General features: G+C 39.8%; 2 protein-coding genes and 2 non-coding genes across 7 annotated transcripts; 1 reads left to right on the top strand and 3 right to left on the bottom strand.

The window, feature by feature from the left end:
• The first annotated feature begins 19,755 nt into the window (after positions 1–19,755).
• On the top strand, positions 19,756–44,638 carry FAM69A (family with sequence similarity 69 member A). Of its 2 annotated transcripts, XM_014459603.1 has the most exons (5): positions 19,921–20,058; positions 35,949–36,056; positions 38,000–38,063; positions 41,841–42,017; positions 43,349–44,638. In XM_014459603.1, the coding sequence occupies exons 2-5, from the start codon at positions 35,965–35,967 to the stop codon at positions 44,159–44,161; spliced, it is 1,146 nt and encodes a 381-aa protein (XP_014315089.1). In that variant the 5' UTR covers positions 19,921–20,058; positions 35,949–35,964; the 3' UTR covers positions 44,162–44,638. The 2 variants fall into 2 exon arrangements, with proteins under 2 accessions (XP_023613434.1, XP_014315089.1); XM_023757666.1 differs by lacking the exon at positions 38,000–38,063 and having other exon boundaries at positions 19,756–20,058.
• A 1,030-nt stretch (positions 44,639–45,668) lies between these two features.
• RPL5 (ribosomal protein L5) lies at positions 45,669–56,380 on the bottom strand. 3 transcript variants are annotated; one of them, XM_023757667.1, is made up of 8 exons: positions 56,310–56,380; positions 55,604–55,673; positions 55,384–55,499; positions 53,592–53,726; positions 51,897–52,099; positions 50,621–50,798; positions 46,277–46,362; positions 45,669–45,836 (listed from the first exon to the last, which is right to left on the bottom strand). In XM_023757667.1, the coding sequence occupies exons 1-8, from the start codon at positions 56,310–56,312 to the stop codon at positions 45,737–45,739; spliced, it is 891 nt and encodes a 296-aa protein (XP_023613435.1). In that variant the 5' UTR covers positions 56,313–56,380; the 3' UTR covers positions 45,669–45,736. The 3 variants fall into 3 exon arrangements, with proteins under 3 accessions (XP_023613435.1, XP_006093256.1, XP_023613436.1); XM_006093194.3 differs by having other exon boundaries at positions 46,277–46,365; positions 56,310–56,370; XM_023757668.1 differs by lacking the exon at positions 53,592–53,726 and having other exon boundaries at positions 46,277–46,365; positions 56,310–56,376.
• LOC111826920 lies at positions 46,058–46,190 on the bottom strand. The gene has a single exon (XR_002830373.1). It is a non-coding gene; the product is annotated as a small nucleolar RNA SNORA66 (small nucleolar RNA).
• On the bottom strand, positions 50,871–50,966 carry LOC111826929. Its single transcript, XR_002830378.1, has one exon. It is a non-coding gene; the product is annotated as a small nucleolar RNA SNORD21 (small nucleolar RNA).
• Positions 56,381–72,089: the final 15,709 nt, after the last annotated feature.

The following is a 72,089-nucleotide window of genomic DNA, read 5'->3' as shown; positions in this document are numbered from 1 at the left end:
GTTCTTCTGTGGAAGCCCACTCTCTCTAGGCTTGAAGCAGGGAAGGATTAACTCTACCCTTTCCTCTCAAGTGGGTTCATGTCAGAAGAGTAAACCTCACCAAAGAAACCTCTGCGAATCTGCCCTTCCAGACTCTAGCTCTTCCAATGTGCCTGTCTTCTTGGGCAGCTCACTTTGGTATGCGGCTTTTATTGTATCTTTGAGGCTCACAGTACAAAGCATAGCACCATGTATTACACATAACTTGGTACTTTATGTAGTAAAAATACACCTGGGGAATGATAGCTACCGATTTCCAGGTAATGATTTCCTCTGAGGAAGAAGGGAAAGGTGAGGAATGTAAGGGGAGAGGGTGTAGGTCTGTTTGTGACATTTTATTTCTTCTTTGAAAAGTTTTAAATCGCTATGGCAAACTGTTGGCATCTGTATACATTTAGTGGTGGATGCAGAGCTACTTTTTATATTACTTTCTCTAATTGTACAGATGTTTTTTCTGTGTGTTTTAAATGTTTTGTCATTTAAAGCTAAATGGAGAAATGAATCTGGGTTACTGTAATTTTTCTGCTTTAGGTTTCTCTCTCCCTTTATTCTCAAAGACAGAGAAAAGTCACCTGATAGAAATTATCCCAACTTCCCACCCTCAGATACACACATGTGCACCGTCCTTTTCTTCTTCCCTCTAGAACAGTGGAGCCACTGTCTCTTCATCTCTACTCCAGACCCCCTTCCTTCTCACCTTCTCAGGAACCTTGTGCTCTTAATCTGTCAAAACCTCACTCTTTCTATCTCTACTAACTTCCCGCCACATGTAAATATGCGCTAATTTCTCTTAGCTTTAAAAAACAGCTAGTGCCCTATGTCCTTCATCCTCTTCATGGTCAAACTTCTCTTAAGAGATGTTTACTTGGTTGTCTTTATGTTCACATCCCCTACTCTTCACCTGCTCCAATCTGGCTTCTTTCCCATGAAGTTGCTCTTGTCCAGGACAACAGGACTTCTGTGTCACTAAGTCCAGTTCTCAGCGTTGTCACCTCTCAGCAGCATTTGACAACCATTGGCTACTCTCTGCTTCTTGAAACCCTCTTTCCATTATTTCCATGTTACAACATTCTTCCATTTTTTCCCCCAATCTGCCTGCTCCTCCGTGCTCTCCTATGTCAGTTCTTTTTCCGACCAGCCATTAAATAGTGAAGATTCCCAGGGCTCAGGCCTAAACCCTTTCCTCCTTCTGAGGTTTCTTTCTGTGATAGCAGCTACTCCCATGGTTTCTATTATTTTCGCCGTGTCTCCTCTGAGCTTTCCCTGTGACTCTCAAACATCTCCGGGAGGGACTACCGTTAAGGACAAGAGGTAATTTAGGTTCCATAGAGGTAACTCAGCCCTTTATCTTCACAGCTAGGCTGGTTTGGGTCTTTAGAGTCTGGATAAAGACCCATACATAGTATAGTGAAAAGAGCAAAAGTGCTAGACCTGACACTTATTTTGGAGAAAAGAACACTACCAGGTCCCACATACTGTTTCACTGATCTTTGCACTTTTTTCATTGTGCATCTCTACTGGGAAATTTGTTTTAATATATATGCCTGATATATGTGTCATTGTTAATATTATACACATTCTTATACTTCCATGAATAGAAACTTTTAACTATACAGTATTTTTCTTTTGTCCATGATTTTTAAAAATGTTCACAACATTTGCATTTTATAGGTAAGGGTACTAAAGCACAGGGAAGTTTAGTAACTTATCTAAGATCACAGAACTTACTAACTGGGTTATGTGCGACAAATCCCAAACCATTTGAAGCCTCAGTTACAAAGTGATAGATTTCAGCTGCAATGCTGCTTCTAGCTCTGAACAGCCTAAGCTCCTATGCTGTTGCTAATACTCACCTCAGATGTAATCTCTGATATAATATTTTTAGCAGGTAATGTGTTATGATGATTCATTTACTAATAACAAGAAATTTTAGGAACTAGTGGATGATGGAAGAAAAACTAAATATTTAAAATAGTGTCAAGTTAGCCATGCACCCCTGAATGATAGGGATATGTTCTGAGAAAGGCATTGTTAGGCTATTTGGTCGTTGCGCAAACATAAAGTGCACTTACACAATCTAGATGTCATAGCCTACTATGCACCTAAGCTCTATGGAATAGCCCATTGCTCTTGGCTGCAAACCTGTACAGCAGCTACTGTACAAAACAACACAAGGTGAAATCAAGCACAAGAGGAAACGATGCAGTCAAGACATGCAGTGAACATGAGAGGTATGAGGCTGCTGCTGGCATAACACGGCACACAGTTTTGCAGCTTTTTTTCAATAAGTAGAAAGTGTGCTCGAAAATAATAATAAAGAGTGTAAGCATAGTCAACATAGTAATATAGTCACTTATGATCATTATCGAATATTATGTAACTTTGTAATTGTATACACTATGCATTTTTATGACTGGTAATGTTGTAGGTTTATGTACGCGAGTATCATCACACCCATATGAGTAATGCTTTGCGCTGCAAAGTTAGGGCGGCTACGACATCACTAGGCAGTAGGAATTTTTCAATGCCACTATAATTTTATGGGACCATCATTGTACATGTGGTCCATCATTGACCTGAACATTGTTCTGTGGGCATGACTGTAATTTTTAAAATCCATTGGTACTTTCTGCTTACAGGTATATGTTGCATAAAGTAGTTCCTCCTTATCAGCAGAGGATAAATTCTAAGACCCCCAATGGATGCCTAAAACTTTGGATAGTACCCAATCCTATATATGCTCATTTTTTCCTATACATTAATACCTATGATAAAGTTTAATGTGTAGATTAGTGAGAAATTAACAACCACTAATAATGGAATAGAACAATTATAACCATATCCTATATAATAAAAGGCTAATATGCAAATTGTCCCCTGGGGAGTTCAACTGAATGGGAATTTGACCACTCGCTATGACATGCGCTGACCACCAGGGGGTGGCACAGAATGAAGGAAGGCCCTGGCTGGCAGCTGGAAGGCCCCGATCAACCCTGATTGCCGGCCAGGTCTGGGGACCCTACCTGTGCACATATTTCGTGCACAGGGCCTCTAGTACTATAATAAAAGTTAGATGAATGTTGTATCTCTCTCTCAAGTAGTTTTTATATTCATGAGTTTGTTACCAACCTTTGTAGTAAATGTCTTGGTGTCACTCATTTCAGGGTATCCCTTGCTGAAGTCTTTATATTGGTTCAGTGCGTTCTGGAGAAACATGTTGCTGTCCATCGGACCACATTTTCTGTTCATGTCTTCCACCTGCGCTGGGCCAGCTCAGCCAAGGGTTCAGTGAGCCTGAAGGGGGCGCGGCAAAGGATGTAGGAAAGACAGACAACAAGAATAAGCTGGGTCTAGGTCAGTGATGGCGAACCTATGACACGTGTCAGAGGTGACACACGAACTCATTTTTTTGGTTGATTTTTCTTTGTTAAATGGCATTTAAATATATAAAATAAATATCAAAAATATAAATCTTTGTTTTACTATGGTTGCAAATATCAAAAAAATTCTATATGTGACACGGCACCAGAGTTAAGTTAGGGTTTTTCAAAATGCTGACACGCTGAGCTCAAAAGGCTCGCCATCACTGGTCTAGGTGGATCTCCTGTGCCTGGCTGAGGCCACAGAGAGAGACCCAGACAGCAAGCTGAGCCTTTATTTTATAGCCAGAGGTAAACAAGGTAGTGGTCACCATAGTTACAACATTCTTGTGAGTTTCACTTGTTTTGGCAGCACTTGCTACACCTCCCACAGCCCATTAGCTACTCAGATAGGATCTAGGGAGCATCATAAGGTCAAGCCTAATTATGCTAAGAGGACTATGCCCTCTAAGCTGGGACTTCTTTGTGGCTTTGCCAACAGGTCAGTCCGAGGCTTAACCCTATAGCCGCTCCCTACATCCACCCACAAATTTAATGCTTTTATCATATTAACTAAGCATTTACCATGTGCAGTTTTGAGTTGTGACAGCAAACCTGGCACAAATTTCATTTTCCATCACAATTTCATGGATAGAAGATTTGTTCTTATGCTTGATCTTAGCAACCTCAGCATATGATTTTTTTCTTCCCTAATTAAGTCAAGAACTTTTACTTTTTCACTTAAAGGAAGCACTTTATGGCTTCTCTTTGGCATATCCAAATTGCCAGCATAATTACTCTTGAACTTTGGGGTCATTTTTAAGTAAAATAAGGGCTGCTTGAACACAGGCACTGTGATACCCTGACCGTTGATCTAATCATCTAGATGGCTACTCAGTGACCACCGGGTGGGGAGCGTAGACAGCATGAGATGCTGGACAAGATGGAGTGAGGTGGTACAAGGTTCCATCACTACTCAGAACGGCTTGCAATTGAAAACTTATGAGTTGTTTTTTTCTGGAATTTTCCATTTAATGTTTTCATGCTGTGGTTGACTGCAGGTAAGTGAAACAGCAAAAAGTGAAAACACAGATAAGAGGGGACTACTGTATTTAAAAGATTGGTAGCAACAGTCACTTCAAACATAATTTACAAGATATCTATTTCTTCAACACCATAGGTAATTCTATTAGTTTGTTTTCATGCGAATTTTTAGGTGATTACTTCCAGCAAGGTAAAGCCCATTGTTTCTCTAAGTTCTTGGGTTAGAATAAATAACTGTCAGTGTGTGCCTCTCTTCCAGTGTCAGCAAAAACATTTTCATTTAGAGACCGTCTCAGTTCAGTGCATTTTCTTTGTCAGCTCCTTTTCTGTGTAAAAAGTGCTATGAGCAAAATAACTGTCATTTGCCTCTGAAGCTATTTCATGGTTTTGTTTTTAGCTCCCTTTGGAATTTAAAAGAAGTGGGGAGACAATTTTAGATTAGCACCTGTCTGAAAAATTCCAAAATTAGAGATGGCCATCTGGTTTGCATGATTTTTAATGTTTTCTAAACAGGATCTTGCCGTTCCAAATAGATTTTTAGGCTATTGTAAAATAATAATTTATTTTAAGACTGCTGCAGCTGTTAACCTTTTACTAATAAACTGAAAAGAGGATAGTTAGACATCGGTGATGTTTACTCTAATGAGGAATGCTTCTGTATCCTCTCTATTCTCTTATGAGACTGATCTGGGCAGTGTAAGGCCATATTTCTCATCCCTTGGACCCACATAACCTGAAGCTTAGATTCCTCTGTGCTTCCAGTTATTCTAGGTCAGGCCTAAAGTAATCAACCACAATAACTCTTACGATATCTGAATTTGATGGAGGCCATCTCTGCATTGGGGGGTACTTTAAAATTTGACTAGCTCTCCTGCATCCTGTAATCACTTTGAAATAAATTTTCTAGATGCATCCATGATATTCTGCATTTTAGAAACTCTGACATTTCCCTGGCCAGGTACGCAGTTGCTTAGAGTGTTGTCCCAATATGCCAAGGTTGCAGGTTCGATCCCTGGTCAGGACACATAAACATGAATCAATGAATGCATAAATGAGTAGAACAACAAATTTCTGTCTCTCCCTCTCCCACTCCCCCTCCCCCTCCTCCTCCTCCACCACCACCGGCTCCTCCTTCACACCTTCCTCCTTCCACTCTCTGATACTCTCTCTGAAATCGATCACGTTACAACACTTATTTTAACGATTGACATGTTGAGGTGATTATTCTTCCCTCCCTTTCTCAGTTCTCACTACTCTGCGTGATCAGGACTTTTGCCATATCACGGTGCTAGTGATCCCAGAAGGTATAAAAAGGCGAAGGCCCCCGTCACAGAAAGGAAACTGACACTGTGTTGTCCGATAATCATGGTTGCGCGGACAACTTTTTTAAGCGAACATTCTTAAAATCCAGTGAATGTTAATTGTTGCAAGCTTTTTGGAAAGCACTGTAACAATATATATCATACACCTTTTAAAACTGTGTACCTTTTGACCTAGAAATTTTATTCACTAAAATCTCTCCTGAAGAAACAATCAAATACTCAGGCAAATATTTATATATTTAATATAGTAGGCAGTAGAGTAGAGCTAGTATAAGCTCTGAAGCCAGATTGCCTCAATTCAAACCCTGATTCTCCTAATTATTGCTAGGAAAGCCTTGCTTAACTTCTGTATATGTATCAGTTTCTCCATCTGTAAAATGAAGAATAGTTCCCTACTCATAGAGTTCTTCTACAGAGATAATAATAATCCCCTCCAGTATCCATTAGCCACCACAGCAATGCTGTATAACAAATTGCCCCAAAACTCAGAGATATACAATGAGCATTTATTTCTTACTCATACATCTACAGGTCAGCTGGGATTCAGCTTTTCTAAGGTGGGCATGGCTCTAGGTCAGTGATGGCGAACCTATGACACGTGTGTCAGAGGTGACACACGAACTCATTTTTTTGTTTGATTTTTCTTTGTTAAATGGCATTTAAATATATAAAATAAATATCAAAAATATAAATCTTTGTTTTACTATGGTTGCAAATATCAAAAAATTTTTATATGTGACACGGCACCAGAGTTAAGTTAGGGTTTTTCAAAATGCTGACACACCGAGCTCAAAAGGTTCGCCATCACTGCTCTAGGTCATGTGTTTGGTTCAGGTGGACTTTAGTGTCACTTATTCTCCTGGGATCAGTACACTACCAGGGACTTGTTCTTCCCCAAATAGTGTCTGAAGTGCAAGAAGTCAAGTCCAATTGTATATTTTTCATTGCATCAGATCTACTAACAAACATTGTCCAGAGCAGTCACATGGCCAACACAGTGAGGCAGGGGGAAGAAATGAATATTTATAAACCAAGGTTCAACATAATTTTGGCTATACCCACCATCCGGTCTCTGTTGCAGCCACTCAGCTCTGTTACAGCATGAAACCAACTTCAGACACTACATCAGCGAATAGAATGGCTGTGTCCCAATAAAACTGTATTTACAAAACCAGGTGGCAATCTGCATTTGGCTCATGGGCTATATAGTTTTTCAAACCTGACCAATTTACTACATCAGATCATAGATTTTTTTATGAAGGTTAAATAAATTTATGTGTAGAAAGTGCTTATAACAATTGGTACCAAGTTGCACTAATAAATATCAGCTCTCATTAGTAGTGTTGTTGTTAGTATTATTATAGCACAATATTGGAAACTAGAGGCCCGGTGCATGAAATTCGTGCCCGGGGGTGGGGGGTGTCCCTCAGCCCAGCCTGCACCCTCTCCAATCTGGGATCCCTCTCATAATCCAGGACTGCTGGCACCCAACTGCTCGCCTGCCTGCCAGCCTAATTGCCCCTAACTGCTTCTGCCTGCCAGCCTGATCTATACCTAACTGCTCCCCTGCTGGCCCAATTGCCCCCAAACATGCCCTCCCCTGCAGGCCTGGTCGCCCCTAACTGTCCTCCCCTGCAGGCCTGGTCACCCCTAACTGCCCTCCCCTGCAGGCCTGATCGCCCCCAACTGCCCTCTCTTTCAGGCCTGGTCCCCCGCAACTGCCCTCCCCTGCTGGCCTGATTGCCCACAACTGCCCTCCCCTGCTGGCCATCTTGTGTCCACATGGGAGCGGCCATCTTGTGTGTTGGAGTGGTGGTCAATTTGCATATTGCCTCTTTATTAGATAGGATAATAAAAATGTGCAACAGAAGAGCTAGGGTTAAATAATTTATGGTACACCCATACTGTTAAGTGTTATACATCTATTAAATATGTTTTTTAAATATCAAGACTATTAGCTTAGGACAGTGGTCGGCAAACCGTGGCTCCCGAGCCACATGCGGCTCTTTGGCCCCTTGAGTGTGGCTCTTCCACAAAATACCACGTACGGGCGCACACGTACAGTGCGATTGAAACTTTGTGGCCCATGCACAGAAGTCGGTTTTCAGAAAGGAGATAGACGAAACAAGTATACAAGACGAGTGTAGATGAGAGAGTTGGAAGGGGTCGACCTCAGTGAACATACCCCAATTAGATTGAGGACGTTTTTAGCAAAGGCCAGCTTAGGAGTACCCTAATTAAGTTAATAACAATGTACCTACCTATATAGTTTAAGTTTTAAAAATTTGGCTCTCAAGAAATTTCAATCATTGTACTGTTGATATTTGGCTCTGTTGACTAATGAGTTTGCCGACCACTGGCTTAGGAACATGTTTATAGTATGTTAAGTGGAAAAAAGGAGATAAATGATATTTATCATATGATCCCAATTATTTTTCTTACAAGATAATGTATTTTACATACTTACATTAATGGAAAACAACTAGAAAAAATATACCACACTGCATCATTTATTTACATAATTCTTTTTTGTCTTGTTTTTTATTGAGATATAATTGATATATAACATTTTATTTTTTTAAATATGTTTTTATTGATTTTTTAGAGAGAGGGAAAGGGAGAGGGAGAGGGAGAGGGAGAGATAGAAACATGTATGCATCAACATCCATAGGCTGCCTCCTGCACGCTCCCTACTGGGGATCGAGCCCAAAACTGGGCCATGTGCCCTCACCTGGAATCTGACTGGTGACCTCCTGGTGCATGGGTCATTGATCAACCACTGAGCCACACTGGCCGGGCGATATATAACATTTTATTATTTTTAGGTGTACAATATGATTTGATATATGTAAAGGGAGTCCCAAAATTCACGCAAGATTTGAATTTAATGGTGCTCGCTATCGCGACATGATAATCCAGTTTTTGTGCCTAAATTGCAAGATATGGATGTGGACGACATGTGGTTTCAACAAGATGGTGCCACATGCCATACAGCCTGAGAAACAATTCAATTACTGCATGAGTCATTTCCTGGTCATGATCAGAATTGGCCGCCCAGATCATGTGATTTAACGCCGTTGGACTTTTTTCTTTGGGGTTTTTGGAAGTCTAAGGTTTATGCCAACAAGCCCACGACCACTCCTGCCTTGAAGGAGGAAATTGAGCACTGTATCAACGAAATTCAGCCACATTTATGCAAAATGGTCATGGAAAATTTCAACAAAAGATTGCGTATGTGCCAGCAAAGCTGTGGAGGCCATTTACCTGACATGCTATTCCATACATAACCCTATACTGTGTACTTTATGAATCAATAAAAATTTATAATTTTAAATTATAAACCTGTGTTTTCTATCAAAATTACTTCTTGCGTGAATTTTGGGACACCCTTTTATATACTGTGAAATGATTACCTCGGTAAGTTTAGTTAACATCCATCACTCACATAGTTATAAATTTCTTTCTTGCGATGAGGACTTTTGACATTTACTCTCATAGCAACTTTCAAATATACAGGACACTATTGTTAGCTATGCTGTGCATTATATTCCCAGAACTCATTTATCTTATAAAATTACATAACACTCTATTGTCTATCTTTTCCCTATACTGAGCATGTACTGTTTGCTGATATTAAAGTACTTTGATGAGAAAAAAATAGAATCTGGTTTCACTGATTCTAATTCTGGGTTCTAACTCTATTGTAGTTACCATTTTCCATGTCACTTATGTTTTAATTGCTTAATAAATTAAGAGTTTACCTTTAGAGATAGCTGTTTAATGGACACTTCCCAACCTGCTGTAGTCTTAAATTAGAGTTGTTCTGCTCTAGGGCTCCTGGAGCTCTGTGGCAGGGTACCCACCAATGGGGGCAGTATCCCCACCCTGACTCTCAGGTCTTAGGAACAGTGGCTCCTTCCCAATCACATTTCCTGAGCAACCACAGGCTTTCAGTGACACAAAGGCAGAATGTTGTTACATAGAGATGAACAACCTCCCCCACCCCTTCTTTAGCCACCCCAGTATTTGAATATACACATCTTCTTTGCTCATGTATCAGAAGGAAGTTAGATTTCAACACTTACATGCCACTGTGTCTAGAAGTCACACAAATGAATACAGGGAAAGGAAGCTTCAGAACCCATTAGCTCCTTCATTAACCTCACAGAATATTAACTAAGATTAATTTCTTTTTAAAAGTCCCTTTACAAGTATCAAGTTTAAATTATAATCAGTTAGCTTCTGGATACTCTAAGATTCAACTGTGTTGAGAATTATTATATCAATTAGGTTGTACAACCTTATAAGTTGTTATTCCAAATATATTTTCCCTAAAATATGCTTTAGAACCTGAAGTTTAAAGGGCCCAGGCTTTTTAATCTCAGTTTAGGTAAAAACGTAGCTAAACTTTATTTTTAGTAAGTGAATTGTTAGTGGACTTAAGTGCCAGCTAGGATTCCCATATAAGATTTGCATGTAACTATTGTATGTTTTAGTAAATTTTAGACCCAGTATAATGCCTCTGGCCAACTACAAGGAGAAAATGGAAACCTAACTTGCCATTCTGGGTGCCAGAATCTTGCCTGAAATAATATGATGATGTGAATCTTATTCAGAAACATAACTATAACCACATCTCAAGTAGCTTTTTAACTTGGAACTTTGTGTGTATAAACTAAAGATTTGCGGATAGTTACTGAGCCCATAATATGGAATGTGAAATATATTCAGTCATCTTTAAATATAAACGCATACTATTAATGATTTTAATTTTAATTTCCAGTTCTTCCCCACTAAAGAAGAAGGAAGAATCCTTAATCAGAATGACCAAGAAAATTGCTTCTGTTCTTTTCTCCTCACTCCTAGACCCTGCTTTGCTGGTCCTATCTTAGAGTGATAACTAGTCGCCAAAGACAACCCCTCAGTGGTCCATGCCGCCTGGTATTCACACCCTTATGTAGTGCCCCCGGCACTCAATCTGATGTGGTCCCACGGAACCAAGAGTGTGGCAGAGCACTGGCCGAGTAGCTCAGTTGGCTAGAGCACCGTTCTGATACACCAAGGTTGCGGGTTCCATCCCCAGTCAGGGCACATACAAGAGTCAACCAATGAATGCATAAATAAGTGGAACAACAAATCGAGGTTTTTCTCTCCCTACTTTCCTCTCTCTAAACTCAACCAATAAAAAGTATTTTTAAAAGAGTGTGGCAGAAATGACACAGCTTCCACCTTAGTCAGCGGGAAGTCAGCAATGGTGTAAGAAGCCTGACTTCCCTGAGCACCATTCGCTGAAGAAGTATGGCTAGCCACATGAGGCTGTTCCAGGCATTCCCGCTGAGGGGTTGGCCATGTGAATGAAGAAGCCATCTGCAAGTCCAACCCAGTCAGTCCTTCATCACATGACTCCAGCCCCACTCACCAATGCATGAAAAACATGAGAAAACGGACCAGCTGAGTCAAATCAACCCTCAGAACCATGAAAGACATAAATTGTTGTTGTAAGCCACTATGTTTTGGGAGAGTTTGTTATACAGCATAGAAAATTGGAACACTTAGTTTTCTTAACCCCTGTCCTTGTGCACTGGGATGTTGAAGGATCCGATAGCCTAGTAGTTTTCATTTGCTGCTGCAAATGCTAATGTTCTTTTCAAGTAGAGTGCTAATAGAGGCTACACCTGCCTCTCACATGCTCTGTAAAGCGCTGGCTGTGTACTTGTTCATTAGAAGCCTTCTGTGTACCTTCTCTTTTAATCCTAGGATGCTTTGATCTGTTTTCTAGGCTTTGCAGCTCTCTGAAACATGTGCCTGGACTGTGTTCTCTAAAACAGCAGCAAAGTGAGGATTACAGACTTCAACTTTGATGAGAAAAGTTATTTGCTCATTGGCTAAGAACTGAGGTTGCACATATACTCCCAGGGAATTCTGTGACATTTCCCATGTAATGCCTTTACACTTCCTCCTGGCACAACCGACTTAGGGCCCAAAACAGTTGAATCATTCTAAGTCTCATATCACGTCAGCATATGGTTGAACTATATGTTCTTATTGTCTCTTTCTGAGACTTTGAGTCCATAATTTCTAGGAACAGTAGATGGAGTGAATATATGAGACACACAGAGCCAAGCATCGATTGTGGCTCCATATTATGAGTTTTTTGACAGAACTTGAAGAGAAATGTGTGCATTTTAAAATTTATGTACTGATTGTATGAAGTAAATTGCTTAATAAAAAACAGTAGAATATTCCACAGCAAAGAAAGTGAACAAACTATAGCTGTTTGCATCAGTTTGGATGACTCTCACAATATAATGCTGAAAGATGCTAGTCAATAGAATATATAGTATATGCTTCTCTTCTACAAAGTTCAAGAGCAATCACTATCACACATTTTAGACAGACATGATCAGTGAATAAACTACTCTGAAAAGCACATAAATGATTGTCATAGAAGTTTGGAGCATGTTAAAATTAACCCTGTATTGGCAAAAGGTACATGGGGGTCGGTGAAGGCACTAGAAAAGTTTTATTTCTTAACCAAGTACTAGTTACATGGTTATTTGCTTTCTAATTATAATTTAAGTTATACTTATGTATTTAAAATAATTCTATATGAATGATACATTTTACAGTAAAAAAAAAAAAAAGTTTTTAAAAAGCAACCAGGCCCAGCTGGTGTGGCTCAGTGGTTGAGCACCAGTCTATGAACCAGAAGGTCACAGTTCGATTCCTGGTGAGGGCACATGCTGGGGTTGTAGACTTGATCCCCAGTAGGGGGTGTGCAGGAGGCAGCCAATCAATGATTCTCTCTTATCATTGATGCTTCTGTCTTTCTCTGTCTCTTCCTTCCTCTCGGAAATCAATAAAAATATATATATTTAAAAAAAAGAAGTTAAAAAAAAAAGCAACCAGGAGACTTCTAGATTCCAGAGATATATTTTTAAATAGATAAGCTAAGCACCTGTATACAAATGTCATTTTTTTCTGATTAAAAAGTAGTACAGGGTGGTCGTGGGCTGGAGGGGGTCGATGAGGGACAAAGTGGGCGGCGGGGGCATATGTAATGCTTTCAACAATAAAGATTTTTTTAAAAAGTAGTACAGCCCTAGCTGTTTGGCTCAGTGGATAGAGCATCAGACTGAGGGTCCTGGGTTCGATTCCTGTCAAGGACACGAACCTCCATTGCAGGCTCCTCCCCGACCTGGGCCCTGGTCAGGGCATGTGCAGGAGGCAATGACTTGATGGTTTTCTCTCACATCAATATTTCTCTCTGTCTTTCCCTCTCTCTTCCACTCTCCCCAAAAATCAATAGAAAAATATCCTCGGGTGAGGATTTTTAAAAAAAGTAGTACATAAACATTATAGAAATCCTGTGTATCAGAGAAGAAAATAGAAATCATCCATGATCCCACTGCTATACCATGAGCATTTTTGCATACTTTGACACTACATTGAAATAGTAATTACTGTTGAAACTAGCTAGCCACAGGCTTAAGGATCACCTTAGACAACTACTAGTAATTCTCCAGGTGTCCTTGCATTTTTGATGCAGTCAATCTCTAAGCATAAGAAATATGAACCAGGATTCAGATAAAATCTGAAAATTATGTTTCTTGGAATTTTAATTCTAGACTTTCAATAAAATCAAAACAGATAATATGCTCATGCAAATAAAACCTTTAGAATTTAGATCAGAAAACAACTAGGATTCTTCCTATAAATGTGAACATTTACCTGTTAGAAAGGTGAAGAATGCTAAAACTCTGACCAGTAGACAATAATGCCTTTGGTACATTTAGATATTCTTGTAATGGTTTTCCAGTAGCCCCCCAACTAGCAGTGAGAGGCACTTTTTATTGCAGATAGGATCCATTCCAAATAAAGTTTATCAGCATGTGTTGTGATGTACAGTAAATATTTAACCTATTAAATACTTTCTTCATATTTCTGAGTTTTTTATAGCTAGCACAGTTTTCAAAATTATTATTGCCATAAATACCTAGACTTTATTTAAATAAATGGGTAATGTCATATTCAGGGATATGTGTCCATAATTTTACCTCTAGTCTTTGCAGTCACATTACTTCTAAATATATTGTAAAAGTCAGCTAGCTACAGTAATGTTGTCAATATAAAAATAAGAAATTACTGGTAAGTCCTAGCTGGTTTGGCTCAGTGGATAGAGAGTCGGCCTGTGGACTGAAGAGTCCTGGGTTCGATTCTGGTCGAGGGTACATGCCCAGGTTGCGGGCTTGATCCCTAATAGGGGGCATGCGGGAGTCAGTCAATCAATGATTCTTTCTCATCAGTGATGTTTCTATCTCTCTCTCCCTCTCCCTTCCTCTCTGAAATCAATAAAAAAATATTTAAAAAAAAGAAATAACTAGCAATTTAAAAATTTGAATAAAATGGACAAACATGTCTCTCTGCTTTTCCTATGAAATGATGAATGATGAAATGATTGTATTTGAGTTTAGCAAGTGTTAATCTTATCAACTGTGTTTCTTGAGTGTTTAAGTCCACTAAATATGTTAAATAAACTATTTGTGGGTAAAGGTAGAGATATGATAGATATTTTTCTTTTAGAATATCTAAAATTAAGAACATCCATGTAGGGAGTATTTAGGGGTAGAATAAATGGGATTTTGTTCTTTATATGTTTACTAGAGGCCCCGTGCATGAGATTCATGCACTGATGGGGGGCGTGGCCTGCGGGGATTAGCCCGCTGTGGGAGCGCCACTCATCCGGGTCAGCCCAGCGGCTGTGGACCCGCCCTGTGAGCGGCTGCTCCCTGGTCTGGCATCTGCCTTGGAGCCGGAGCACTCGCCTCTCCAGGGGACCCGGTCAGGCCAGGCCCAGGGACAATAGCACTGAAAGGCAGCAGCCATGAACCCACCTCCCAGCCTCTGGGGTCAGCTCTGCGAGCCCAGCAGCAGCGGCCTGCGGGCATCCGGAGGAGGCGGCAGGGAGCGAGGAGGAGGAGCCTGGGGTGAGGAGGGGAAGATCGCAGCATGGGTTCCTGTCTGTTGGCCCGGGGTTCGCAGCCGGAGCAGCCGCTCATCCCAGTGAGCCAGCAGTGCTCCCCCTGTGGGAGCACACCCACTACCAGGGGGCAGCTCCTGCATTGAGCGTCTGCCTCCTGGTGGTCAGTGTGTGTCACAGTGACTGGTCGTTGAATATGAAATAGATAAATAATAGTCTTAAATGGCTAAATTTTGATGTGTTGTCTCTATGCCTATTTTTTAATCTTAATGTAAAATTATTTAACAAAATCAAAGGTTTTCAGATTTATTTTGAAATTAAAAAGTTATCACAATGAGATCAAATGAATAAAAAAAGAAGTGTTACTGTTCTTTACAGTAGAATTGGTAAAAAAAAAAAGTATGAATCATCATTTATATCTTTTCTGTGATTTTTCTTTATTTATAATAAGATATTGCTACTTATTTACTCTGGTTATAAAGAACTGCTTCTAATTATTATTTCCAGATGGATGTTTATAATTAGCAATAGTTTATGCTTTAAATACGAATCCTAGATAATACGCAAATCGACCAAACGGCGGAATGACCGGTCGCTATGTCATGCACTGACCACCAAGGGGCAGACGCTCAATGCAGGAGCTGCCCCCTGGTGGTCAGTGCACTTCCACAGGCAGCGCTAAGGATGTCCAACTGGGGTTTAGGTCCACTCCTAAGCTGTCAGTCAGACATCCCCCGAGGGCTCCCAGACTGCTAAAAGACCCTCCCCCCCCCTCAGTGCATGAATGTCATGCACCAGGCCTCTAGTTTAAAATAAAATAATGCTCATATAAATTTGATTCTTTCACCCCCATAATTTTTGTTTTATCATATAACCATGATACAAGGGCCAGATAATTCTTTGTTGTTGTTGGGCCAGATAATTCTTGCATTGTAGGATGTTTAGCAGCATCTCTGTCCTGTATCTGTAAGATCCTAGTAGCACTCCCCAGTTGTGAAACAAACATTTTCTCCAGACTTTGCCAGGAGTTCCCTAGGAGACAGCAGTGACTCCAGTTGAAAATCACTGCCCTGGTATATTTACTAAAATTCTTACCATGCTTTTCAGGATCATAATTTGGAATAAAGCAGTGTAATATTAGTAGCGAGGCACAAAATCAGCAGAATAGAAATGCTGCTAGGCAATATTTTGGATTGTTCAACATAAATAAAAAGGTCAGAAACAATAACTACATTTCTTAAAGACCAGATTGTCTAGATCATTGGTACAGAACATTTCATTGGAAACATTCAGTGAGTGCCACACAGGGCATAAAATTAGTTAATAGCTATACAAGTCACTTATGGTTGTTTTTCTTCAGTCGTTATTTTAAATAGGAAATAGCAAGATCTGTAGATATTAGAGGACACATGACGGTCCTTGTACTATTTTGTGTTACACCAAAATCTTTTATTTTTCATGGCATGCTGGAATAAAAATGTGTTTCACTCCTTTTGTCATTATGTCTACAACAGGTGATGCCCAGTACCCTGCTGGGAATGTCATTAAATCTGACTTCCTCTCCAACATTTTTGGCATTCTGTGTCATGGCGAGCACTCAGCGGGCAAGCCAGTTAGTTCACAGGATGTTTTTCAGTTTAAACATATGCCAGAGAAAATTTAAAATGTAGCTATTTGAGTTATATAGAAAAGCAAAATGATTTCAATTTAGTAAATTGGATATGCAGGAGAGAGAAATATACAACTCTTAGCTTCAACATCCATTAAGCATACTGTGCATTAGAAAGAATTTTATGGGTTTTATTGAACATTTGTACAAAAACCTAAATAATTATTGATGGAGAATCTGTAGGGCAGTGGACATCACTAGACTTTTTGAGGTGGGTGTCCAGAAGAAGGAAAGATAGGCCCAAATCTTGAGCTGGGCGAGAACCCTACTCAGCAGTAGGGTCTGTGTTGTTTTTCTTTACTCAGTGACTTATTCCTACTGTGGAGCAAGGAGAGGGAAAAAAGAAAATAGTGTCATATCTTTCCTGGTTGTTTTACTAAATGAATCAAGATTAATCTTGTTTTAATCCTGTCTCAAATGAATCATGTAAAATATTAACCTAATATAAGATTGGACTTCTCAAAGTAAAATTATGCCATGCTGTGGTCCTTCGCGTTACACTTTTAACTATTTAAAGGGTGCTTGTATGGTAAGTTTATTATGTGTTTGGCCCTCACTGGAGATGTGCTGAAAGTGCCTGGCCCATGGTAGACAATCAAGAAATGGTTGCTGAATGAATGCGTGGGAAGGTGGTGTCCTGGAGTGGCAGTATGTCTTATTATACAATATAAAAAATTTTAAATCAGTAGAGAAAAACATATACAAAAGAAGGCATGTACCCATCACCCAGCTTGAACAATTATCGACTCATGGCCAATCTTGTTTCAACCATACTCCCCATACTTTTCCCTTCCCATATTATTTTGAAGCAAATTTCAGGTATATCAATTTTTTGATAAATATTTCAGTATCTATCTCTAAAACATTAGAGCTCTTTTCTTTAAACATTACCACAGACCCTTATCATACCTAAAGTATTAAAATAATCCCTTAATACCACCAAGTATCCTGTCAGTGTTCGAATTTTTAATTATTTCATAAATGTCATTTTCCCCCACATATTTTCATTTGAATCAGGACTCAAAAAGATGTGCATAATGTGATTATTTTATTTATTTCTTAAATATTTTTTAATCTTTAGTTTTTCCCATCCTCTCTTTATTTCCCCCCTTGTAATTTATTTCTTAAAGAAACTGGGTTGTGTGTTACAGCGTTTCCCACAGCCTGGAGTTTGCTGATTGTATCCTAATAGTGTCACTTAAACTTCACTTATGCTCCTCTGTCTCCTGTATTTCCTGTAAACTGGTAGTTGGAGCTAAAGGCTTCATCAGATTCAGATTCAATTTTCTTCTTGGCAAGTTCAAAAAAGAAGGTGGTGATCAAATCAACAAGACAGTATTATTGGCTTTTTGCTTAGTGCCCTGCATATTGACTTAGCTAGCATTTGTTGAATATTTTTATGTGCCTAGGAATGAACTTATGTTATATAGGTACTATGTCATTTAATCATATTTAAGCCTCATCACATATTATGTATCTATTTCTTTCTGATGACCAGACCTCTAATTAAGGCATTAATTAAATGTCTTTCAAACAAACCCCTTGGTATATACTCCCATTGTCATTTATGTGATTTTAATTTGGAATTGTCTGAATTTTCTGTTTACTGGATTCATTTAGAGTATACAAAATACCTTGCATTAAAATGCATTTTTTGTATCTTAATAAAATTAAAATAATAAAGCTTATATCCCTATTATTTAACTGTGAATTTGTTGTACTTAAGCTTTTTGGTAATGGGATTCACCATCTGTTAACCTAACAAAGACTGATATCTAAACCATAAATAGGGCCAACTGAATTCAGTATTTCCTGAGTCTCTTTTTCCTTTGCACTCATTGTCTTCTGCAGGTGCACTTTTATTTCTCTTTCATCTCTTTCTGCTTTCATTGTATGCTCACAGTACTCACAGTATCCTACTGTTGCCCAGTGTGAGAAACTGGCTTGTGATTTTAAAAGAAAAACTAGCTTTTTGTTGTTTGTTTACATATCTTTAATTTATTCTGCTCAATTCTCTCCATAGTCCTAAATTCTACTGTTTATAAAACCAGACCATTGCAGTTCCAGACTCAAAAAAGAAATGTCAAACTATCTTGACCAACTGACACTTGAAGATTAAACTGTTTGATGTGTGGTTTTGGTGATCCCAAGAAAGAATATACTTGTCAAAAAAGACTCCTTGTCATTAACTGGGCCCAAATTTATAATCGGAGTCTAGCACCCATTGTTTATAGAGGCCTCTTATGCATATGAGGGAAAAGCCTCAGACTGAGCTGTAGCCTCTTGCACTGAGTTTCTGCTGCATGAGCTGTACCTTATAAAGAAGTTCCTGGAATCGTATTTCAACCAATAGGCTGAGACCTGCCCCATCCAATTGGAGCTGCACAGCTGTATCTTCATTTGCATCTTTACTGACCAATCAGAGCAGTTTCATAATAACCAATCAGGACTTAAGATTCCAAGCAATCAGAACAGTACTATTTGTACCAATCAAGCTACACATTTAGATTTCTTATTTGCATAAAAATGGACCAATCTAGAACCAGGGGAAGCACATTGTCTATATAAGCCAGCCTCCCCTTTGTGGAGAGGAGAGCGTGTACTTTCCAATTTCCACTGGTTGGGGTTTCCTTGGTTTGTAAAAACTGTTCACCTGAATAAAGTTTCTCTTTTTACGACACCCCAGATGAGGCCACCTATTGACATTAGATTGGTGGCTCCAATCTTTTGTTAACAGGTTGATGGAGAAAAGGTACCACTGGCCCAAGTTGCAATTAGATACCAAAGCACTCAAGCAAAATAATGCAAAGAGGATCCTACTGTGCACCTTTACAAATTATTTTGTAAAGGAGTAAGGTATCCTTTATATGTCTTAACCTTTCTTCTCCAGTCATTTCTCCTTTAGCAGTTGTAGCATTCTCAACTTTCCAGAATATCTATGAGGGGAAGCACTTGGCTGGTTAAAAAGAAGGAACATAAGGCCTTAGTGAATACAATAGGGAAATAGAAGTTTGTTTTCTTATTCTGGTTATACACCACTGTGAGGGATTAGACAACTAGCCAAATTTCTTGTTCTTATGTTTAAAAACACAATTATTTTTATCTTGATTAGCCATAAAGATCTTTAAGATTCTTATTTGAAACAGTCTTCAGTAAATTTGTAGTAGATAGGAATCGTGTCTCTCTCTACCTGACCTTACAGGGTGCCAGGGTGGCATGGTGCACGTGCTTGTGCTTAATAAGTAGCTTTCAATGCTGGTGGTATTTGAAAGGTTATACATTTTAAAGGGTATTTTGTTTCCCTTTTTGTTGGCAGGACCAAGGAGCTTCCTTTCTAAGACCAGTACTATTTGGACTCAGTGAAAGTACACTTTGTTCTAGGAGAATTGCCATATGAAAGCCTAGAATATATATTGAGTTCTTTCAAGAAAGGGGGGGAAATCATGTTCTAGACAGTGAGTGCTGACTCGGTGCTGAATGAATAATTGTTATGTGCTCTTTTATTCACAGGCTCGTTTCTCATATGTGCGGATGAAATACCTTTTCTTTTCCTGGTTGGCAGTTTTTGTTGGAAGCTGGATTATATATGTGCAGTACTCCACCTATACAGAACTATGCAGAGGAAAGGACTGTAAGAAAATAATAGTAAGTATTTTTTATTTCCTGGTATATGGAAAAACCTAGATTAATAACATTATATTTACTACTTAGATATATAATATTTTCAAAAAGTAAAAGTTAATTTGACCTTAGAGTTGTGCTGAACTTCTTAGCATTTTGATATGACTAAGTTAGTAGGACTATTCCCCACTTAGGAAAATCTAATATTCAGAAGTCTAAATATATAATACAGACTAGTGTGAGAGCATCATCATTACAAAGAGGGATTTTTAATTTTCAAATATACTTGAAGTTTGCCCTAGCTGGTTTGGCTCAGTGGGTAGAGCGTCAGCCTGCAGACTGAAGGGTCCCGGGTTCTATGCCGGTCAAGGACACACACCCGGGTTGCGGGCTCGATCCCCAGGAGGCAGCTGATCAATGATTCTCTCTCATCATTGATGTTTCTATCTCCCTCTCCCTTCCTTTCTGAAATCAATAAAAATATATTTAAAAGATATGTGTGTGTATGTATATATATATATATATATATATATTGTAGATATACTTGAAGTTGGATTTATTCTAATCAGATAGCTTTTTTGTTTACAGTTTGAAAGTGTTATATAACCTTTCCAGAACACATTTTTTGAATAAATGTAGTTATTCTCGAATACCAGAAATTTATCTAAAAAGCATAAACATTCATTTATTATTTAATTTCTTTTCTAACATTTGGCTATACCTCTGGAAGATTGCTCTGTCGGTCTAAGATTTCTAGTAGTAATCATTGCTTCCATGGCACTTATATTTTAAATGTTTGAGGCTAAGTAAATTTAACTCCTTGTTTTCTGCTAATATATTCTGATGTAAATAATGTTAAAACATTTAATCTGATAACTATATTTTTGGTAGTAATGCTTGTTTGGATTCCAATTATTATAACTTATTAAAGATTCTATAATTATTGAGTGGTTAACCTAACCCAAGCCAGTGGTGCTAGGTGTGTGCATGTAGCAGGGGACAAGACATCCTGACCTTACAAACCTATAGCAGGGAAGAAAATGAGGAACTACAGTAGGGTAAGATGAATATTACAATAGCAAGTGTTATAGGAACATAAGACAGGGAGATCTGAGCTTCCCAAAATTCTAAGAAAATAAAAATCAATTTAGCTCTAGGTATTCTTAAATCCAGCCAGGATTTTTAAAAAGTTTTTCCTCAGGAGTATTACAGCTTCTTAACTAGGCAAGGGAGGAATTACTAATATAAGAAGTATAACAGCAGAGGGGAATTTTTTTAAGTGTAAGCTTTTTAAAAACCACATATAAGTGGACCTGTATAGTTTAAATTTGTGTTGTTCAAGGGTCAACTGTAGAGTGGTTTCCAACTTTAGGCTATTGTAAATAATGGTGTGCAAATAGCTTTTGAATCCCTATTTTTAATTCTTTGTCTCTCTCCCTTCCTCTCTGTAAAAAATCAATAAAAATATATTAAAATAAATAAATAAATAAAGTGTTTAAAAAAAAAAAAGAAGTATAACAGCAGAGGGGAATTTTTTTAAGTGTAAGCTTTTTAGAAACCACATATAAGTGGACCTGTATAGTTTAAATTTGTGTTGTTCAAGGGTCAACTGTAGAGTGGTTTCCAACTTTAGGCTATTGTAAATAATGGTGTGCAAATAGCTTTTGAATCCCTATTTTTAATTCTTTTGGGTATATACCTAGAAGTGGAATTGCTGAATCATACGGTAGTTCTATATTTAACTTTTTGAGGAACTGCCATATTGTCTTCCTAATTCTCTTAAATACATTTCAATTCTCTGTTGTTTTATTTATTTTCTCTACCTTTTTTCTTGGACGTGAACATAGTTATTTTAAAATCCTTTTTGGATGACTCCAGGGCCTGGATCATCTGTGGACCTGTTTCTATTGTCCATGCTTACCTCTTGTTTTTGGTCCTATCATTTTGTCTTTTAGCATGCCCTGTAATTTTTTACATAATGCCTCCAGATAAAAGTTCCTTTCCCTCTAGTAGCTGATCATCTTAACCCTATCATGGACTGTTCGGACTGGAGGCTTGGTTGCACCTCTAGTGTAACCCTCTGCTCAAGCTATTTTTGGCTCATCCCTATTCCCAGAGCATAGCCCTCTAAGGATTTTAACTGAGAGCCTGGGAATTCATTGGGGTTTCTCCCTCTGGCAGGTTCATAACTCGAGTCTGTATCTTGTGAGACTGCCAAAATGTCTGCTCTGCTTTTCAAAGGCTTTCCAATGAGATTTTTTAGCCTCCCATTCTGTAAAGCCTCAGGATTTGGCAAATATCCCAACAGGATAACTGGCTGTATGCTTGAGGCTCCCTTAGTTTCCTATTTTTAAAATGCTCACTGGCTTCTTCTTATCCCCAGCAGCAGCTCTGACCTCCGCTCATGCAGTATTGGCAAAGTCCTCAAGGGAAAAAGAGGCTATGAGCTCATCTCTCTGAGTTTCTTTTCTTTTTTTAAAATATATTTTTATTGATTTTGGAGAGAGGAAGGAAGGAAAGGAGGGAGAGAGAGAGGGAGGGAAACATTGATTGGTTGCCTCCTGCACTCACCTTGACTAGGGATAAAGCCCACAACCAGGGTGTGCACCTTCACCTGATGGGAATTGAACCTGTGACCTTTTGGTGCATGGGAGGATGCTCAACCAACCGAGCCACACTGGCCACGGCTCTCTAAAGTTCTCCTAGCTCACCTTTATCCCCTGGGGTTCAGCCTTCAGAGTCACCACCCAAAGCATGGTGTACCAAGTTCCCACCCTTGGTAAGGACTGAACTAGATTTTTATCTTCCATAAGACTGTGTTTCAAAAAACAAAAAAATGTGTTGGAATTCCCCTTTTGTAGAGCCCAAACTTGCATCAATCCTACAAAAAGCAAATCCTTTCATTGCGTTTTTTAATGCTCGGTGTTAAAAAAACAAATTTTGATCTACTGTGCTAGAAGAAAGCTCACAGAAAATGGTTTCACAAAGATCTAGGTTCATCTCTTTCGAATCTTATCCTCTCCCATACCTTGATCAAGTACTATCTTATTAGCTCTTAGAACCTTTAATATATATTTTAGGATGTGTGTTATAGACATCAGCTTTTTAAGACATTAATTTATTATGATTTTTTTCTCATTCTAATTAAATATGGTTTCCGGTCAAGGGCATGTACCTTGGTTGCGGGCACATTCCCAGTAGGAGGTGTGCAGGAGGCGGCTGATGGATGTTTCTCTCTCATCGATGTTTCTAACTCTCTATCTCTCTCCCTTCCTCTCTGAAAAAAAAACCTTTAATATATACCTTAAAAATAGTTTTTCTGCTTCCTTCTTAGTTCTAATCAAACAATTCCTATGCAGTATTAGTCCCGTCTTAGTATTATTTATCTTAGTACTACTAGTTTTGATAGGTTTTAAGAACATAATTCTTAAATGCAGAGAAACTACAACTTTTTTTAAGCCAGCCTTAATGAAAAGATACACTTTAGGCTCAGAAATTTTTTTCATCATTTTCAAGTTTTAGTAAAATAAGCATTAAATTATGCTGGAATTTTGCTCTCCATCTATTTCTTATTAATTACTATTTTTTAAATTTATCTTTATTTTTGAAAGTATTACAGATGTCCCCCTTTTCCTCCCCATTGACGCCCCCCCCAAGCCTTCACCTCACTATTATCGTTGTCCATGGGTTATGCTTAATCTCTTCCTGCCCTCCCCCCACGCCCACCCTTCTCTCTGAGATTCATCAGTAAAATGAAATTAAAGTCTCCAGAGGATTAAAAATCACAATCTGTCTCAGCTTACATGGCTTTCTTCTTCTCTGTATACCTGTCTCTGTCTTTTTTCTTCTCTCTCCATATGTGTGTGAGGGGTTGTATCTAATTGTAGTGGTTAAAAGCATAAGCATTGGAATAAAAGAGCTTTGGGTTTGAGTTCTGCCTTTGCCATTCCTTAGCTGTATAAACTTGGGCAAGTTATTTAGCTTCTGCAAAATGAGGATTAATACGACGTGTCTCATCAAATGGTTGTGAGGATAAAATGAGTTCATGTATTAAAAGGTTAATAATACTGTATTGTATATTTGAAAGTTGCCAAGAGAGTAGATTTAAAAGTTACCAAAAGAAAAAAAAAATTACAACGATGAATGCTAACTAGACTTATTGTGGTGATTATTTCACAATACAGATGGTCCCCAATTTATGATGGTTCGACTTATGGTATATATTTTTTTTAATTCTCATCCGAGGATATTTTTCCATTGATATTTTTAGAGAGAGTGGAGGAGAGAGGGAAAGACAGAGAGAGAAACATCAATGCGATACTAAAAAAACTCTACACTTGGAGAAAGGATGTATTTCTTCTGATGTGCTCTGGATTCCATTTCAATATTTTATTTAGCTTTCTTTTTTCCTAAACTTTCTTGAGAGATATTGGTTTACTCTTTTGGGGGATCCCAATATTTGGTGGGTTTTGATTTCATTGTTATATTCATTGCCTTGAAAAAAATTTGAAAGATTTTGTTATAAAAAATTTATATAGCCCTAACCGGTTTGGCACAGTGGATAGAGCATCGGCCTGCAGACTGGAAGGTCCCAGGTTCGATTCCGGTCAAGGGCATGTACCTTGATTGCGGGCACATCCCCAGTGGGAGGTGTGCAGGAGGCAGCTGATCGATGTTTCTCTCCCATCGATGTTTCTAACTCTCTATCCCTCTCCCTTCCTCTCTGTAAAATCAATAAAATATTTTTTTTAAATTTATATAAAATAAAAATCCAATATAAACAAGTAAAATATAAATAAAAAAAAAGCAATGGAAAAAATATCCTCAAATGAGTATTAACCAAAAAGGAAGGAAGGAAGGAAGGAAGGAAGGAAGGAAGGGAGGGAGGGAGGGAGGGAGGGAGGGAGGGAGGGAGGGAGGGAAGGAAGGAGGGAGGGAGGGAGGAAGGAAGGAAGGAAGGGCCCTGACCGGTTTGGCTCAATGGATAGAGCGTCGGCCTGCGGACTCAAGGGTCCCAGGTTCGATTCCGGTCAAGGGCATGTACCTTGGTTGCGAGCACATACCCAGTGGGGAGTGTGCAGGAGGCAGCTGATCGATGTTTCTAGCTCTCTATCCCTCTCCCTTCCTCTCTGTAAAAAATCAATAATATATATATTTTAAAAAGGAAGAAAGAAAGAAAGAAAGAAAGAAAGAAAGAAAAAGAAAGAAAGAAAGAAAGAAAGAAAGAAAGAAAGAAAGAAAGAAAGAAGGAAGAAAGAAAGAAAGATAGATAGATAGATGAGGGAAGAAGAGAGCTTTTTCCTTCTATACCTTTCTCAGGAAATTATTTAATGTTGATATTTCTGGCACGTTCCTCTGTGATCCAGAGAGAGGTTCTACTTGGATACTAGTGAGGAATCACTGTGCCATTCGGTTAACCTTCCTGGCTATTATATTAACATGTGCTTTAAAATTGAAGCATTAAAAGATGAAAAAGCCTCTAAATTTTATTACAGTCTCTTTTAAGATTTAATTTCTAGAGATGATGGTTTGTTACTTTAAACAACTAACTTAACATATACTAAATTTAATATATCTGGAGCCATGTTTCCAGTTAGATAGCAGAACTTACCTAATTATTTAATTTAGCTTTGCTTCTGCTTAGGATTAATCATTATTATTTGACTCCAAAGGTTCATTTTGTTCCATTACCCTGTATTTTTAAAATATATGGAACCAATCTACTTGGAACATACTGATTTTAAAGTATGTACAAGCTGCCCTAGCCAATTTGGCTCAGTGGATTGAGAGTTGGCCTGAGGACTGAAGGGTCCCAGGTTCGATTTCAGTCAAGGGCACATGCCCAGGTTGTGGGCTCAATTCACAGTGGGGAGTGTGCAAGAGGCAGCCGATCAATGATTCTCTCTCATTGATGTTTCTATCTCACTCTCCCTCTCCTTTCCTCTCTGAAATCAATAAAACTAAATTAAAAATAAATAAAGTACGTACAAGCTTAATTTTTTCCTTTGAAGAAAAGTATAGTCTTCCTGTGTGCCAACTTGAGTTAGATTGCCAATCTTTTCTTTGTGAATTTATAGAAAAATGTTTACTGAATAAGTTTATTTTAAATCTCAACAAAAATAAGCTTTATTCTAAGAGTAATCTTACTGGTTAAATTATAATGACACTTCTGGTGGCCTTCATGGGTTATGCTGCACTCTTATGTCACATGATGTTCACCGGGATCCTGAAACAAGTGGTATCGTTGGAATCATTCACATCATTCCTGAGCAGCAATAAAGAAACTAAGGGTGAAAGCCAGTTTAGAAGAAACAAGCCAGTAATAAAACACCATGTCGTTTTAGTTCTGTGCTTACTAGCCCTGTGCTAGAGCCTGGAGGTACTGAATAAGACATGTCCCCGCCCTGAAGATGCTTACAGAGTAGTAGAGGATATGGAAAAATAAACAAGAAGCACATGATTGAGACTGGAAATAGTGTTGCTAGATTTAGCCCAAAATAAACAAAAACAAAACCAGGCCCAGCCGGTGTTGCTCAGTGGTTGAGCGTCAACCTATGAAGCAGGTCACAGTTTGATTCCTGGTCAGGGCACATGCCGGGGTTGTGGCTTGATCCCCAGTATGGGGCATGCAGGAAACAGCCAATAGATTATTCTCTCTCATCATTGATGTTTCTCTCTCTCCCTCTTCTTTGCTCTCTGAAACCAATAAAAATATGTTTTTCAAAAAACACCAGGAACTTGGCTATTTTAAATAATGCTACAATGAAGGTAGGGGTGCATATATCTTTTGGAGTTTGTGTTTTTATATATATATTTTATAAATACCCACAAATGGAATTGCTGGATCATACGGTAGTTCTGTTTTCTAATTTCTTGAGGAATGTCCATACTGTTTTCCATAGTGCATCTTGTAGCATATGTCAGAATTTCCTTTTTAAGGCTGTTCAATATTCCATTATATGTGTATGCCACATTTTGTTTGTCCATTCATCCATTGATGGACCCTTGGGTTGCTTCTACCTTTTGGTTGGGACATTGTTTTAAATTAACCGAATCCAGATTGGTCATGCATGTGCCTTAGATTCTATTTTGAAAGATGATAGCAGCCACTGAAAATGTTTGCCAAAGGTGAGTATCAATACGCCCATATAACCAAATTCTAGGTTATAATGAAAATGATTTCTGCTACATATTTAGGTATTGGTTCAGCACATATTTACTTACAAGCAGTCACACAGCATTTCATATAATCAGTCTGTGAACTCATTGAAGTTCTGTCATTTTAGATCTTTGTCCATTGGCATGAAAGATTTGCTCAAGGCAGAAGCAATGAGATCCAGAGGCAAGCTTATTACCCTTATAATGAGCATCAGGGAACTAGAAATTCCGAACCAGTAATTCTCAATGTCTCTTTTTGACCAATAGCAGCGGTATCATCTGCAAATGCAAATTTTCAGCCCCACCTGAAACCTAAGGAGAGAGAAACTCTCAGACGTGTTCAGCAACTGTGTTTTAGCCAGACCTCCAGGAGACCTGCCACTCCTAAAGGCTGAGAGCCTCTGAGGCAAAACGATTAGCTCTGGGTACTTCCCTAAAGGTGAAGGTTATAACTTCTTGTGAAAGGGTAGGGACTATCTCAGATTTTAGCCAATTCACATATCTTAAGTACCTTTAATTGCACCAATAGTCATTTTTAACATTCACCGTGATGTTTAACAGGTCACAAATTTCACCAATAATTTGCTAATTAACAAATCTTAGAAATGGATCAATCTTTTTTATGTTTTTATTGATTTTTTGAGAGAAGGAGGGAGAGGGAGAAAGAGAGAGAGACTCTCTTACACGCCTGAACTGGGAATTGAGTCTGCCAACCTTTCAGTGTACAGGATGACGCTCCCAACTAACTGAGCCACACAGGCCAGGGCAGAAATGGATCAATCCTGACCAAGATATGGAGCATAGGTTTCCTTATTACCTCTTTAGAACTCTAGCTGAGCACCTGTACATTCCTGCATTCTTGATTAGGATATTAGTGGCATCTAGACTATGCACACGTACCACCACCACCACCACCACCACATTGTATACTGAAGAATTTTAAAGTAAATTAGAGACATTATAACAGAATGAAAGGAAAGAGAGGAGAGGGGGTTTGTATGTTTAGAGAGAGAGGAAAGGGAGAGTGTAATGAGCACTATTAATGGCAGGGGGGGGAAGAAGCCAGGAGAGGGTGGGTGAAAAGTTGAAGATACAGTGAGAGTGCAGAGAATGGTGAAGATTTTAAATAGTTGATGTAGGACATGGGAGAAGATGCTGATTAGAGACTTGGAAAATTTTCAGGCATTATTGAGAACCTACCTCTGCTGTTTTTTTCTAAGTAATGACAAATTGATAAGATTGCCTCAAATACATTATTAGAACATGAATATCAGGAAATTATTTAAAACCTAGTACTGTGCATCTATCTGTTCATTGTTATTGCCCCTTTGGTACAATTTCCATGTTCATGAAATTCCTTCAACTTAGATGAGATTTGTAAAATTTAGCCAAAGGGCGCCATCTACTGGTACTATAAAGTATGTGCAAGCAAACGAGGGTATATAGTAAAATTGTAGTAATAAAAAAATCTTAGAAAAGGACAAACCTTTGATGTTTTCTGCTGAGTTTTCTATTGTAAACTTGAACATTATTTATAATATCTGTATCTATTTAGCTAGAAGATCAGACTGCTGACAGTGATTATAATTGTATATGACCCCGTCTGAAAAATGAAACAAAACAGTGTGTGGCTAACCATTCTTTTTATACAAGCATGAGGGAAATTTGCTTTTGGTTCGGGATGGAAGCCACAAGTTGATGAGCCTGTTCTTTGTGACTGCCTCTTCCATGTAGGGTTGGCTCGAAGCCTTTGCTCCAAACAAGAATGTGATTCTTGTAGCTGAATGCCAGACTTATCTTCACTGCTTAACAGTTTACTGATAAGGGATTGGTTTGTCCTTTTCAGTTTGGTTTGCTTTAAATTCTATGGAAAAGTATTAATTTTATCCTCAATGAGGTCTTAAAATCAAATTACCATGTTCTGTATGATGGTTATTTAATAAAAATTTATCAGACACTTAAATACCAAACTCTGTGCCAAGAGGGGAAGTTCAAAGATATATATGACAGTGTCTTCAAGTCCTTTTACTTCCTACCAGGGAAGATAACATGAACATAAATGATGATAGATTTGGGAATATAAGGAAGGAAGGGAGGAAGAATTTAGGCTCAGGAAGGAGATACACAGCCTTAAGATTATTCACTGGAAAATGGGTAATAGGGTCACAGTTAAATCTGGACCTGGGCAGAGTTATGGATGAAGTGTTCCTCCCGACTCCAGGGCCACAGATCAGAACAGCCGAAGGGGATAGCTGTTAGTTCTATCCCAGAAGTTGTTCGTAGTAAAATGCCCCAATGCTGTGCCCTGGCTGGTTTGGCTCAGTGGATAGAGCATCAGCCTGTGGACTGAGGGGTCCCGGGTTCAATTCCGGTCAAGGGCACATGCCTGGGTTGCAGGCTTGATCCCCAGTAGGGGGCATGCAGGAGGCAGCTGATCGATGATTCTCTCATCATTGATGTTTCTCTCCCTCTCCCTTCCTCTCTGAAATCAATAAAAATATATCTATTTTTTAAAATGCCCCACTGCTGGGTAAAGACCCAGTACCCACTTCATTCACTCATCCATTCCACAAGTGCTTTTTATATGCATTTGATTATATGTCAGACATGTGTGTGACGTCCTCAGGAAACAAAGGTGGGAGGTCCTGGCCCCACTTGGTGCTTGTGCAGAGGGGGTGACTGTGACCTGATCCCCTCAGTAGGAGCCCTGGGCCGGGCATCTGACCCTGCCATTCTTTTACCTCTGTGGTTAAAAGCTCAGGCCCTGGAGGCAGACTAGCTGCATTAGTCAGATTTCAGCACCACCACTAACCTGCCCTGCAAGTTTCTTAACCTCTTCTTAATCGCTCTTGCCTCAGTTTCTTTATCAGTAAAATGGAGATAATTCCTCCTTCCTAGGGAGGTTGTAAAGATTAAAGAGATGTACATGAAAAGCTCTTAGAACAGTGATGACCCATAGAAAACAATATGACAAATACCCATGTACCTACCATCTACTAGCAAATCTTAACCTTTCACCATATTTGCTTCACTTTTAAAAAGAAAAAAAAAATCACTACAGTCCAGTTGAAGCTCTCTTGATCGTCCCTGATAGTCTCTTTCCTCCTCCTCAGAGGAACCACCATCGTGAATTCGGTGTGAGTCCTTGCCATCACATTTTCATCATTCACTGTGTGTATAGGGGCATATAAATAATGTGTAATATTGCTCTGGATGTTACTAAACTTTAATAAATGATACTAAACTGCACATATTCCATTTGAAATTGTTTTCCATTTGAAATTGTTTTCAGCATTTTTCTATTTGATATGTATAGGCCAAATTCTCTCATTTTAATTACTGTATTTTATAGTATCTTATTATATGAATATACCACCATTTATTTGGCCACTCACTTGATGACATTTATGTTGTTACCTAGTTTTCACTTACCGCACCCTGAGGTCCTCCTGTACCTTGACCTGATATTTTTCGTTACTGATTCAATTTTTTTTTAATGTTTATTAGTCTTATTCAGATTTTCTATTTCTTTTTGCATCATTTTATTATTTATGTTTTTCTAGAAAAATTGCTTATTTCAGTTGCTTATTGCCATAGAGTTGTTTATATTATTCACTGTCATTTCCCTTTCTTTTCTAGTCATGTTTATTTGTGCCTCCTCTTTTTCTTTTATTTTATTATTTTTATTGATCTTAGAAGAAGGAAGGGAAAGAGAGAGAGAGAGAGAGAGAGAGAGAAACATCATGTGTGAGAAAAATCCATCGGTTGCCTTCCACACACACCCTAACCAGGGATAAAACTTATGACCTTTTGGTGTTGGGGCAATGCTCTAACCATCTTGAGCCACACAGGCCAGGGCACCTCCTCTTTTTCTTATGATCAGTCTTGCTAAAGGTTCATCTCTTGCCCTAACCGGTTTGGCTCAGCGGATAGAGCATTGACCTGCGCACTCAAGGGTCCCAGGTTTGATTCCGGTCAAGTACCTTGGTTGCGGGCACATCCCCAGTGGGGAGTGTACAGGAGGCAGCTGATCAATGTTTCTCTCTCATTGATGTTTCTAACTCTCTATCCCTCTCCCTTCCTCTCTGTAAAAAATCAATAAAATATATATATTTTTTTTTAAAAAAGGTTCATCTCTTTTGTTAAAGTTTTCAAAGAACTAGCTTTTTATATTGTTGGTCTTTTTTTCCATTAATTTCTGTGGGTTTTTTTTACTTCTTTGGAGGGCTTACTCTGTTATTGTTATAATAAAAATGGGGTTTTTTTAAGCCTCTTTAGTTGAGTGCTAACTACTTATATTGTCTCTCGCTTGTTCATCATTGTGTTTAAAGCTGACAGTTTCCCTCTAAGAACGGGGTAGCTGCTTCCCACGGATTTTTATTTGTATACCTTTGTTGTTGTTCAGTTCTAGATATTTTGCATTTCCATTGTGATGTCCCCGTTAGTCCACAAATTAGTTAGGAATGTGCTTTTTAGTTTCCACACATGTCTGTGTTTATTTTGATTTCTCATTTCTTTGTGGTCAGAGGATGTGGTTTATCCAATCTTAATTCCTTGGAAAACCTAAACTATACTTTTCAGAGGTTTCATCCCAGCTTATGAATAAGGCCTCCGAACTCCACCACCTTTGCCTCAATAAATAAACATGCCAATGAAATTGATGGCCATCTGGTACCAAGCAAAGATACCAAACAGATGGCTCTGCATTTCCTACAAATCCCTACAAGTTGACCTGGGGAAGAAAATATTGAGCATCTCTGTGTGATCCCGGCCTCTCAAACTTGAGCCTAAGAACTGTTGCTCTGCTCCTCCTATGAAGATCAAAGCTAATATTCTTGGTTACAACCAGGTCTGACGGAGAAAGCAAGCATGGCTAAGGGCTCACCTAGGAACGTCTGCTAATGGTAGCTGAAGGGCAGCCGTGCCTAGGTGTTGGCACTTAACTCTGCCACGGGCAGCGCTCTCCATCTCCATCAGGGCTCTTCTATCCTCAGATCAAACTGTGGGAAGTGTCAGACCCAAACCTTAATATATCCCACTTAGTGGAAATAGCAGAAACAACACTTTCCAATCACAATACAATAAAACTTGAACAAAAATCTATCTGGAAAACTTTTAAATATCCTTTTAATTCTTGAGCCAAAGAGAAAGTGCAAATTGAAAATTTAAGTATCTAGGAAGTAACATCAATAATATATATTTTAAAATACATCAGAGCCTGGGCTGGGTAGTTCAGTTGGTTAGAGCATCGTCCCAATGTGCCAAGGTTCTGTGTCCGATCCCTGGTCAGAGCACATACAAGAATCAACTAATGAACGTATCAATAAATGGAACAACAAATCAATGTTTCTCTCCTTTCCTCTCTCTCTAAGATCAATAAAAATAAAATAAAATATATCAGAAACTAAAGATAAAGCTAAAGAAAAATTGAACTATTTAGAGAAGGATATAAAGTCTTAATTACATTAATAAATGGCAAAAAACCAAAAGAGATTAATTAAAAATTCATTAAATTAGAAAAAAATGTAAAGAAAGCAGAAATAATGAATTAACCAATAGAAAATTTAAAAAGGGCTATATTCCTATTAGAAGCAATAATACAATTTTTATGCTTTGTTTCATCCCATCTTCTTTATTCCACCAAATTTTAATCAATGTATTGTTAGTAGTAGTTCTGCTAGGGATTATCTCTATATTTTTAAATATATATATATATATATATATTTTAATATATTTTATTGATTTTTTTATAGAGATGAAAGGAGAGGAATAGAGAGTTAGAAACATCGTTCAGCTGCCTCCTGCACACCCCCCACTAGGGATGTGCCCGCAACCAAGGTACATGCCCTTGACCGGAATCGAACCTGGGACCCTTGGTTCCGCAGGCCGACGCTCTATCCATTGAGCCAAACTGGTTAGGGCTAGATTTTTAAATATATTTCTGTCTCTATAATTTGACTTATTAGATATAAATGTTATCTTTTGACTGTGAATAGTAAAGATAAGGAAATCAACATTCTTTTGCCACATGCCATCTTCTTACATGTCTCCTCCTTGAGTTTTGTCAGTTTTATTACTTTTACCAGCATCTATATGTATAAAAGCCTAAGTGACTGGAACGACCGGTCACTAAGACGTGCACTGACCACCAGGGAGTAGACGCTCAATGCAGGAGCTGCCCCCTGATGGGAAGTGTGCTTTTACAGTCAACCTCCCCCAGCTGGCCAACCTCCTGCTGTCCCTCCCCCCGCTGGCAGGCCCCGGGCTGGGATGGGGAACCTGGAGTGGGTGGCGGCAAACGAGGCCCCTTTCCCAGGGGGGCCGAGGGCCGGCTCCCTCCTTGGGTTCGGCAGCCAGCCTTCTGTGCCCCATCCCTCCCCCCAGCTGGCAGGCCCTGATTGACCCACTGCCTGCCCGCCAGGGCAGCAAGGGAAGGAGGAGGGGGGAAGGAGGAGGGGGAGGGCGGTGGCAGAGCGCTGATGATAGCAATGGCAGCATCCGGCATCCGTACCTTCTGCACCCAGCCTGGTGACCATTGCCTCCTCTCCTGACCCCGCTGGGGCCTTTGGGTCCTGGGCTGGAATGGGGACCCGGGCGGGGCGGGGCAGGAAAGGGGGTAAGGTGGCGGATGTGGCCCCTTTCCCAGGGGGGCCGAGGGCCGGTTCCCTCCTCAGAGCCAGCAGCCAACCTCCCATGCCCTGTCCATCTCTTCTTCTCCCCGGCCGGCAGGCCCTGATCAGCCTGCTGTCCACCTGCTGCAGTGGTGGCACGGCAGTGATGGAAGGAGGAGGAGGGGAGGCGGGGAACCACACAGTGGTGGGGCGCTGACGATGGCAGCATCGGCGTCTGGCATCCGTTCCTTTAGTGCCCGGCCCAGAGACCATTGCCTCCTCTCCGGCCTGGCCCTGATCAGCCTGGCCCCAATCGGCCCTGATCACCAGCCAGGCCTAGGGACCCCACCCGTGCACGAATTTCATGCACCGGGCCTCTAGTAGTTTATAATATTAATATTCTGAACCATATACAGTAGTGCTAAAGAGAATGAGCTGTGTGACCTTGAGCAAGTTACTTAACAGATATTTCTGTTTCCTTATTTTTACCATAGATATAAAACAGGTTCAATGGATATAATAGGGTTGTTGTCATGATAATAAAAGTATAGCACTAGAGCAGTGCCTGACACATAGTGAGCATCTATTAACTATCAGATATTGTATAAACAATTATCAAGAAATAGATTCCCAGAGTTATTTTAATCCCAGTCCAACATTTCAACTGGCTTTCATGTTTAGTTTCTCCATTCATCTCTTGGTTGCCTGAAATTCATTCTCTAATGGTTCAAGAGATGCTATTGGATGTTATATTTTCTGATCCTTATGTGTTTAAAAGCATTTGATGCCTTTTACTTGAAAAAAGTTGGGCTATGTAAAATAACTATTGCTATTACTGAGCACTTACTATCTGTTGAGGTCTTATTTTAAACCTTTTCATTAAATCCTTTGAATTCACAGCAATGTTTGTTCTGCTTCATGACATTTTTCTGGAAATTTTCTTTATCTGACACTTGCTTTTCCTATTCTTTACTCCTTTTCCTTGTATGTTTGCTATACAAACCTCATATTTGTTGTTGTTTTTTTTATTGTTACTCACTACTGAATATTTATAGGAAGCAACTGGGGCAGTGAACTGAGCCTATAGTGAAGCTGCTGTGCCCAGAGTTGTGTGTGTGCGTGTGTGTGCGCGCACGCATGCACACACGCACAAAAGAACAAAGGTGAGACAGAAAGACACTCACACAGATTGGTTAAGCCTGTATATCTCCCTGGCAATTACAAGCTGCTCATGATATAGTGTTTTCCAACCCCTGTTTCATTAACAGACTACCTCCCACATAGACAACATCTTAAAGGGTTTTATCATTCAGCACTGCCTTGCCCTGTACTTCATGATGCCAAATAGAGTCCTTGGAAGTTCCCACAGCTGTGTCCCTTAAGCCTTCAGTGCAGCCAGGGAGATGGTTCTTCTCCTCAGATGTACCTCCTGTGCAGTGTTTTGCCAGCTTTGTCTGAGAATTGAGGTCAGAGCAGGTATTTAATCTCAGCATGCTTGTGGACTCTGGTGTAATTTTCACTGAATTTGGCAGGCCATTCTCATTATTATGTCTTAGGGTTACATTGGTACCTTATTTTATCAAAGATAGAGTTTGCATTTCTTTTTAAAATTTTATTCCTTTTTCCCCTTTTTACTGAATTGATTGGGGTGACACCAGTTAACAGAATTCTACAGGTTTCAGGTGCTCAATTCTAGAACACATCATCTATACACTGTATTGTATGTTCACCACCCCAAGTTTATTTCTTATTTTTGGATGATGTCAGGGATGACAGAGGTAACTTTATTTTGTTATTTTAAAACATTTTGGTAATTTAAACTTTATTTTAAATTTATTTTAAAACCAGAGAGCTATTTTGAAAAATAGAGTGCCCCTATTCTTGGAGAGAGTAGGTACCATACCACCTCAGACCATGTTAAGTGGGAAAAATAGTTTCAAAATTCTATGCACACCCTCGTCGCAACAAGGTCTCTCAGCATCATAGAGCTAATAAGGAACAGAATATGGATTTAAATCCAATACCGAGTTATTTTTATTGAGGAGCCTTCTCTTAAAGAATATAGATATCCCTTTATGTTGTATTTATTATGTTTCTGCTTGTGAACATTTTCCTATTAACTACTTTTTTATTTCCTGTGTCTAGTGCGACAAGTACAAGAATGGAGTTATTGATGGGCCCGCATGTAACAGCCTTTGTGTTACAGAAACTCTTTACTTTGGAAAATGCTTATCTACCAAGCCCAACAATCAGGTATGGACATTGTGAATAAACATTACAGGTGGCACACTCTAATTTTGCCTTAAACTAAAGAGTTATTAAAAGAATGATTGAACCAGAGCTTTAGGACAGTTTATTTTTAGGACATTTTATATATTCCGATTTTCTGTGCTTTGATTCACTCATCCCACAGATGTTTGTTAATCCCCTATTCCCAATATATTCCAGGCACTGTTTTGGTTACTAGGACTACAACGGTGGTTAAGATAGGTAGGATTACTTCCTTTATGGATCTTACATAATCCCAGAGGGGTGGGGAGTATAAACAGTGGATAGATAAATAGATAATTACAGGATGTGGTATCCTATCTAATAAAAGGCTAATGTGCGAATTGTCCCTTCTGGAGTTCGACTGACCGGGAGTTCAACCGCTCACTATGACATGCGCTGACCACCAGGGGTCGACACAGAACAAAGGAAGGCCCCGATCGGCTCTGATGGCCAGCCAGGCCTGGGGACCCTACCCGTGCATGAATTTCATGCACCGGGCCTCTAGTGTTTTGTAAGGACATACACAGGGCAAACTGATGGAGAATGCAGGGGATGGGGATGTGCTTTAGAGGAGGTGATCAGGGAGACTTTTCTAACATTTGAGCTCATACCTGCATGAACAATTAAACCGCAGGCATAGGCAAAGGACAGGATGCGCTAAGTCACAAAAGAAGAACTATGACTAACTGATAAACATAATGAAAAACATTTTCTACCTCACTTATCATCAAGGAAATATAAATTAGAGCAGTAGAATACTATTAGGCTGGAAGGAACTGTAACAAACACCAACACTGGTTACCCTTGGGCAGGGGAATATTACATGATTTTTAAGGACATCTTTTCTGTATATTATTTTGAAAGTTCCAATATAAATTTCTATCATTACTCTGATAATTGTTGAAATTTAAAATATATTTTAAGTTGATAATGCTAACAAAGTTTAAGAGGATTTCTGAAGCAGAGTCTAACATTTGAATATCTACTGTGTGATAGGAACTGTTTAAGGCGTTGGGTGAGACCTTGGAGAATACGACACATAAAGCTTCTGGCCTCCTGTGCCTTATGTCTCATGTGAGAGAAGAGATAATAAGCGATTCAATAAATGAAGAAATGAGGTCATTTTCAGACAGTGCTAAAGGCTGTGAAGAAAAATGGGGTAATGGGTTAGAGATGACTTGAGATGGAAGGGGATCTCTTCTACAAGTGGTGAGGGAAGGGCCTGTCTAAGGTGACATCTGAGCTGGGACTTGGAACATGTGAAGGAGACAACTGTGTGAAGATCTCTGAGAGCTCATTTCAAGCAGAACCAACAGCAAACAAGCAGGGCATGAAGCAGGAATTAAGTTGATAGGCTCAAGGAAGAGAAAGACCAGTGTAGCTGGGACATAGGGACCCAGGGTAAGTGGTACAAGATCAGATCAGGGAAGAAGGCCAGGCCAGTTCATATGAAGTCAAACAGGCAATGGAAAGGACTTAGAACTTTATTCAAATTGAATTAGAAGGTCTGAAGCAGGGGAGTAATAAAGTCTGCTTTGTTTGGATTAATGTTATTACTAATTTTTAACCCTATTTGTTTTTTATATATAAGCAAGAGTAGACTGCCTGGGTGGGCTCAAATGCTGGCTTTGCCCTGTTGTGTCACCTTCAGCATGCTAGGCCACACAGTGGTGTTACCTTCACATCTCTCTGCTTCAGTTTTTCATCAGTAAATTGAGAATAATAATAGTATCTACTTTATAGTATTGTTATAAGGATTAAAATAATCAAATAAATTCATAGACCAGAGCACATAGTAAGAACGTATAATGTTAGTTTGATAAATAGCTGGATAGTTAGTAGTGACTAATTCTGGGGTATGAACATAGGAAAACTTTGCCTTTCATCCTGTTATGTAATTTGACTTTTAAAAATTTTATTTATAGCTATAAATGCTTACATGAAGAAACAAGAGAGATCTCAAAGAAACAACCTAATCTACAACTTAAGGTACTAGGAGAAAACAAACTAAACTCAAAGCTAGCAAAAGGAAAGAAATAATACAGATTGTAGCACAGATAAATGAAATAGGAAATAGAAAAACAATAGAGAACGTCAATGAAACCAAAAGTTGGTTCTTTGAAAATATAGACAAACTTTTAGCTAGATGGTCTAAGAAAAAAGAGGGAAAACTCAAATTGCTAAAATTAGAAAAGAAGTGGGGACATTTTTACTCATAAAAAGGATTATATGATTATTGTGAACAATTGCACACCAACAAATTGGATAACTTAGATGAATTGGGAAAATTGCTAGAAACACAAAACTTACCAAGAAATAGAAAATCTGAATAGAACTATATATACCTAGTAAGAAGATTGAATCAGTAACCAAAAGTCTCCTAGCAAGAAAAAGACCCATTGCTTCACTGGTGAATTCTATCAAACATTTAAAGAACTATCACCAATCCATCTCAAACTTTTCTTAAAAAAAATTGAAGAGGAAGGAAAACTTTTTAACTCATTCTGTGAGGCTAGCATTACCCTGATACCAAAGACACTATAAGAAAATTACAGACCAATATTCCTTTTAAACACTGATGTGAAATCCTCAACGAAATACTAGAAAACCAAATTCAGCAGCGAATTAAAAGGATCATACAGTCCTGGCTGGGTGGCTCAGTTGATTTGAACATCGTCCCATAAACCAAAAGGTTATGAGTTCGATATCTGGTCAGGACTCATACATAGGTTGCAGGTTCAATTCCCAGTCCGTTGGACAAACATGGGAGGCAACTGATTGATATTTCTCTGTCTCATCTCTAACTCATCTCTCTCTTCTCCTCTCCTCTCCTCTCCTCTCCTCTCCTCTCCTCTCCTCTCCTCTCTCCTCTCTCTCTCCCCCCTCTCTCTCTAAAAGTCAGTGAACATATATCCTCGGGTGAGGATAAAAAAATAAAAATAAATAATAAAGGGATCATGCATCCTGACCAAGTGGGGGTTTATTCCTGGAATGTGAGGATGGTTCAACATAGGAAAATCGATCAATGTAATGCACCATGTTAACAGAAAGAAGGAAAAAGAAAAGGATCATCTCAATTGATGCAGAACAAGTATTGACAAAATTCAGTACCCTTTCATGATAAGAATAATCAACAAATTAGGACTATAAGGCAACTACCTTAAAATAGTAAAACCCATATGAAAAAAAAACGCCTACAGCTAACATACTTAATGGTGAAAGACTGAAAACTTTTCCTCTAAGATTAGGATCCCCACTTTTGCCACTTCTATTAATCAAAACACTGGAATTTCTGGCCACTAGCCAGATCAGTTAGACAAGAAAAATAAATAAAAGGCATCCAAATTGGAAAGGAAGAAGTAAAATGATCTCTCTTGACAGATTATATGATCTGTTGTAAAAAACAACATACAGACTAAAGATTCCACACACAAAAATTGTTAGTACTAATAAGTGAGTTCAGCAAAGTAGCATGAAACAAAATCAACACACAAATGTCAATTGCATTTCTATACAGCAACAATGGCCAAAGCAAAAAGAAAATTAAGAAAACCATTCTATTTACAATAGCATCCAAAAGAATACTTAGTAATTAATTTAACCAAGGAAGTGAAAGACTTGTACAATGAAAACTTCTGAAATAAATTAAAGACATAAATAAATGGAACACATCCCATGTACATGGGTTGGAATACTAAATATTGTTAACTTGTTAATATTACCCAAAGGGATCTACAAAGTCAATGCAATCCCTATCAAAGTCCCAATGACTTTATTTGTTTTTGTTAATACTCACCCAAGGATATATATTTCCATTGATTTTTAGAGAGAGTGGGAGGAGAGAGAAAGAGAGAAACATTGATGTGAGAGAGACACGTCAATTGGTTGCTTCCTACAGGCACCCTTACCAGGGCCAGGGATCAAATCTGCAACCCAGGTACATGCCCTTGACCTGGAATCAAACCCATGATCTCTCTAACACTGAATCACGCTGGCCAGGGCCCAATGACAATTTTTGCAGAAATAGAAAACCCCCTCCTAAAATTAATATGGCATCTCAAGGAACCCTTAATAGACAAAGCAATCTTGAAAAAGAAGTACAAAGCTGGAGGACTCATACTTGTTATTTCAAATTTTTCTATAAAGCTACAGTAATCAAAACAGAGTGGTACTGGAATAATGACTGACATATAAATCAATGGAATAGAATAGAGAACTCAGAAAAAGCCCTCACATTTATAGCAGGATGATTTTTGACAAGGGTACTAAGACCATTCAATAGGAAAAGGACTATCTTTTCAACAAATGGTGCTGGGAAAACTAAATATCTACCTGCAAAAGAATGAAGTTGGATCCTTAGCTAATATCATATGCAAAATTAAAGTAAAAATGGATCAGAGATATAAATGTAAGATCTAAAACTATAAAACTTTTAGATTAAAACATAGGGTAAAAACTTTATGACATTTGATTTGGCAATGATTTCTTGGGCATGACACCAAAAGGAACAGGCAACAAAAGTAAAAATAGACAAATTGGACTTCATGAAAATGTTTATATTTTGTGTATCAAAAGACAATATTAGTAGAGTAAAAAAGCAACCCACAAAATTAGAGAAAATTTACAAATCATACCTGATAAGGGATTAATGTCCAGAATCTATAGAGAACTCCTAAAACGCAACAACAAAAAACCCAAACAACTAGCTTAAAAAATGGGCAAAGAACTTGGATAGATATTTCTCAAAAAAAAAAAAAAGACATACAAATGGCCAATAAATACATGAAAAGATGCACAGCATCACTGATCATTAGGGAAATGCAAATTAAAACCACAATGAGATACTGCCTCATACCAATTAGGATGACTACTATAAAAAAAACAACAGCAAATTTGAACCTTTGTGCACTGTTGGTGGGAATGTAAAATGGTACAAGCCACTGCCTAAAACAGTATGGCAGTTCCTCAAAAATATAAAAATAGTTTGACCTGTGATCCAGCAGTTCCACTTCTGGGTATATACCTAGAAGGATTGAGAGCAGGGGTTATTTTAGAGATATTTCACATCCATGTTCATGTCAACATGATTCACAATAGCTAAAACATGGAAGCAACCCAAATGCTCATTGGCAGATGAATGGAAATACAAAATATGATATATTAATAATAGAATATTATTCAACTTTAAAAAGGAAGGAAATCCGGACACATGCTACAATATGCACATAATGCTAAGTGAAATAAGCCAGTCACAAAAAAACAAATTCTGTGTGATTCCATTTATATGAGACAGTAGTCAAAAATCATAAAGACAGAAAGTAGAAAGGTGATGCCAGGGCCTGGGAGGAAAGAGGTAAGGAAGAATTATTGTTTAATGGTATAGAGTTTCCATTTTACAAAAAGAAAAGAGTTCTAAAAAGGATGGTGGTGATGGTAGCACAACTTCATTAATGTGTACCACTGAATTGTAAATTAAAAATGGTTAAGATGGCAAATATTGTTTTTATAATTTTACCACAATAAAAAGTGGAAAAATAAAATTGATGATCATGGTTGGAAATATATATTTAGGCATACATTACTCTTGTAATTTAAAAAATTAAGAGGAAAAATATTCAGAGTATGATTTCTAATTTGCAATTTAAAAAGAAAGTCACAGTCTCAGTGTTTTAAGTGTGTGTTTTTAGAGGAGGAGGAGGACACTAAAAATATAGTGATAATTTCCTATTTAGCCTAAAGCATAACTTGCCATTCTTTTTCACATAGATGTATTTAGGGATTTGGGATAATCTACCAGGGGTTGTGAAATGTCAAATGGAACAAGCACTTCATCTTGATTTTGGAACTGAATTGGAACCAAGAAAAGAAATAGTGTTATTTGATAAACCAACTAGGGGAACTACTGTACAGAAATTCAAAGAAATGGTCTACAGCCTCTTTAAAGTAAGTATATCTGTTCGCATGTTGCTAGTATGAATCACTACACTCTTCTGAAAGAATTGCCAGCACCTCATTCTAAACCACAAGAATGTTGTTATTCTTTGACCTGTATCAAGACTCTTATCTTGAGAGAAATAATTCAAAGAAAAGAAAAAATGTGTGGAAGATATTTACTTTAATATTATAAGCTAAAAATGTCCAGATATGAGAGGGGAGTTCTATAGTTTGACATTGTAGCTGATACATTTTGAAAAGGTGAAATAAAATCAGTACAACCTGCTTTGCAAATTATTTTTTTAAATTTTAAAGAAATCCTCAGACAGAGATTAATTAGAAGTATTAAAAGATGAAAACAATTACACTTTGGGAAAGAATCTATTTTTTTAATTGATTTTTTATAGAGAGGAAGGGAGAGGAATAGAGAGCCAGAAACATCAATGAGAGAGAAACTTCGATCAGCTGCCTCCTGCTGGGGATGTGCCCATCTGGGGACGTGCCCACAACCAAGGCACATGCCCCTGACCGGAATCAAACCTGGGACTCTTCAGTCCGCAGGCCGACGCTCCATCCACTGAGCCAAACCGGCTAGGGCAAAGAATATTTTTTTTATTGTTCTTATAATCTTTTTCTCTGGAGAGCTTACATTTTCAAATTATTTTATCCCAAGCAGGGAAATACATTTTTACCTTCATTATTGGAATAATGTAAGTTAAAATAATTACATTAATGTGATAACTACAAAAAAATAATTTTCAGTTGACCCTTCTTATAATTGGATACTAGAGGCCCGTTGCACAAATAGATTAGTGCAATAGGCCTTCCCTTCTCCTGGCTGCCGGCACTGGTTTTCCTCCGGCACCCGGGACCCAGGCCTTTGCTCTGGCCGGAGCCTTCAGTCTTCACTCCGCCCTTCATGCCTACGTATGCAAATTAACTGCCATCTTTGTTGGGTTAATTTGCATACTCTGATTGGCTGGTGAGCATAGCAGAGGGACAGTCAATTTACATGTTTGTTATTAGGTAAAATGAGCACATTACACTGCAATTTTGCAAGTAAATGTATGAATAAAAGAATAATTACTTAGTGTCTTCGTTAACTGTATTTATGCAGAGTGTAAGAGGGTTATGGGACTTAGTGTGGCCATTTCTTAATAAATAGACTTAGCCAAGTTTTACTGCATTTACATAAAATATAGTTCTCACTTAGCATCATAAATATTTGGATTATGTTTTAAGTTCCTTATGGGGATTCAGTAGCAAAATTACTTAGCATGATAATAATCCCCATAAAGGAAGTTAGTATTTTCCCATTTGCTAACGTCTTATCTTTATAGGCAAAATTGGGTGACCAGGGAAACCTCTCTGAACTGGTTAATCTCATCTTGACGGTGGCTGATGGAGACAAAGATGGCCAGGTTTCCTTGGGAGAAGCAAAGTCAGCATGGGCACTTCTTCAATTAAATGAATTTCTTCTCATGGTGATACTTCAAGATAAGGAACATACCCCCAAACTAATGGGATTCTGTGGTGATCTCTATGTAATGGAAAGTGTTGAATATACCTCTCTTTATGGAATAAGCCTTCCATGGGTCATTGAACTTTTTATTCCCTCTGGGTTCAGAAGAAGCATGGATCAGTTGTTCACACCATCATGGCCCAGAAAGGCTAAAATAGCCATAGGACTTCTCGAGTTTGTGGAAGATGTTTTCCATGGCCCCTACGGAAACTTTCTCATGTGTGATACTAGTGCCAAAAACCTAGGATATAATGATAAGTATGATTTGAAAATGGTGGACATGAGAAAAATTGTGCCAGAGACAAACCTGAAAGAACTTATAAAGGATCGTCACTGTGAGTCTGATTTGGACTGTGTCTATGGCACGGATTGTCGAACTAGCTGTGATCAGAGTACAATGAAGTGTACTTCAGAAGTGATACAACCAAACTTGGCAAAAGCCTGTCAGTTACTCAAAGACTACCTATTGCGTGGTGCTCCAAGTGAAATTCGTGAAGAATTAGAAAAGCAACTTTATTCTTGTATTGCTCTCAAAGTCACAGCAAATCAAATGGAAATGGAACATTCTTTGATACTAAATAACCTGAAAACATTACTGTGGAAGAAAATTTCCTACACAAATGACTCTTAGTTCATTTGAACATTGTGACCATTGTGGGAAACTTACCACTTAGAAAAGTTTGAGCACTCTAAAAAAAATGGCTTCTGATTGAAATCCCTGCCAGTACAAAACTCATTTCCCGTTCCTAAGAAGCCATCATCTTAAAATACATGTCTATTGCTGAATGACGGGAGGTATAGGATCAATAGGTCCCCAAAATGTAATTCCTGTTTTCAGAAGTCCTGGTACATTTCCCAGTACATCCACTGTGTAACTATTTGACTGACTTTAAAATAATGCTGTGAAGCCTCATTCCAGACATCAACAGTGAGATTATTTTGTAGATTTGTTAGTCAAAATACCACTGCTGGAAACATTGTTTGCATTGAAGCTGCTGTTTGAAATTTATACATAAATTTACTAATGTCTTAGCATGGTAAAGTTTGCACATTAACAGAAATGAAGACTGCAAAGCAGATAAATTAAAATTACTGATTTATAAATAGATGTTAATAGTATGCTTTGTTGTATTATAGACTTAAACCCATTTTAACTCAGACATCATGCTTTATGTGGCTTCAGAGCCTCTTTTTTTTTATTCTCACCCAAGGATATTTTTAGGGCAAGTGGAAGACAGAAACTTCAATGTGAGAGAAACATGATTGGTTGCCTCTTGCACGCACCCTGACCAGGGCCTGGAGGAGCCTGCAACCTATGTACATGCCCTTGACCAGAACCAAACCTGGAACGCAACATCTCCACAGGCTGATGCTCTATCCACTGAGCAAAACCAGCTAGGGCGCTTCAGAGGCTCTTAAAGACCTATGTAATTGCCATGAAAATGGATGAGCTTTCCACCTTAGTTTCAAATGGTCCATCTTGGTATCAGCCAGCCAACTTAAGGCCTCAGACCCTATCCAGATCCATTTATTTTGAATTTGTCATGAAGAGTCATTAAGCGGACCCTGAAATCAGAACTTTTTAACTTGACATTTTCAAACAGTATTTTCTGTTGACCAAAGGGCTATTCTTAGAGGCACGCAAATTTACTCATCAAATATTTTCTCATGTAAATTATATATACAAAGATTTGCTCCTCTTTCATGTTTATTCAGACCTGGCAATGTACCTTTCAGCATCTCCACAAAATTAAACACCTTCTAGAGAAAAGACCCAGTATTTTCTGTTCAAAGATTTCATCTGATTAAAGAATCTCAGCTATGTGACCTTCATAGCTTCCTTTCAAAAATTAAATCCACAGATTAGCACATTTTGCTTACTTTAAAATTACATACTTTGAAGGTACCTTTCTTCCTACTAATCATCTGGTTACAATAAATGAAAGTATTTCCTAGTGGAAGGCTGGTATGTTGCTTGTCAGACTTGAGAACAGAAGCCCAAGCAGCAGGTGTGAACTTTGAGTCAATACACAAGACATCTTTTTCTGGGAAAAACTATACTTGTTTCTTGAGGAAATATACTGCCAATTTCAGGGTATTTCCTACAGTTTCATTAACAAGAGCTCAACACAGAAACAGCTGTTTGCCTAATAAGTTTATTGTCTCTCTTCTGGAAAATCTTCATAGAAAATTATGATTTGGTTTATTAGCTCTCAGCAGCCCGTTCCTGAGCTCTGAGGAAGCTTGCTTTCTTCTGAGCTACCCGATCTTTCTTCTGGGCAAGAGACATTTTGGGACGGTTCCACCTATAAAACAAAGAAGAGCCAGAGATGTTATTTTTAAAAATACAGCTAAAGAGGACAGAGCTGTGTTTTATTTGTAATAAGATTTCCAATAAATGCACTTATTATTTTAGGCTAATTTCCCCAACCCCCAACTTTTGTGATACTGTCCTATTACCACACTGCCAAAAATCAAACACACTAGTACAATGTTTAGAATCATTATTAGCAGTAACTGGTAGTTACACTGTACTAGGATAGAATGAACCACCTCAGTAGCTTCTGAGGCTAATACATTTCTATCACCACAATTACTTTAGCAAACCTGGTTCCCTTCACTTCTGCAACATCATGCAGAGTTAGTGATCGAGTTTGCACTTTACTCAGAGTCTGAGTTAAGATGAAACAAGGCAAGTATGGAACCACTCCCAACCTCTCTCTCTTGAAAACAGTAAGATACATACCTCTTCTTTTTAACTTCTTTCTTAGGCTTCTTCTCATAGACTGGATTCTCTCGTATAGCAGCATGAGCTTTCTTATACATCTCCTCCATCTGAAACAAAGCAAAGCAAACAGTACTTGGTTTCATTTCATATGCCCTAAACAATAATACAATATACTGTAATCTATTACTCGCTCTATTTTGTCTTTCTAAGCCAGATTCTCAAAGGGCACTAAACTAGGTCAGTGTCGGTATCTGCTTAAATTTCTAAATGTAATCTCTAAATTTCTTTTCCTAAGAAATTCCCAATTTTTTAGCCATAGGTAATGAGCTGACATTACCCACAAAACTCAACTTTTTAAAAAAATATATATTTTTATTCATTTCAGAGAGGAAGGGAGAGTCAGAAACATCAATGATGAGAATCATTGATTGGCTGCCTCCTGCATGCCCCCCACTGGGGATCGAGCCCGCAACCCAGGCATGTGCCCCTAGCCGGAATCGAACCTGGGACCCTTCAGTCCACAGGCCAACGCTCTATCCACTGAGCCAAGCCAGCTAAGGCAAAACTCAACTTTTTAATACATTTTTACTGATTTCAGAGAGGAAGAGATAGAAACATCAATGATGAGAGAGAATCATTGATCAGCTGCATCCTGCACGCCCCACATTAGAGATTGAGCCTGAAACCGGGCATGTGCCCTGACCAGGAATTGATGAGTAACTGGTTCATAGCCAAAGCTCAACCACTGTGCAATGCGGGCCAGGCTCAACTTTTTCTTGAAGAAAAATTTGCATGTCTTTCTGAGGACTTCGGGTATATTTTTCAAGTCATTCAAAGTTTAGAGCAAAATGATTTCGGTACAAACACATTTTATGCTCATTTAAAATACTGTCTGACCTAAATTCTTTCATTTAAGTGAGGATAAACGCCAAAACACAATTTTTAAGAGTTTATGGGGACCTGACTAGGTGGCTCGGTTGGTTGGAGCCTAGGTGGCTCGGTTGGTTGGAGCATCATCTTGTACACCTTGATTCTGTGCAAAATCATTCATGAAAGAGCAACTGTAAAATACCTGAGTACTCATTATCAAAATATAATAAAAATTACAGCCCCCCTAAAAAATGAATCAGGTAATCAATCCAGGTCTCTAAAATTATTCAGTGTGGAGAGAACATGATTACTACATGCATTTGTGGAAACCAATGCAAAACTTATCACTACATGAGACCTCAAGCCACCTAAATCCCTTTTGAAAGTTAATTTCTCTCTCTTTTAGCAGTCTATTTATTACAGCTCTCCACTGTATTTAACAAACCCATTTGATGACTTCACTTGTCGTAAAAAAAAAATCTAAGCAACCCAGTTTATTCTTTTCAAAAGATCAGACAAGGAAGAAATACAACCATTTTTGTAAACAACTCCACTGAGTTTAGGTAAAGACCACTTCCTGTTGGAGACATGCCAGGTGTCTGCATAGAACTTCAGTATGCACTCATAGGAAAGATGCTTCCATAGATAAAATTAATGAGCTAGTTGGAAAGTCTATTAGCCAAAGAGTGGTCCTGGCTGAAGCATGAAACCGACGTAAAAAACATTAGGAAACAGACATCTGAAAACACAGATTGTTTGAAAAGTCTTGATTAAGCCAATTGTAACATGACCAGAGCAAGAAATGGTGTAGGGGAAAAATTTTTGCAGGTTGCCCTAGCTGGTTTGGTTCAGTTGATAAGAGTGTCGACCTGTTGCCAAAACCGGTCTGGTTCAGTGGATAGAGCGTCGGCCTGTGGACTGAAGGGTCCCGGATTCGATTCCGGTCAAGGGCATGTACCTGGGTTGCGGGCACATCCCCAGTAGGAGATGTGCAGGAGGCAGCTGATCGATGTTTCTCTCTCATCGACGTTTCTAACTCTCTCTCTCTCTCCCTTCCTCTCTGTAAAAACTCAATAAAATATATTTAAAAAAAAAAAAAAAGTGTCGACCTGCAGACTGAAGGGTCCAGGATTCGATTTGGGTCAAGGGCACATGCCTGGGTTGTAGGCTTGATCCCTACTGGGTGTGCAGGAGGCAGCCGATCAATGATTCACTCTATTCACTGATGTTTCTCTCTCTTCCTCTACAAAATCAATAAAAATATATTTTTAAAAAATTGTAGGTCAAGTAGAATCAGTAGAAGCAGGTCAAGAAGTGAACAAGGATGGTATCAGTAAATAAAGGAATATACTCATGTATAAATACATGCGCCTACATAGCTAATATAAAACTCTTTTTCCTAGTTCAAAAACTCAACCTAGCCCTAGCTGGTTTGGCTCAGTGGATAGAGCGTCAGCCTGCGGACTGAAGGGTCCTGGGTTCAATTCTGGTCAAGGGCACATGACCAGGTTTTAGGCTCCATCCTCAGTAGGGGGCGTGCAGGAGGCAGCCAATCAACAATTCTCTCTCATCGTTGATGTTTCTCTCCCTCCCTCCCTCCCTCTCTGAAATCTATAAAAACATATTAAACAAACTCAACCTATGTGCTTATCCAGCCCTAAATTGTGTACAAAGCACACAAATAATTTTTTCCCAATAAAACTCTTTTAAAAATAATTTAATAGCTAAAGCTATACCAAAAATACATACTAACAGAAAAAAAAATCTAACCAATTACTTAATGTGACCCACCTATTTTTTATATAACTAGAGGCCTGGTACACAAAATTCATGCAGGGGAGGGGGAGACAGGGGGAGAGGTGTGTTCCTCAGCCTGGTCTGCATCCTCTCCAATCCAAGACCCCTCGGGGGATAACTGGCAGTCGGACATCCCTCTCCCAATTCAGGACCGCTGGCTCCTAACCGCTCACCTGCCTGCCTGCATGATTGCCCCTAAGCCCTCACCTGCCAGCCTGATCGCACCTGCCTCTGCCCCTGCCACCGTGGCTTTGTCTGGAAGGAGGACCGGACTACCAGAAGATGTCCTCGTCGACCTGGTCTAATTAGCATATTATCCTTTTATTAGTATAGATTCTGTATTTGTGATAGTTTTATAGTACTCAAGCATTTCTTTTTTTTTGGGTTCTCACCTGAGGATACTTTTCCCCTTGATTTTTAGAGAGTGGGAGGGAAAGAGGGAGGAAGGGGAAGAAACATCAATTTGAAAGACACATCCATTAGCTGGCTCCTGCACACACCCTGACCAGGGATGGGGATGAACCTGCAACCCAGACACATGCCCTTGAACTGGAATTGAACCAGCTGACAGTCTTAACCATTAGCCATGCCAGCCAGGGCCTAGTATGATTTGTGTGTTCTATGCTTTCACTATAATTTCAAAACTGGCGCTATCATAAATTACTCCAATGCATTAATAGAGATATCCCTGGAGACACAACTTTATTTTTCCAACATTAAACTCACTTTTGCAAACACCATTCCCTTTAATTAAGCATCATGCAGAACTAATGTTAAAAATCTGTACATCTTGCCCTAACCGGTTTGGCTCAGTGGATAGAGCGTCGGCCTGCAGACTGAAGGGTCCCAGGTTCGATTCTGGTCAAGGGCATGTTCCTTGTTTGCGGGCACATCCCCAGTAGGAGGTGTGCAGGAGGCAGCTGACCGATGTTTCTCTCTCGATGTTTCTCTCTATCCCCCTCCCTTCCTCTCTGTAAAAAAGCAATACGATATATTTAAAAAAAAAAATCTGTACATCTCGCCCTAGCCAGTTTGGCTCAGTGGATAGAGCATCGGCCTGCAGACTGAAGGGTCCCAGGTTCGATTCTGGTCAAGGGCACATGCCCCAGTTGCAGCCTCCATCCCCAGAAGGGGGTGTGCAAGAGGCAGCCAATCAATGATTCTCATCGATGTTTCTCTGAAATCAATAATAAAAAAAATCTGTACATCTCCCTTTCTGTGTGTACGCCTGAGACATTCAGAACGTCCAAAACATAGCGCTTGTTTGCAATGAAGAAAGTATCTTTTCCCCCCATTGTCTCAAAATGAATGAAGTTTAGTAATTAGCACCTCCTACCAGAGTGAGCAGATCCCTATGAAACCTATAAATACAAAATAGCCAAATGCATAAAAGGCTTTAGATTTGGATACTTAAAACATGCCATCCTTCAGCATCTCAGATTCCTAAAAACATATTGACAAGTCTAGCTCATTATACTATCTTATCCTTTTAACCTACCCTGTGTTCAACATCCCAATTTCATTTTAAGCCAAGGACAGTTTATATAATTCTGTCTGTACCTATGAACATGCCCATATTCAGGCCTTAACTGTTAACTTGAAATAAAACTATAATTATAATGTACCCACAAAAAACAAGTAGTAAACCTGGTTCCATAAATGAACCAAACATTCATCTTTAGTTAAAATTTTTACCATGTCTGGAGTTACGTTGTTCTTTATATATTGAGAGAACTGTTTCTTGTAAGCATCTTCATCTTCTTCCATTAGATAACGCATATAATCTGCAACGTTCTGACCCATGATGTGCTTCCGATGTACTTCTGCTTTGAATTCCTTGTCTTCTGAATCATAACCAGGGAATCGTTTGGTACTAAAATAAAGTTTTTCACATTTTAGTATATGTTGATTGAAATCAGTTCACTAGCAGGAATTTATTTTAGTAGCTGCCATCAGTCCCGTCTTGAAACAATTAATTGCATCATATGCAATCAAAGGACCAACTACTGACTGCTCAGTTAGTGGGATATCATCATTCAGCAGCTAATTTCTGAATTTCAGGTTAGAAAATCACAGCACAAGTCCCTTTAAAAACCACTAAATGAACCAAGGCATTTCACCACCATAAAGTTAGTTCTCATTATCATAAAAAAGGGTTTCAAACTCCTCCCCCAAATACTAGAATTTCTCAGTGGTGCCTCAGGGTACATGGGAGTGATTCATTAAAAGTCACATAGGTGCCCTCTAACATAACTGCAGATACTCAAAAAGAAACAAAAAAAACCTCCCCCCACATTGTAAGATTAAGTGCCAGGCTTATAAACAAAAACATCTAAAAATTTGGTTAAATCAACAACCACTAAAATATTCGTAATAACTTTAATATATAGCTACTCAGCAATAACAACAATCATTAATTCGAACTAAATAACCAAATTAAAACCACCTACTTAGCTTCTGAGAACAGCCTTGTTTCCAATTTAAAGTTTAGAAATGTTAGAGCCGAAACCGGTTTGGCTCAGTGGATAGAGCGTCGGCCTGCGGACTGAAGGGTCCCAGGTTCGATTCCGGTCAAGGGCATGTGCCTGGGTTGTGGGCACATCCCCAGTGGGAGATGTGCAGGAGGCAGCTGATCGATGTTTCTCTCTCATCGATGTTTCTAACTCTCTATCTCTCTCCCTTCCTCTCTGTAAAAAATCAATGAAATATATTTTAAAAAAAAAAAAGGTAGTGGTTTCAACCCCCGCCCTTCCACTTACTGGTTCTATAACCTTGAACAAATCATTTGCGTCTCTTCACTTGTAAAATGAGTTCCAATTCCTTCCTGTCCTGCCAGGTTCCCTTTGCACAGTGCCTAGCATGTAGCGGGCACACAATGAGAGCTATTACTTTAACTCAGTAATCTCCACAGTCCAACTAATTAGAAACAGCAAGTACTGGAGTCCAGGCAATGAGGCCTTGGATACATTACCTGTGAGGGATAGATAGGCCTCCATCCACAGCTCCCTTGAGGGCCCCAAAAACTTTATTTCCAGTAGTAGTTCTGGCAAGCCCTGCATCCAAGTAGCAGGTGAAGGCACCAGGTTGACCATCAATGCTTTCCACGTTGTATTCATCTCCAGTCACCTCCACCTGGCCTTCATAGATCTTGTCCATGCCAAACCTATTGAGAAGCTATTAACAAAGAAGCCAGTCTGAATATACTCCAACAACTCTAACAATATCTCACACCACAACTTTAATGACCTCTGACAAAAAAATTTCTTTATTTATCTCCTAATCCCAATCTACTTTTAAATATAAATTTTTAAATGCTACAAAACTTCAATTTCTCAGTTAACTTTATTCAATAGCTTCTTAATCTGCTACATGTCCGTATTTGATTTATGCAGCAATAAGGATATACATAACTTTGATTTTTAAAAATTTACTCAAGGGAGGCCCAGCCAGCATGGCGCAGTGGTTGAGCATTGACCTATGAACCAGGAGGTCACGGTTTGATTCCTGGTCAGGGAACATGCCTGGGTTGCAGGCTCAATCCCCAGTGCAAGGCGTGCAGGAGGCAGCCAATCCATGATTGATTCTCTCATCATTGATGTTTCTATCTTCTCTCTCCCTTTCTCTCTGAAATCACTAAAAATATATTTTAAATAAATAAAATAAATTTACTTAAGGGAGGTAATCACATTGCTTCAGTCATATTTGGCTGTAATTCAACAACCAAATATTAAATGTTATCACATAGTTTTGAGGAATAGGATCCTGGGTTGAAGACATCTTCTGCGGCTGTCTCTGATACATTGTTAATATGCACCACTCCTCTGCTAGTACATATCGCTTAAAAAGCAGTGCCTTTGCACCAAGTTGCTCTCATATATAAAGACAATGTTACCCACCCCCACTCAAACATGTTTATGACCAATGAAGATGTGGATCCCCAACAATGATGCATGCTTAACAATTCCACTGCAAAACAAGGTCAGCAACTGAGAAAAAATAAGGCAAAGTCACATTTTCATCTTTTCTGCAAGTTATAAGAAATGCTACCAACCAAAGGCAAAGATGATTAAAACAAAGCCCCTCCCCACCCACATTAACACCGCCTCCCAAGTTTAAAACATTGCTTCTCAAAATTTAACATGCATATAAATCACTTGGACATCCTATTAAAACAAATTCTGAAGGTCTGGAGTAATCTGCATTTTTTAATGTACACTTATGGTCAGATGATCATTTCTGAGTAGATCTGTCCAATAAGGTAGTCACTAAGGAAACACAAGTGGCTATACAAATTTAAGTTAAAAATTCAGTTCATCAGTAGCACTAGAAGCATTTTAAGTGCTCAACAACCACATGTGGGGCTGCTGGCTACCACTGGCTACTACATCAGACAAGAGACTGCAGGAAATTCTATTGGTTTAGATATACCCAACAAACAGGAAAACTGTCCCCCCAAATTATTAGGAAATGCACTGCGGTCTCAAAGCTTGTATTTATAAAAGTATCTTTCCTAATGATGCTCTTGTAAGCCGCAGGATAACACCAGGCACTCTCTTGACCCAACAGCTGAGGTTATCTTATCCATGTGTAAAACATCTCTTTCAGACAACTCCAAGCGATGAGTTAATTCCAAGATACATCAATTATAAAGTAATCCTGTACATACCCTGCGGGCCAGCAGCAGGCCAGTACAATATGCTGCAGCATAATTTGTCAGGCCAACCTTCACACCATACTTGGGGAGTTCATGAGCATAAGCTGCACAAACTATCATATCTCCTTCTATACGAGCATAAGCGATCTATAGAAGAAAAAAACCAGGTTAGTCATCTGCTTTTTACTCTTTGTCCTAAATGCCTTTGTATTCAAAGAACTTGAAGAAAAAAACGTGGACACAGTTCTGCATCACTTAAAATCTTTGTTAAACCCAGTTACCCTCAAGTAGTTATGTCTTGGTCAAACTATAGCAGGTAGATTTGAGTCTAAATATGTTTGACTAATGTCACAATATATATAAAGCTAAAATTACCACATGGACATTGAATACCGAATTGCCTTTGGAATAAATTATACTCTAGTTCAGTGATGGCGAACCTATGACATGCGTGTCGGAGGTGACACGCGAACTCATTTTTTTTGGTTGATTTTTCTTTGTTAAATGGCATTTAAATATATAAAATAGATATCAAAAATACAAGTCTGTTTTACTATGATTCCAAATATCAAAAAATTTCTCTATGTGACACGGCACCAGAGTTAAGTTAGGGTTTTTCAAAATGCTGACACGCCGAGCTCAAAAGGTTCGCCATCACTGCTCTAGTTCCTTACCTCTAAATACTGAAAAGACTTAGGTTAGCTGGTGAATTAGAGGCACTTTGAAAAGTCACAGGAATTCCCAATTTCAAACATCTTTTAAACTAAGCACATCTGAAGTCCAATAATGATCCAGACACCTAGTGTTATGTCATGTCCTTAGGTATGGAGGGACACACTGCCTTCACAACCACAAATTAGCGTGCCCAGAAAACAGGTGTGCTTGCCTCCCGCAAAGGCCCCAAATATCTCAAATAATAATAAAAAAAATTTCCCTTGTTGTAAAATTCCAGCAAATTATCTTCTAGGAGCACACTGCCACTTTCTGGAGGTCTTTTATGTGGAAGACAGCTTCACATATAACAGCTAAAAACCCATTTCCAACAAGAAGCAGGAATAAGGACAATCTTAAAGTATAATTTAACCTTCCCAACAACCTCCCTCTCCAAAGAGCAGCGGGTACGTGGCACGTACGGCCACACAGTAACAGCGAGGACGTGGTCCATGACAAAGCCCATCACCCCACTGGGGCTGGAATGGGCCCGAACCTTCTATTTCAGTGATGGCGAACCTTTTGAGCTCGGCGTGTCAGCATTTTGAAAAACCCTAACTTAACTCTGGTGCCGTGTCACATAGAGAAATTTTTTGATCTTTGCAACCATAGTAAAACAAAGACTTAAATTTTTGATATTTACTTTATATATTTAAATGGCATTTAAATAGTTTCGCCATCACTGTTCTATCTGGTCTCAAATGTAGCCTTCCACCCCCCAGCCCACCCCCCCCAAATAGCAACAGTAACAGAAATCCCTCTAATCCTCTTTTCCCCATAAGGACACATATGTAACACCTTAATCGATAAAGAAAAAAAAATTTTTTTTTTTAATAAAAACAACAACAACGGGATTCATCTGGGTCAGGACTGCCAAACGTGGCTGCTCTCTAGCCCGGCTTTTTTCAAGTAACAACTCCCCAGGCTCCGATTGAAGACCCACGAAAAGGGAAAGAACTCACTCCCTGTCTGTGGAGCGCGGGCCGGAACCTGAGGGACCTTCACGCACACGTGCGTGCCGCCCCGAGCACAGCTCCCCCGGGGGGAGTCGGTGGGGTGGGGTCCCCGCCCCGGGGTTCCCGGGGCGCCTTACCTGACAGATGATGTCTCTGTTGGTGACGCGGACGATCATCCTGTACTTCGGTGTGTTGTACTTATTTTTATCCTGGATGACCAAGCGTTTCCTGGCATAGTAATCGGTTTTACCCTCTGAAAAAGGAAGAAAAAAAAAATTTTTTTTTTTTTTAAAGAAAAGTCTACTCCACTGCAGAAGAGATTGCTTTAATGTTGTGAACACGAACACCGGGCCGTACCTCGCCGTCTTCTGAATTTCACTTGGTATCGCTTGAAGTAGGCCTTGTTCTTGACAACTTTCACAAACCCCTTCAAGAAAGAAGAACGACATATTACAGGTTTCGGCTGATGCTACTTGTGACATCTGAGCTGCAACCAAGTTAACGTGTGGATTTCAAAAGGGAACCTGGACAACTGCCCCCTTCGGGGAGCCCAGCCTCCCTCACCCGCCCGGGCTCAGGAGCCCCCTCTCCCACCTCCCATCTGTCAAGCCTGCTAAGCGCCTTCTCCAAACCTACGGGCGACACGGCTGCTACACCACCCGCCCCGCTGCCCGGAGCCCACGGAGCAGCCGGGAGCGGGGCCCGGGCCGAGCGGCCGCAGCCCGGCGGCACTCAGACCGCCTCGGGCAAGCTCCCCTGCCCGCCGCCCGCGGGGCCCCCTCGGACGAGCCGGCAGTCTCCCCGCAGTCTGTCTACTACACTCCTCGGCCCACACCTCCTCCATCCGCCGCCTCAGCTCCTTCTCTGCGTCCACCCGCTTCCCCCCAAGCTTGGGCGGCAGCCATTAAGGGCCACGCTGGGAGCGGCGCCCCGACCAGCACCGAGCTGCAATCTAATGGCATCCGATCCCTGCGCCGCGGGAGACCATCCCTAGGCTGGCTTCAGGGCAAGGTGAGGGGAGCCCCCATCCATCTGTAATCCCGAGATCGGGATACCCACTCACCATCCTGCGGAAGAAGAGACCCGCGGCCGCGCTTCGCACAGACCCTGCAGGGGCTTAGCCTTAACTCTGGTGGAGGAAAAGGCCGCGGCCCGTGCGCAGGCGCAGTAATGTAGCGCCGGCGATCACGCAAGCGACGTGGAGAAGAGGGATCCTCTTGCGTCGGGCGGGCAGCGTGCTGCCTCCTGCTGGTGGGAGGACCACACGGGCCTTCGCCGTGTGGCAACAAATCCTTAATGCTCCTTCCTGGCTGATGATCCGACTGGGATGGACGGTAAGCAGTAACGAAGGATTCTGTCCGGGAAAGTTGTTTACCATTGTAAGCAGGAAAAAGGTTTAACAATTAAATGGAAGGAATTTTCTCTGGACTCTTTTGCCCCCCACCCCCCACCCCACTACCCCCCGCCCCCAGGAAGGAGTCTACCTCTTGGACTACCACTCACTCCGGCCCAGAACATAGGCTTGCCTTAGCGCTCCCAGCCTGGGTTAGGAGCCCCGCTTTTCCTAGGGCACCTTCATACCGGCTTCACCCCGCCCTAGGTTTGTGAACATCCAGAGGATGGGGGCCTGCTGTCAAGTTCACCTTTAAATCTCCAGCACCTAGCATGGTGCTGAATGACATTCAGTAAAATGGTAAGAGAGCTACTGCTCTCTCCTTCCTGCCTCTTCACCTCTATCGCCTTCCCTGATCCCTGGCCACCTCATCCTTGTCCCTCCCTCCATCCTTGTGATCTAGTCAGACTCACTTTTTTCTTTGTCTTTTTCTTAAATTTATTCTTTTAAAATTAATTGTAGTAAGTCATTTTTTCCAGTTCTCCACATGGAGATTGAGGAGAACCAACCAACCAAACAAACAACAACAACAACAACAAAAAACACCCAAAAAGCACCTCAGTAGAAAGTATTCCCTCACCTAACAGTATTCCACAGTGGTCTTTGGGCTATGGCATGGGAATTATTTGGATACTAGTTAAAATGCAGGTCTCTGAATCTCTGCCGCCTCTACTGAGTCAAACTTTAAAATAATGACATCTTAAGAATGAATTTTAACTCTATGCCCATCCTCCATGGTTTAAGCCTGCTCTTGGGAGATGGGAATGCAAGATGTTAATCTAGCAGGAAAGAATCAGTGTGTAAACTGCTCACTGGCAAAGCTGGGGGAAGGAGCTGCCCAACAAGAACTGCCACTAGAATAAATCAGAATTATGATCAGAATTACTTTGGCTTCAACTTGAACTCCTCATATAACCAGAAAAATGTACATTGAGTCCACTCTGGCCAATGTCAACAGAGCTATCAAGGAGAAGTGTTAAAGCGCAACTCGCAGGCGAATGTGGTTCACTCTTTGTTGGCGGGCTTTTGGAAGCGTGAAGAAAGAGGCATGCAATTTGCATTTATAGAAAATACTTAAAGAGCTTTATTTTGGTGGTTCATCAAGTTATTAGCCTGGGACATGTGCCACATGTCTTGGTCAGGCCTGGCTTACCTGGAGGTGAAAGCATCAGGAAGGAAAAATCCTAACTTTTGCCTGTTTTAGGGCAAGAATATATATAAAGGCCCACATACCATTCATTTGAATATTTAAAAGTAATGAAACAAACTAACACATTGTTGAATTAAATATGTTGTATTCTCTTTAACCTGCTTCTTACCTTATAAATATTTATAACGATAAAATTTAAAACGTGGATCTATTTCCCTTGGTTGCAGCTGGGCGTTTGTGGCTAGCATGGCCGGCTCAGCCCGTGCAGTTGGTGACGCCAGGAGCCAGGGGAAACTTGTTCAGCACCCTCGACCAAGTAATTTTGTTCAAGTGGTAAAAGTGAAAAGTCACCAGTAATGGGTCATCAACTTTGTGTTCCTCCTGATATGATATACTGACAAGAACACAGAAGCATTTTCTGCCAAACTTACATAATATCTAATCTGATATATGAGGAAACTGCAAACAAAACTCAAACTGAGGGACATTCTACAAAGTAACTGTTCAGTAGTCTTGAAAAATGACAAAATTGTCCAGCCAGTGTGTCTCAGTGGTTAAAGCATTGACCCAGGAGGTCATGGTTGGATTCCCGGTCAGGGCACATGCTGGGGTTTCAGGCTCCATCCCCAGTAGGAGGCGTGCAGGAGGCAGCCAATCGATGATTCTCTCTCATCATTGATGTTTCTATCTCTCCCTCTCCCTTCCTCTCTGAAATCAATAGATTTTTTTTAAATGACAAAATCATGATAGATAAGGAAATACTAAAGAAATATTCCAGATCAAAAGAGACCAAAGTGACGTGACATTGTATACAATGTGTGATCCTAGAATGCATCCTGGACAAGAAAGGAAAAAGAGAAAAAGGAAGGCTTTTTATTTCTTTTGTACAAAGGACATTCTCAGGACAATCAGGGAAATCTGAATGGAGTCTATGGATTAGATGATAGTAATAGATCAATGTTAACTTTATCTTGATAGATACACTATGGTTATGTATGAGTGTTCTTTAGGAAATACACTCTGAACTATTTTGGAGTAATGGGCATTATTTCTGCAACTTACTCTCAACAAATGACTCAGGAAAAAATTATATATACAGGGTGTTCCCAAAAACTGTACACACTTTAACAGCTGATGGCTCAACTTTGAAAATGAAATGTATTTTAATAACCACTGCCTTTATTATTATTCAAAGTGTGTGTATATATTTTTTGGACACCATATATCTGTATGTATATAGATATACTAGTATATCTGTAAAAACAAAGCAAATGATAAGGCAAATGTGTTAAAATGTTAACAATGGGGAATCTGGGGGGAAATATGTGGAAATTCTTTGTACTGCTCTTACAATTTGTGATTTTGAAATTATTTCAAATTAAAAAATAAAACATTGCCCTAGCTCAGTGGTTCTCAACCTTCCTAATGCCGCAACCCTTTAATACAGTTCCTCACGTTGTGGTGACCCCAATTTCATTGTTACAAGTTGAACATAATTAAAGCATAGTGATTAATCACAAAAACTATATGTAATTATATATGTGTTTTCCGATGGTCTTAGGCGACCCCTGTGAAAGGGTCGTTCCACTCCCAAAGGGGTCGAGACCCACAGGTTGAGAACCGCTGCTCTAGCTGGTTTGGCTCAGTGGATAGAGCGTCGGCCTGCAGACCAAAGGGTCCCAGATTCAATTCAGTCAAGGGCATGTACTGTGGTTGCAGGCTCCTCCTCTGCCTGGGCCCTGGTCAGGCTCATGCAGGAGGCAACCGATCGATGTGTTTCTCTCACATCGATGTTTCTGTCTTTCCCTCTCTCTTCCACTCTCCCTAAAAATCAATGGAAAAATATCCTTGGATGAGGATTAAAAAAATAAATTAAAAAAATTGAAAAATAAATAAATAAATAAAACATTGATTTCTACTGGAATGGGAAATATTTCTTTTATTATTTGAAATGAAGATGAACTCAGTTTTATCAAATATGTCACACACATATTATAAATAGAAAATAAACCAGCAATTTTTAGTTCTGGTAGTGATTTAACAGCAAAATATTAAAAGATTTCTATGATGTTATCATATATTATGATTTTGAGGTACCTGCTTATTGCCCTAATCAACAGGTTCTGTATTGAAGTCACTGACTTTCCTGGATACTCTAATGTTTTCTCTTTACAATTGCTTTTTGTTTTACATTAGTTTATGATTATTCATGAAGGGTAGCATGTAGGGTGAACTACTTTATGGTAGGAATCCTTTATTGATATTAATCCATTGGAAACATTTTATTTTTTTAAAATATATTTTATTGATTTTTTTACAGAGAGGAAGGGAGAGGGATAGAGAGTTAGAAACATCAATGAGAGAGAAACATTGATCAGCTGCCTCTTGCACACTCCCTACTGGGGATGTTCCTGCAACCAAGGTACATGCCCTTGACCGGAATCGAACCTGGGACCCTTGAGTCCGCAGGCCGACGCTCTATCCACTGAGCCAAACCAGTTCGGCCATTGGAAACATTTTAAACCTGTACTTTATCTAGGAAAATAATTAGCTTTCAATGAAAGAATAATCTTTGTTTCTTTATTTTTATTTTTATTTTATTTTATTTTTTAAAATATATTTTATTGATTTTCTACAGAGAGGAAGGGAGAGAGAAAGAGAGCTAGAAACATCGATGAGAGAGAAACATCGATCAGCTGCCTCCAGCACATCTCCCACTGGGGATGTGCCCGCAACCCAGGCACATGCCCTTGACCGGAATCGAACTTGGGACCCTTCAGTCCGCAGGCTGACGCTCTATCCACTGAGCCAAACCGGCTTTGGCTATTTTTATTTTTTTTTAATGTATTTTATTGATTTTTTACAGAGAGGAAGGGAGAGGGATAGAGAGTTAGAAACATTGATGAGAGAGAAACATCGATCAGCTGCCTCTTGCACACCCCCTACTGGGGATGTGCCTACAACCAAGGTACATGCCCTCGACCGGAGTCAAACCTGGGACCCTTGAGTCCGCAAGTTGACACTCTATCCACTGAGCCAAACCGGTTAGGGCTAATCTTTGTTTCTTAAAAAAAAAAAAAAAGTGTAAAGCTATGGTTTTATAGGACCAAGAGTCAGAAGAATATCAAGGACCACCCACATAATTATGATTGAGCATGTCTGAGTGTTCTGTTGATAGGTTACTGATGTCTGAATGACTAATAAAATAAAGACATACCCAACTAATTATAATATATTTATTTCATTAAAGTTTCTCTTTGGCCCGTCTGGCATGGCTCAGTGGTTGAGTGTCAACTTATAAACCAGGAGGCCATAGATTGATTCTGGTCAGGGCATATGCTTGGGCTGCGGGCTTGATCCCCAGCGAGTGGTATGCAAGAGCAGCCAATCAATGATTCTCTCTCATCATTGATGTTTCTATCTTTCTCTCTCCTTCTCCCTTTCTCTCTGAAATTAATTTAAAAAAACATATTTTTTAAAGTTTCTTTTTGTATCTTTATTTCAGCAAAACCTCTATGTTGCTATCACCAAGACATCACATCATATGTGTTCTACAGATAGTAATGCCAAATTGGACAACCCTTTTTTTGTCATTGTGGTCGTTAAATAATTTTTATTAACCTCATTTAGGAGAAATTTTGCTGTGTTGAAGCAAGAGAAACTGGAATTTAAAATAAAACTCATAAAGCAATACTTAGACTTGGGAATGAACAATAATTTTTCCATATCAAATTCAAACAATGTAATGGTGTCATATATAACAAATTATTGTTTTCACTGAAACCATTACTAGATGTTTGATATCGTCATATAAATCACTGTCATTTTTAAAATATATTTTATTGATTTTTTACAGAGAGGAAGGGAAAAGGATAGAGAGTTAGAAACATCGATCAGCTGCCTCCTGCACACCCCCCACTGGGGATGTGCCCACAACCAAGGTACATGCCCTTGACCCGAATCGAACCTGGGACGTTTCAGTCCGCAGGCCGACGCTCTATCCACTGAGCCAAACCGGTTAGGGCATAAATCACTGTCATTTTTATTGCTATTTTCACTCTCTCTCTTTTTTAAAAAAAATATATTTTATTGATTTTTTACAGAGAGGAAGGGAGAAGGATAGAGAGTTAGAAACATCGATGAGAGAGAAACATCGATCAGCTGCCTCCTGCACATCTCCCACTGGGGATGTGCCCGCAACCCAGGTACATGCCCTTGACCGGAATCGAACCTGGGACCCTTCAGTCCGCAGGCCGACGCTCTATCCACTGAGCCAAACTGGTTTCAGCTATTTTCACTCTCTCTTACAATAGTATCATATCATGAAGGTTTTGTTATTCTTCCAATATTTAAGTGCTGGCGTATGTAAAGGAAAAAAAAAATAGCAGTATGCTGCTCAATTTGTTCAAATATCTTTTCAATCAAACTATACACTAGTCTACAGGGTCAGAAAACAATGCTTATGGAAATTAGTTTTAGGTTCATGGATTTGCTTATTTAAATTAAATTTATTGAGGTCACACTGGTTATTTATGGTTACTTGGTTATATGTTACAGGTGGACAGTTCTATGAGACATCATCTGTATCTTGCATTGTGTGCTCACCACTCAAAGCATGGTCTCCTTCCGTCACTATCTATTTGACCCCTTTATCCTCTCCATCCTCCTCCCTCTGGAAATCACCATACTGTTGTCTGTGTCTATGAGTGTGTTTCTTTGTTTTGTTCTTCCTTTGTTGCTTTCTGTTTTATTTCCCACATATGAGTGAATCATATTGTTCTTGTCTTTTTCCGTTTAAGTATTTCACTTAGCATGATACTCAAGATCCATTCATGTTGTCACAAATGGCAGGATTTCATTTTTTCTGATGGTTCAGTAGTATTCCCTCTCTTCTTCTGGTATACCCATTATTCTTAATTGCTTTTTTCTAATGGAATCAGATAGTTCTTATAGAGTTCTTTCTTTTTCTCTCTCTCTCTTTAAACTCTCAATTCTCTCCCTTCTCCCACCTGAGTCATTTCTAGATTTCTATCTTCAAAATCAATAATTCTTTCTTCCATCTGGTCTGCTCTATTTTTTAAGTTCTCTAATTCATTCTTCATCTCATTTATTGAGATTCTGCTCCAAAACTTCTGTTTGGTTCTTTTTTTATAGTTCCAGTCTTTTTTGTAAAGTAGCTCTTTTGTTGATTTTATTCCTGAGCTCATTGAACTGCCTTTGAGTGTTCTCAAAGGCAGTTCAATGAAAAATCAGAAATGCAATCTTGAATTTTCTGTCACTTAAATCACAGCCTTCCATGTCCTTGAGTTTATTTTCTGGATATTTTTCATTTTCTTTCTGAGCTGCCTTGTTACCGTGGTGTTTATGGTACTTCACGGACTATTTCTCTGGGCATTTGAGAAATTGAAATCTCTCTGCTTTTAACAGGTTGATATGTAGAAGTCTTCCTTTAGATTTCCAGTAGATGGTGACATAGCGCAAGTTTTTGTTTTCTCTTACCTGCACTGAAGGGACTTCCGGGATCTCAGTGTCCCAGTGGGGCAGTGTTGCCTTGGCTGGAAATGCCCCGTACTATATCCCCCGAGGGCCTGGGCATCCCCTCTATGACGAGGTCTTCTGGCCTCAGGGTACCGCCCCTGTGGTGGATGTGGCCAGTGTTGGGCTCTGGGCCTGTAAGTCCCCCTTCCTCCAGAGGCTGCCAGCTGCACTGTGCTATCGGAGGCGGCCCAGTTGCCTTTAATGGGTTCTGGCTGCGATCGGTTGGGGAGGGAAGGGCGGGGCAAGCGCTTTCGTGCCTTCGTGGCTTTGTTTTTTCCACTGGGTTTAATTGCCACGTGTACCAGCCACGCAGGCTGGAAGGTTACTCTGCCCCTCGGGCCTTCTGCAGGCTGTGGAGTGAGGGCTGTAATCTGACACCTGGGCTGCTATTGCATCAGCTGGAGCCGGGTGGGCCCTAAGAGCCTGGGGGGCTGGGGGAGAGGCGGTCTGCACATCTGAGGCTTGCTTTTGTCCCCTGGTTAGGACGGCTGCTCTACTGCAGCCTCCACCCTTCCCACCGCTTCTCTGCCCGACAGTCACTGGGCTCAGCCACAGGCCGCGACGCTGCCTCAGCCCCTTGGCCTCTTCAGGTGCAACCTGATGCCCCGCGGCTGTGGCTGGGGCCGCAGGAGTGCCTCTGCCTCTCCATCTCCGTCCCTTCCGGCCTTGGCCCCTTGTTCGCTCTGACACATCCACATTCAGATGTCTCTGCACTGACCTCTTAGCCATGTTTGCTGAGTAGGGATTCTTGGTTGAATTATAGTTGTTCAACTTGTAACTTTAAGGGGAGAGACTGAGAGGTTTTCTTACTCCACCGTGATGCTGATGTCCTAGTGTTAGGTTTATTTGTACCTTCATTTTCTTTCTCACAGTCATGCAAACTTCCTTTGTTTCCGTGTTCTAATTTTCTTTTTTTTTAAATATATTTTATTGATTTTTTACAGAGAGGAAGGGAGAGAGATAGAGCGTTAGAAACATCGACAAGAGAGAAACATCGATCAGCTGCCTCCTGCACATCTCCTACTGGGGATGTGCCCGCAACCCAGGTACATGCCCTTGACCGGAATCGAACCTGGGACCTTTCAGTCCGCAGGCCGACGCTCTATCCACTGAGCCAAACCGGTTCCGGCTAATTTTCTTATATTTAATTAAAACGTCACATGTGTTGACTATTTCTCAGGTGGTTTCATTCAATTTAGAAAAAAAAATTTTTTAAATATATTTTATTGATTTTTTTACAGAGGGGAAGGGAGAGGGATAGAGAGTTAGAAGCATGAATGAGAGAGAAACATCGATCAGCTGCAAACCCCCTACTGGGGATGTGCCCACAACCAAGGTACATGCCCTTGACCGGAATCGAACCTGGGACCCTTCAGTCCGCAGGCCGACACTCTATCCACTGAGCCAAACTGGTTAGGGCTAGAAAAATTTTTTTTTGTCTAACATTATTAAAAGTAAGCAATACTGCATATCAAATAACTGGATAGCATAAATTTATAGTTCATTTTTCTGCCAAAGACTGATTTGCTCTTTAGTGGAGCACCTTCTGCTGTTTCACTTTACTCTTCTCCAGCAGCTCATATCTTCTCTACATCAAATCTGTCTGAACATGATGAATACCTCTGGAACCAGGAACTGGGACATAAAGATAAACAAGAAAATGGAGGCTTGACCCTTCTCAGCCATGAAACTTCATTACTCAAGCATCCTTTGCATTCATATTTTCAGAAAGAAAGGATTTGACAATTCATTTTCTCCCGTCTTATCTAAAAAATTCGCATTACTGAAATCCTCCTGCACGCCAAACAGTGTCCATTTCAAATACCACCAGCAGCACAAACCCACAACCTCATGACATTTAGACACAATTGCCTTTTGTTTCCAGGACACAGCAGAAGAAATGTGGAGTAGCATTTCTCCGGGGCCTGGAAGGTGTTGATTACCAGGGCAGATGCTTAGGGTTTCTGGTCAGAGCTGAATGCCAAGTCCTAGTGACAGAGGCAACCACCGCCATGCATTCTTTAGTACATTTACTTTTCAGTGTGTTTATGATGTGCAGGGTTTTATTAATAAAGTGCAGTGCCAGGCCAAGGACCCCTCTTGCCTGGGTCAAATGAAAGTCCTTTCTGGAAACTCCATACCCACTAAAGATCACAGGCTTTGAGCCCCTTTCCCATTGGACTGCTCTGCTGCATTAAACTCACAAACTTGACCAGGGAGGCAGTGAATGGAAATTTCTATACATTAGAAATAGCGAATATCTATTGAGAAGGTACTGTGTGTCAGAGTCTGTTAAGCATTTATTACATTATCTCATTTCATCTCAGAACTGCTCTAGTAGATAATATTATTATGCCTGTTTTACAAATGAAGAAATGGAAGCCACAGCTGGTCACAGTGGAACACAGGTGGCTATCAGCCGGGCGACTTTCGGTTCTGAGCCTGCCTTCAAATTGTGCTAAAAGAGAGATCTCATACTCTGAAAACGTCAATGCATGTGCATATTTCACTTTGCAATATTTCATTATGTATTTTTGTTGGACTGAGATGTAAATATTCTTTGTCTTAGACTAACTACCATTAACTTTGAAAATAAAGGTAAAAAAATGTTTAAAGGTGAAACTGCAGCTAGAAAACTCATTATCTTCTAAGTTATCGGGCTGAATCTGAAGCATTACAAACTTCCAAAAAAATGAAGATTTATGAAATCTGATCAGTGTGAACGAAGGGGCACCGTCTTGCTTGCCAGCTGAAGCCCAAATTATTAGAAATAGGAGGGAAGCCCTTGAAGCCTAAAGAAGGCAATCTCAGGACAAACCTGGGAAGTTCCGCTCTACTTTCTCAGATGGTTCGTTAATATATGAAAGTGGAAATATTTAGATGATTCAGCAATAGTTAGATGGTTTCCTGGAGACTAGCTTTATAGGAAGTCATTAAGCCAGTGGTTCTCAACCTTGGCTGCACATTAGGATCACCTGGGAATCTTTTTATTTTTTTTTAAATATATTTTATTGATTTTTTGCAGAGAGGGATAGAGAGTTAGAAACATCGATGAGAGAGAAACATCAATCAGCTGCCTCCTGCACACCCACTACTGGGGATGTGCCCGCAACCAAGGTACATGCCCTTGACCGGAATCGAACCTGGGACCTTTCAGTCTGCAGGCTGATGCTCTATCCACTGAGCCAAACTGGTCAGGGCAAGGGAATCTTTTTAAAATCCTAATTTCTGGGCCTCATCCTCCAGAAATTCTGTTTCTTTGTTATGGGGTGAGGCTGCAACATTAGTAACAAAGAAACAGAATTTCCGGAGGACGAGGCCCAGAAATCAGGATTTTATTTTATTTTATTTTTTTAAATATATTTTATTGATTTTTTACAGAGAGGAAGGGAGAGGGATAGAGAGTCAGAAACATCGATGAGAGAGAAACATCGATCAGCTGCCTCCTGCACATCTCCCACTGGGGATGTGCCCCCAACCCAGGCACATGCCCCCGACCGGAATCGAACCCGGGACCTTTCAGTCCGCAGGCCGATGCTCTATCCACTGAGCCAAACCGGTTTCGGCAGAAATCAGGATTTTAAAAAGATTCCCAGGTGATTCTAATGTGCAGCCAAGGTTGAGAACCACTGCTAAGCAAAAGAAAAGTCTAGGGCTTACTAACCTTCATAAGTCAGTGCTGCTTTAAAAGCAGTCATCATCCATCCTGCTTGCCTTAAAAATCTCTTATTGCCACAACATTGAAGGGGTTCTGAAATAAAGGGAAAGAAGTAGCTGACCAGGGGTGCATTAGGTGGTAGGAAACCTGCCTGGAAATTAAAATTATGTTTCTATATCTTTCCTGGAATCATCAAAAGTGACCATAGTCCTATTTTGTCTTTGTTTTCTTAAAATATAAACTCCATAAATGCTTTTGAAATTCCACTTATTAAATGACACTAATAATATTTGTCTCCCTCTTCAGTTACTTTGGGCATATAAGGAGGACCCAAGATACACACATGAAAGTCATCAAGTTTTTTTGGAGAAACAACATAAATTGTTGTGGCTGATTCTCCCCTTAGTACATGACAGTAAAGCCAACATCTGGATTCTCCCTGTCTCCTGGGTCAACTTCTTCAATGAAATATCACAAACAAAAAAATGTGTAATTATATCTGCTAAAGACAACTTCAAAGTGATGGTCACAATGCTGAGTCATTCCTGCATTTGTGTGTGGGGTCAGCGTCTTGGAGAGTCCATGCGTAAAGGCATCGTGTCTTGAATGGCACTTGGTACTGACATCATACACATTATATGAGTGTTTGAATACACAGAGCAACTCCGGATCTCCAACGGAGGAAACAGGACAAATACATTAAATGTACTTGCTATAAAACAAAAAACCTTAGTCATACTTGATGCCCCTCTTTTAGTCAAGTTTCACATCCATATCCTAGTGGCTATACTTTAAATATGCACAGATATAAAATATCTGACCACTTTGCATGTCCTGGTCCAAGCTACTATCATCTGTTACTTGGATCATTGCATTAACCACTGAACACGTCTATCTGCTTCGAACCTTGCACTCCTACAATTTACTCTCTATACAACAAGGCTGATCTTTTAAAAATCATGTCCTTCTGTCCTCAAAACCCTCCAACGGCCAAAGTTCTCACCACATTCTCTGAAGCCCTACATGCTCTGACCACCTTCCACCCATGTTTCTCTGACTTCATCTCTTCTCATTCTGTCCTTTCCTCGCTCTACTCCAAAGTACTGGCCTCTAAGCCACTCCTGTCAGAGCCTTTGCACTAACTATTCCCTTTGTCTTGACCGCTCATGCCCCAGTCGTTTGATGTGCTGCCTTACTTCCCTCAGGTCTCTATTCAATTATCTTCTTTACAGAAAGGCCTTTTCCTAACCACTCCATCGAAAGTGGAACACCCCATAGCCTGCTTTTTATCCACAGCATTTACTACCACCTAGCAATTATAAATTTATTTGTTAATTTGTTTATAGTCCGTTGGCACTCCCTACTTAAAGCACTCCACAAAGATAGGGAGGGAACATTATTTCTTGCGATCACTATTGAATCCCCTGCACAAAGATCTAGGTACGAAATAAATTGAATGAGTAAATGAAATTAGTGTAATATTATGGTAGGCACACTATAATCTCTGATCCTTTATTCTAATCATTACATTTATCAGTTGATATATGATCTACCTCAAAACATAGAGGCTTAAAATAATAGCGCTCATTTGTTTTGCTCGTGAATCTGCAATTTGGGTAGGGCTCAATCTGGATGACTTATCTCTGCTGCATTTGGCATCAGCTAAAGCCCCTGAACTGGGGCCAGAAGGATCCACATTGAAGATGGCTCACTCACGTGGCTGGTAAGTTGGAGCTTGCTGTTGCCTAGGAGCATGGTGCCTCTCCGTGTGGGCCGCTGGGTGACATCACTGCTTATTCACCGAACTGAGGCGAGGTTTCAAGACCGAGTGCTCCCAAGAGAACAAGGTAGAAGTTCATGGCACAGGGTGATTTCCACAGAACTCTACTGGTCAAGGCAATCACAGAGGCGCACCCAAGGGGAGGAGACATGGATTTTGCCTCTGAATGGGAGAGGGGCATGGTTCTAAAAACACATGTAGAATGGGAGAGACTGTTTTAGCATCTTTTAAAAACAATCTGCTATGCTAATTAGACCAATCTTTGAGAAACTGTAAAATAATAAACACACTGGTGTGTATGAAACTGTAATACATAATAAACCACTTTTCTTGGACTCACGTTAAAAAGGTATGCTTAGAGCAGCAGTTCTCAACCTGTGGGTCGCGACCCCTTTGGGGGTCGAACGACCCTTTCACAGGGGTCGCCTAAGACCATCGGAAAATACACATATAATTACATATTGTTTTTGTGATTAATCACTATGCTTTAATTATGTTCAATTTGTAACAATGAAATTGGGGGTCACCACAACATGAGGAACTGTATTAAAGGATCGTGGCATTAGGAAGGTTGAGAACCACTGGCTTAGAGGATCTCAGAAAAAAATTAAGTTTCTCTCTGGACTTTCCCTCTGGTTCTGCCTCCTGCACCTTTTCTCCAGCTTCTATAACCACTTTTCACAAAAGGAATTTCAACCAGGACTGAATTCTTGCTCTTTTCCTTCTGCCACTATAAAACAATTAAATTGTAAAATACCAATAAAAAAGTCAATAAATGTATTATGACCACACACCCAAAATGTTCTGATTCATAACCTACTTCTTTTCTAAATAGTCCTCCTTTTGTGGCGTTAGATAGACATGGTTTAAAATCCTGGCCTTTGCTAATACCACCTGAGCAAACTTTGGGAACTACGTGTGTGTAATCTATCAATTTTTCTATTGACTTGTTAGTCTCTTTCCCTATTGACTTGTAGGTGTTCTTCATGTAGTAAGAACATTAACTCCTTCCCCTGGGTTATTGCTCATCTTTTAATTTATGTGCAGTATTTTTTTACATACGTAAGTTTACGGTTGATTATAGGTAAGTTGGTATTGGTTGCAGTGCCTCTGTGCATCAGGAGGAGTGTGGTCAGAAAACTGCTGGAAGATAATGCTGTAATCAAGAGGTGTAAGGGAAATAAACAAAATACCTACTTCTCTCCATCCAGATGAGGGTGAAGCTACTGGTTACTGTCCCAAAAATTGGGAAGTAGGGGAGTAGGGTACAAGTGAAAGTACTGGCCTCTAAGCCACTCCTGTCAGAGCCTTTGCACTAACTATTCCCTTTGTTTCTAATGACGGAGGGGCAGGAGCAGGTTTGACCATGTGTCCGTGTGTCTGTGTGTCTGTGTGATCGTGTGTGTTTCAGGGGATGGGGAAAATGCCTCAGGAAGAGAAGGTGGTTAATGACAGAGTCAATAGGTGTCAGTAAGAGACTTCACAATTCAGTGTTGTTATCCTAAAACCAGGAAATAAGCATAGGATTTCCTGGATGTTATACAAGTGCATTTATGTGTGCTTCTGAGTTTGACCCTAGAGTATGGGATAACCTATAGTGCGCCACAGCTGTCCTTTGTATTTCAATCTTCTCTAATACACAGACAGACACACACTCTTCAGCACGGGATGCATTGTATCTCCTAGTCCCACCGTCTCCTAATTTTTGCCCCTCTGTTTAACCCATTAATACCTTCTGCCAGTCTTTGGCTGAAGCAAGGACCAGTTCAGGGTGGGACACCTTTGCAAGACTATCTGAGGCTCAGTAGTAGTACTTGGTATATTCTGAGGACTTCAAGGGACTGGATCAATCTGGCTTCAAGTTTGAAACCAACAAATTGGAAAGACTCCTGATCATTTCAGGCCTCAGGGCATGGGTAGCATCAAAGAAGGAGAATGGGCTTTAGTATTCTGAAGTATTTAGTCCTCATTGGCACTGCAGTCATTGCTATAGACAATTAGTATTTACTCAGTTTGTGTAAAGTGCTATGTAAATGCAGCGTCAAGACCTACCTCCCCACTCAGAAAGCTGCCCTACATCTCTGCTATGGAGAAATCCTAAAGCCACCACTTAGCTATCTGCAGTGACCCACAACATTTGGCTTCCTGGTTTGGTTTGATGTCTACAGTCCTATCTTCAGTTTTTGAGTCGGTGCAATTGAGAGCCTTTGAACTTTGCCCTACTGCAGGTCTCACCTGTGTAATTAGAATGTTTACATTGAAATAACAGGTTCTGATCAGCATTAGTATGAGCACAAGTAGTTATAGTTTTAACTTCTCTACTAAATTGGAATGTTTGCCTTTAGTTCACTGTGTGTACTTTCTTTGGTTGTTTTATCATTAAGTAATCATTAAACATGGTGTCATCCCAATCACAGTTGAAGGTCCAGGCAAAAAAAACACACACCACAAAACATCTAAAATGGCTCTTTGTTTTAAAATCACTCAGAGTAATTTTTCATCCTCCAAAAGTATAAAATTAACATGACTTTCTAGATAAGAGACTTCAAATTTTGCTGTCACCATTACTTGACAGACACATTTATTTTAAAAAATCATACAATAACTCCTTTTTCCCAGAACCAAGTGAGACTTTTCTCAACAGTAGAGTAGATACATTTTTTTCCTACCAGATTTATTCTCAGCGAGAGCACAGTATTTGCTGGAGGAAATACTTGGATAAAGTGCTGGTGTAAAGGGTTCAAGCTGTTATGCCCAGATTTCAAGATTCCCAAGAAACCACATCAGGGAGCCAGCCAATTCGATGCAAAAGCATAAGAATCTGTATTTCAAGCTAGCTTGAGCTCTCCATCCACCAGACTCACCGACACAATGACAAGCCAAGTGGCGAAGAGAACGAACCCCGCCTAGAGACCGGTTATATAGGGGGGGTTGGAGTAAGGGGAGGAGAAAGGACTGTGCTTTGCCGATTGGCCAGGCGCAAGTCGATGTCCCGTTCCTGGGTGTGGCTAGCAGAGTCTTAGACTTCCGTGAAGAAGCTCCTTGCCAAACACGTGGCCAAGGTAAGATGGAGGACGTAGCCCTTACCCTGGGGCAAGATGGCCCTTACCCTGGGGGAAGGTGGAGGGCCTAGCCCTCGCCCTTTCACAAGCACCAAGCATGCTAAATTGCTATGCAGAAAGCAGGTGAAGAATTTGCCTTGCTTCTGAAAAGGAGTAGGGTGGATGAGAGAAAGGGGACAGGAGAGAGAGAGGAAGGTGACATTGATATGGCCCTCTTATGACCGCACCTATCTTCTGTGAAGTCTACTAAAATTCACAAACT

The sequence above is a fragment of the Myotis lucifugus genome, unplaced genomic scaffold (genome assembly GCF_000147115.1).
Source record: "Myotis lucifugus unplaced genomic scaffold, Myoluc2.0 scaffold_110, whole genome shotgun sequence".
Lineage (NCBI taxonomy): Eukaryota > Metazoa > Chordata > Mammalia > Chiroptera > Vespertilionidae > Myotis > Myotis lucifugus.
Note: the sequence above shows the minus strand (reverse complement) of the source record. Positions and strands in the feature narration are given on the sequence as shown.

Coding starts and splice junctions, on each gene's coding strand:
- FAM69A (XM_023757666.1), top strand. CDS start 19,891: ATGAATAATTGTTATGTGCTCTTTTATTCACAGGCTCGTTTCTCATAT. Junction 20,059..35,948: donor AGGACTGTAAGAAAATAATA/GTAAGTATTTTT, acceptor TCCTGTGTCTAG/TGCGACAAGTACAAGAATGG. Junction 36,057..41,840: donor CTACCAAGCCCAACAATCAG/GTATGGACATTG, acceptor TTTTTCACATAG/ATGTATTTAGGGATTTGGGA.
- RPL5 (XM_006093194.3), bottom strand. Junction 53,727..55,383: donor ACAGAGACATCATCTGTCAG/GTAAGGCGCCCC, acceptor TTTCTTCTATAG/ATCGCTTATGCTCGTATAGA. Junction 45,837..46,276: donor AAAGAAGTTAAAAAGAAGAG/GTATGTATCTTA, acceptor TTTGTTTTATAG/GTGGAACCGTCCCAAAATGT.